Source organism: Hyla sarda, chromosome 7 (genome assembly GCF_029499605.1).
Source record: "Hyla sarda isolate aHylSar1 chromosome 7, aHylSar1.hap1, whole genome shotgun sequence".
In the NCBI taxonomy this organism is placed as follows: Eukaryota; Metazoa; Chordata; class Amphibia; order Anura; family Hylidae; genus Hyla; species Hyla sarda.
This window is the reverse complement of record NC_079195.1, coordinates 29,820,415-29,892,503: the sequence shown is the minus strand read 5'-3', so window position 1 is coordinate 29,892,503 and position 72,089 is coordinate 29,820,415. Positions and strand designations below refer to the sequence as shown.

Genomic DNA, 72,089 nt, shown 5'->3' with positions numbered 1-72,089 from the left:
GTAGGAGGTGTTCAGGGTGGAAAGTGTTACATAGAGGGGGAGGAAATTCATTCAGAAACTGTTGGGTTTTCCTCATGTATTCTCTTTATAAAAGCAATAACAATAACAGCCGATGTCAATATAATATAATATAAATATTGATAGACCAGAACTAATTTATCTGTGTTTAAGGATAGGTGTTATATTGTTGATATTGTTACATTTCATTTCTGGGAAAGATTTTTGCTATGTGTCGGGTTTAAAGGTTTAAGGGGTTTTAGGATTTTAGGGTGACCCTAAGGCAGGCAGTAACCAAGAATCACTGATTGTTTTAGCTTGACCCTAAGGCAGGGAGTTACCAAGAACCGCTTTAATTTTAGGTTGACCCTAAGGTAAGGCAGTTACCAAGGATCACTTGGATTTCAGGTAGACCCTAAGACAGGTAGTTACCAAGGTTCTCTTAGATCTTATGTTGACCCTAAGGCGGGCAGTTATCAAGGATCACTTAGATCTTAGGTTGAACCTAAGGCAGGCAGTTACCAAGGATCACTTAGATCTTAGGTTGACCCTAAGGCCGGCAGTTACCCAGGATTACTTAGATCTTAGGTTGACCCTGGGTCTGGCAGTTACCAAAGTTCCTTGGATTTAAGGTTGACCCTAAGGCAGGCAGATACCAAGGATCACTTAGATCTTAGATTAACCCTAAGGCAGGCATCCTTACCAAAGTTCACTTGGATTTTTTGGGCAATCGTTTGCCTGTTAATGTATCAAAGTATCTTCTAAATCTTGCACATTGAGCTCCTAAGTTTAATTTATTATGGGGTCTTCCAGACTTCTTTCCAGGAAAGGTGCAAACAGTCCTAGGGCCAAAAGAGCTCTCGATGAGAAGGTATACCGTATGTGCTCTTCTAGCATGGCTTGTCACCACTGTCTCAGGAGAGACTGGATCGAGATGTAGTTGTACTCCATGAGGGTCAATGCCCTTCGGGATACTGGTATTGCCTGGACGATGGTTGTCCGTGTCATCTGCCATGATATTGTATGGAACTTAAACTGATGACCTTACAGAACTATCTGAGTAGATCGTAAACTCTGTTTTTCATGTTTTCTTACTGCGATCAACTCTAATGTATGCACTTGTATCTCTACTTATTAAAAGGGAATGACGTTTATTGTAGAAAGTGTAGGATGTGTTAATATTTTGCAATATATTTATTTGTAGTGACCCCCATAAAATGTTTTTCTTGGGTCAAAGTGCTACATAGGTGAACAGATCCTTTTCTTGCCATTTCGACTCAATAAACTTTATATATATTTTTCGGGGCAACCTCTTTATTATTTATTTAATTTATATATATATATATATATATATATATATATAGATAGATAGATAGATAGATATATTTTTTACTGTTGGTTTTCTAGATTTGTTAAATATTGGGGATTGTGATGAAATTTCCTAATACAACATGTTACAAAGAGTGAACAGGTCCTGTGCTCTTTTTAATCCACTTTATTGATAAACTTTATTGATGACCCCTTAAAAAAAACATCCTGTATGTCCTGTATGTATTACGTATTGGAAAGTGTCTCCCACCCCAGTTGCCTCTGGCTGTGGGAAAACTACAACTCCCAGCATACCCGGACAGCCAAAAGCTGTCCGGGCATTCTGGAAGTTGTAGTTTTCCAATAGCTGGAGGTACCCTGGGTGGGAAACACTGAATTATACACTTGCACATAATTCATTCATTTCATCGATTTAATGAGACAAAACAAATCACTTTTATCTTGTAGTCAAAATTTATCCGGTGGTCGATAATTGAAAAAACTATTTACAGTCGTTTCCGATACGGCCAAAAACATTCAGGTCCTAGAGCAAACCTCACTACTGGAATGTAATGTTTTACAATGATGTTCCAATCATAAAAAATGATTGTTATAAAAAAAAAATATGACATAATAATTTATGACCCAACATAAAACATAAAAGCTGTTTTTGTAAAATGTATCAAATTTATCTAAGTAAATAATTTATGTATGTAATGAAGCAGACCGATTTGCCCGATGCTGTGTGTATATATCTCTTGCCTTTTGGAGAAATCTCCTTTCTTTTCTCTGATGGGAACCCTCTTGCCCCAAAAAAATGAAGGGTTCTGATAATGTGGTTGCGTGAGGTCCCCACACACATGGATATGTTACAGTTGTATAGAGCTTTATTGTAGAATCCATTAAAGTTTGTACCACTGCCTAAGTCCAAATAAATAGTGAGGTGTTTTTCTTACAAATTCATATGGGATACAAAAAAAATGCCATGTTACAGAGATATTCTTCTGGAGGAAAGGACAATAATACAGTGCTGTACAGTGGAGGCATTGCGTGATGTTTCTGTAATACAGTGCCGTATGGACGTGTGAAACTGTATATGCTCTGTGCAGAAGGAGAGGAAGGCTGCTGCCAGAAGGAGAGGAGACTGTCCATCCATTATTGTGAATTTGAGTCAGTGGTCCCTTAGAGCACCAAGATATCCTACTGTACTGGTCGCCAATTTTTTTCTCTAGAATGCAGCCATATCTCTTATGCTAGTGTATTCTGAGATTTTGGGTCCCCTGATGAACCCCGATATTCTGAGCAACTGCTGTATGCAAGGGGGAAACACGTTGGGACAGATATTGCTTTGTATTTGTGACTATATCTGGTCATTTGGCCTGCTCTGTGTGGGTCTTACATCCCACTTTTGTTTATATATATTGAGCTGGACTAGGTAAATCATTTTTTTTGTTGATTTTCATGGTTGCACATAGTAATGCGGGAGGACGCTTTATTTTATGCTATACAAGAGCCATTTGATCTACAGTTCTGTGATGTTCTTTTTATGAGCTCTTTGACTTATCACTTGATCTGTACAATCTGTGATAGTATATGCTCTGTGCACCAAACTCTTCTGTGTACATGAGATCATAAGGCCCCAACAGCTGTCCCCTCTCCTGATCCCCCATACACTCCAAATAATCATCAACATCATCTATCTTGGGGTGAGTTGGGAAGCTTGCTGGTCCTGACGAAATTAACAGGTTTGGCTGACTTTTCTCTAATATTTATGGAGGCCTTAAAGGGGTACTCCCGTGGGAAACTTTTTTTTTTAAATCAACTGTTGCCAGAAAGTTTAACAGATTTGTAAATTACTTCTATTAAAAAAATCTTAATTCTTCCAGTACTTTTTAGGGGCTGTATACTATAGAAAAATGCTTTTCTTTTTGGATTTCTCTGCTGACCTCTGCTGTCCACTTTTGGAACTGTCCAGAGCAGGAGAAAATCCCCATAGCAAACATATGCTGCTCTGGACAGTTCCTAAAATGGACAGCAGAGGTCAGCAGAGAGCACTGTGGTCGTGACATCAGAGAAATACAAAAAGAAAAGCATTTCCTCTGTAGTATACAGCCCTTCCAATAAAATGTATTGGAAGGATTAAGATTTTTATTAATAGAAGTAAATTACAAATCTGTTTAACTTTCTGGCACCAGTTGATTTAAAAAAAAAAAAAGTTTTCCACGGGAGTACCCCTTTATAGTGTCATATGAAAAACTTTTGGCACGTCTAGAGACATCAGAAGTTTTTGATTGGCAGGGGTTCAGGGTTTTCAGACCCTGACTGATCATTACTGATCAGTGGGGAGAGGTGCGAAGCTGAGCCCCGTTTCTCCCTGCTCTATGCACAAGACAGAAGATGGGCCAATAGACATTTCAGTCTATTCTATTGGCATCATAGCGGCTCAATGTGCATAGTTTAGAAGAACTTTATGAAACTGTGATATGTTAAGAGGCATACTATTGTCGAAAATTCCTTATGGTTACCCTATAACGTATCCTTGGTAATTGTCTCCTATTGCACTGACAGAGAAGGTTGTGAATGCTTTTAGGGTGCGCTTCTCCCCGCTTGTTCTAGTGATCGGCGGTGGTCTGAACACACACACCCTCACTGATCAAACTTTTTGACAGGTCAGTAGGACATGTAACTCTATGTAACTACTTGAAGATGATCATTCAAAGTCACTTGCTTATTATCAATGGTCGTAAGGAATAACAACATAAATACGGCACTGAGCCCACAGCCAACATAAGAGCATGCGCTATACATTGGTGGCCGTTCATTTGTTGGCTATGAACATTTCACAAAATTAACATTAGACAACATTAATCAGAAGGATCACCACTGATCCTCCTTACAAAATGGACATGGTCATGTTACTGCAGCACTGAACCACAATGGGGTCTTTATAGTGGTGCTTGAGCCATGAGACTTTTTGTCTTTAACCCTTATGGATTTGTCAGAAACAGATATCATGGCACGCTCCATTGGATGCCATTTGTATGGAGATATTCTGAGCATTGCTTCTAGGGAAGAATAATGTCATACATTTGGTCCATGCAGAGGGCTCTACAGTGTGCACATGCACTGAAGTTCACCATATACATTTATAGATGCTTGTTCAGCTGCATATATATACATATATATATATATATATATATATATATATATATATATATGCAAGGATCAGGCATGTTGGATTTCAGCCCATTTCTTCAGGTGGTGAAAAGCCATCACCACAGGAGTCTAGCAGAGGCTTACTCATCCTTTCTCCAGTTACAACATGGTGGAATGGGAGAAGACTATTAAAAGACTACCTTAAAGGGGTACTCCGATTGAAACATCTTATCCCCTATCCTATAAGATGTTAGATCGCGGGGGGCCCGCCACTGGGGACCCCCGCGATCTCCGTGCCAGCAGTAGCAGCATGCGGAACACAGTAGCTTGCAGCTTCCATGTTCATGACATCACGCCACGCCCCCTCCATTCATGTCTGTAGGAGGGGGCGTGACCGTTAGTACATAGCTATCACGCCTCCTCCCATAGACGTGAATGGAGGTGGCGTGGCGGCTGCCATCGCTAGTCATCCGGCACAAAGCAGAGTTTACTGCATGCACTGAATAACAGGTGTGCCGCGCCAGAGATCACGGGGGTCCCCAGTGGCGGGACCCCCATTATCTAACATCTTATCCCCTATCCTTTGGATAGGGGATAAGAAGTTTCCAGCGGAGTACCCCTTTAAGCCGCTACTAGACTTCTCTGGTGACAGCTTATCTCTCATCAGAACAAAAAGATTGGGCAGTCCAACATGTCTGATCCTTCTTTGCGTTGACATCTGCCTCCTGAGTAGAGTCAGAAGCCCCTCATACACTTGAGATGTTTGGCTGGTCCCAGCATAACCCACCTTAAACTTAAATTGCATTGTTAGAATTTTAACCACATAGCATCCATGTTTTTTGCCAAAATTTGGAGTCCTATGAGAAAAAAATATATATATTTTTGGCCCCAAAATATTCTTCAGTTTCCCTTGTTATTAAACCTAATAACTTAAAGGGGTATTCCATGATTTTGTTTTATTTTACTATGCTACAGTTAGTGTAGTTTTGTAATATAGTGTCTGTACCTGTGTTTCATGGTGGTTCCACAATTCGTATGCGATTTTTGCCCCGATGTTTATTTTTAACAGCATACAACATGACTGTTGTCTCAGGTTTTCCAGGTTGCAGTGCGGCCCGAGACATTACATTATTGGTCAGGTGTTCAGAGGAGCCTGTCTGCTTCAATGGGTTGAGCGACCACTGGGTGGGAGGGAGATCATTCTGCAGAGAATTGTAGTTTTGCAACAGCTGGAAGCACCTTGGTTAGAAAACACTGGTCTATTGAATGGAAAGGAGCACAGGTGTGTTTCAATGAGTGGGGCGGCTGATGTGTGGGAGGGAGAAAAGTGACTTTATACTTACAAACAAAGAATCAAGGGAATTGAAGGTGGAGGGAAGAAACTCAAACAGAGGAAATAGCCAGTTCACAAAAAGATAGCAGCAAAGTTATGACTGACTCAGAACACAGCCATTGATCTCAAAGACAAGAATGAATCCATCCTAAGTAATGTATGTCCATTACTGTTTGGCAGATAGGTGCCAAAATCACCTTATTGAGGAGAACCCCTTTAAGATGCAATAGGCAATTTAATGTCTATCTAAGCTTTCAAAGAACACAAACTTACACTACTCAAAAAAATAAAGGGAACACTTAAAGGGGTACTCCGGTTCTTACACATCTCATCCCCTATCCAAAGGATAGGGGATAAGATGCCTGATCGCGGGAGTCCCGCAGCTGGGGACACCCGCGATCATGCACGCAGCACCCCGTTTGTAATCAGTCCCTGGAGCATGTTCGCTCCGGGACTGATTACCGGCGACTGCAGGGCCGGCGGCATGTGACGTCACGCCCCCGCCCCCGTGTGACATCACGCTCCGCCCCTCAATTCAAGTCTACGGGAGGGGGCGTGACAGCTAGCACGCCCCCTCCCGTAGGCTTGCATTGAAGGGCGGAGCATGACATCACACGGGGCGGAGGCGTGACGTCACACGCCAACGACCCTGCGGTCGACCGTAATCAGACCCGGAGCGAACACGCTCTGGGGACTGATTACAATCGGGGTGCTGCGTGCATGATCACGGGCGTCCCCGCAATCAGGCATCTTATCCCCTATCCTTCAGATAAGGGATAAGATGTGTAAGCACCGGAGTACCCCTTTAAACAGCACAATGTAACTCCAAGTCAATTACACTTCTGTGAAATCACACTGTCCACTCAGGAAGCAACACTAATTGACAATCAATTTCACATGCTGTTGTGCAAATGGAACAGACAACAGGTGGAAATTATAGGCAATTAGCAAGACACCCCCAATAAAGGAGTGGTTCTGCAGATGGTGACCACAGACCACTTCTCAGTTCCTATGCTTCCTGGTTGATATTTTGGTCACTTTTGAATGCTGGCGGTGCTTTCACTCTAGTGGTAGCATGAGACGGAGTCTACAACCCACACACGTGGCTCAGGTAGTGCAGCTAATCCAGGATGGCACATCAATGCGAGCTGTGGCAAGAAGGTTTGCTGTGTCTGTCAGCGTAGTGTCCAGAGCATGTAGGCGCTTCCAGGAGACAGGCCAGTACATCAGGAGACGTGGAGGAGGCCGTAGGAGGGCAACAACAGCAGCAGGACCGCTACCTTCGCCTTTGTTCAAGGAGAACTGCCAGAGCCCTGCAAAATGACCTCCAGCAGGCCACAAATGTGCATATGTCCACTCAATCAGTCAGAAACAGACTCCATGAGGGTGGTATGAGGGCCCGACATCCACAGGTGGTTGTTGTTCTTAAAGCTCAACACCATGCAGGACGTTTGGCATTTGTCAGAGAACACCAAGATTGGCAAATTCGCTACTGGCGCCCTGTGCTCTTCACGGATGAAAACAGGTTCAGACTGAGCACACGTGACAGACGTGACAGAGTCTGGAGATGCCATAAAGACAACGTTCTTCTGCCTGTAACATCCTCCAGCATGACCGGTTTGGCGGTGGGTCAGTAATGGTGTGGGGTGGCATTTCTTTGGGGGGCCACACAGCCCTCCATGTGCTTGCCAGAGGTAGCCTAATTGCCATTAGGTACCGAGATGAGATACTCAGATCCCTTGTGAGACCATATGCTGGTGTGGTCCAGGAGTTGGCAGATGCTTTAGTCCAGGTCTGGGAGGACATTAGTGTTGAGCGGCATAGGCCATATTCGAATTTGCAATATTTCGCGAATATATGGATGAACATTCGTCATACATTCGCAAAATTAGCATATTCGAAATATTTACGTTTTATTTTCGCATATGTGAAACTTCGCGTTTGCAAAAATAAGCATATGCGAAAATTAGCATAAGCGAAAATTTGCATATGCAAAATACCTGGGGTCTTGTGCATATTCAAAGAACCAACGCCTCAATCCGTTATAGAGCAGTAAGTCTTAGTAGGATCATTGATAAGTAAATTTTAATATACAAGTATATGAGAGTTGTAGATTGTGCCGTGGATTCCCTACTGGTTTCACCTTCTATACCAGTTTTTCCCAACCAGGCTGCCTCCAGCTGTTGCAAAACTACAACTTCCAACATGCCCGGACAGCCGAAGGCTGTCCGGGCATGCTGGGAGTTGTAGTTTTGCAACAGCTAGAGACACACTGGTTGGGAAACACTGGTCTACAGTAAAACTGATGCATCTGTGTGTCCGTATTACAACTGTAAGTCCTCATTCTAATGAACCTAAGTGATCAGGTTGGGTCCTTGCTCAGGCTGGGACTTGTAGGTGTAGTATGGACTAGTGTTGAGCAGCAAATATATGGACGAATATTCGTCATATATTCGCTAAATTCGCATATTCGTAATATTCGCGCTTTATTTTCGCATATGCAAAAATTTGCATATGCGAAAACTTGCATATGCGAAAATTAGCACAGACTAAAATTTGCATGTGCAAAAATTCACATATGCGAAAATTAGCATATGCAAATTTTCGCATATGCAAAAATTTGCACGCCAGTCTCACACAGTAGTATTACAGCCTTCTTTACACCACAGAAGCTGGAAGTAGAGAGGGATGATCACTGTGATGTGTGCTGTAAAAAAAAAGAAAACCGAATATTCGTAATTGCGTATATATAGTGCTATATTCGCGAATTTTCGATATTCGCGAATAAAATTTGCATTGCGAATAATCGCGAGCAACACTAGTATGGACACCAAAAATGCATTAAACTGTAATTAGGCTCTTTTTCTACCATCTTTATTACTTTTGCAACAGCCGGGCCTACCAGTCCTTTGTTGATCTATGTTTGGTTCAAAAGGGGTCTGAGTTTTGTCCCCATAATATGGACACAACAACGAGACTGCATTACAGTTACGCATATCCTCCGAGTTGCAGGGAGTTACTGTATGACATTCTGTATGACATGTATAGACACTACTGTACCTCTTTATACCTTTAATTTCATATGGAGATATCTGCCTTGCTCCTTTGGATGTGTTTTTTTTTAGCTGGATGCATAGCCTCATGGACCAATATTTTCACAGTGTATGGCTGGCCATATTGCGGCACACTACAGGTACTGGGACTCTATTCATATTTAGGCACTTGGTGCCATGAGGTGGCCAAACATCAGCTGAAACAGGTGGGACCAAATGACCATCTAATGTGTGTAACCCCTTAATGCCGCAGGGCGTACATGTACGGACTGGGTGTATAAAGAGCACTCAGAAGCTGAGTGCATTTCATACCAGGTGAGTACCAAACACCCCGGGTACTCCTGCTTTGGCAGGGTACCTACCGTTATCGGCTCTGCGGGCAGATACCTTGGCTAACGCCAAGGGGGATGCCGGGAGCATTTGTGGTCCCCTAGTAGCTTCGGCGAAAAGGGACATCGAACCTGGAACCTCGCAGGTACCTTTTGGTCCGGAGGCGAAGGGTAAGGTTTGTTGGGGGGCCTCTCTCCTATCGGAGAAGGGCTTGCGATAGACCGCATCCTTTGTGCACGTTTTTTTAGTGTAACACGTTTGCACTTTTTCTTGCACTTTGGGTGAATCGAGAGCACGTTCCTTGGCTTTAGAAAAAAGAAAAAACCAGCGGCTACCAGCAGCTGGGACTCACTGCTATTACCATTCAGGGGCCAAGTTCAAAGTCGATTGCGGCATCAAAAAGTGTTAAAGTTCTAATGCATGTCCTTTAGGGGGGCTGAATGGGATGTCCACAGTGTGATAGTATGGTCCCATTCAGCTAAGATGATGTAGTGAGGTTCCTTACCCAACCTGTAATCACTGGTTCTGTCCGCACCCGTAGGGTAAATTCTGCATAGCTCTGTTGTTTATGTTGGTTACTTTGACCAATGCCCTAAGCTGCTTGGGTGTGGTTTGGGTTTCTTCCCAGCCTATCTGTATTCTGGTTTATTCTAGCAATCAGGATTCTCCTTCCACCTACACTCTCATATATAAGGAAGTCACTTTCTCTTGTGCTTTGCTTGTGACAATTACCAGTTGACTGAAGCTTGCACTACTTATATCTCGATTGTCTATTTTGGTACTCTGATCTTTTGGCTTGGTTCTTGACTTCTCTTCTGGTATTTGCATTGTTATTTCGCTATCTCTTGTTACCGACTTTGGCTAGACTTATTACGATTTGACTTTGTGTTTGTCTTAGTGTATTCCTAGTTAGTTTGTGTGCCTCCAGCTGTTCACAGACTCCTACTGTATTGTAGTTTATTATTTTAACTCTGTTTGTCCCAGCACGTAGTAGGAAGGGACCATTCTCATGGTTGTGGACCCGTCATTTAGGACGGGTACGCAAGTAGGTAGAGACAGAGGGTGTGGGCAATATTAGGGCTTCACTCTATTCCCTGCTCAATGTGACACCTCCTTCGTGCCATCCGATGGCCCTCTGATAATCCAGCCTGCTTCAGCAGGCTAAGGAAGCAGATCACCAATAACACTGATCAATGCTATGCTATGAGATTGCATTGAACAGTGTTTGCAATTGAAAGATTGTATATAATAGATCCCTATGGGGACTAAAAAATAGTGAATAAAATGATTAAAAAAATGTTAATAAATGTGAATTGGCCCCTTCACCAATAAAAATGTGAATCTCCCCCCTTTGCCCATTTTTTCAAATAAAATGATGTAAACAAAAATAAAATAAACATATTTGTCCAAATTATTAATATATAACATTGATGAAGCTGCACGTTCAATGGTGTAAACGCTAAAAACTAAAACTAAAGATTCCAGAATTGTGCATTTGTGGTCACTTTATATACCATAAAAAAAATTATAATAAAAAGTCCTATTTAAACAATAATGGTACCAATAAAATTTACAGATCATAGCACGAAAAAATTAGACCTCATGTAGCCTCTTATACGGAAGTATATAAGTTATAGGGGTCAGAAAAGGACAAGCTTACGCATACTCATTTTCTTACAAAAAAAATTATAATTTTTTTAAAGTATAGTTTTAAAACATAACTACATAAATTGGGTATTGTATACCTACAGAATAAATAGAATGTGCCTTTTTAACTATAAAGTGCACTGCGTAGAACCTAATTGTGGGGGGGGGGGGTGGTTGGGGGGGTTGGGGGGTGGTGGTTGGGGGGGTTTGCCCCACAAATAAAAAATAAATAAAAATTGCTCAAGGGTGTCTGGGCAATCCTACGTAAAACCACTTATAAAATATTGTCATATATCATGGTGAGTTGTTCCAAATGACAGCCCGTGCCTGATGCATTAACTTCTACTGCTTCTGCTACTTGTATACCGGCACGGTCATAAATAACGACAAGTATAGAAATCTAAAGAGAGCAATTTACATTAATAAATGCGTGGAAATAAAAAAAATAATAATTATCTACAATTTGCTCCTCGTACCAAATCCCTTACAGCGTAATTCCTGATAAATATCTGTAATTGCATTATAATTCAGCGGCAAACATTATTTAATACCCCAATGAAAACAGAACATTTGTTTAGTACTCAGAGCACCGCGCGCATAATCATCTCTGCTGCAACAAACAATATTCATGAAGCAATTAGCACGACGGGGGCTCATCAGCGTCCCATAGAGCACGGGCGAGCGAGTCATCATCGCCAAGGTCAATGTCTTACCCGCTACTGATTTACCTACAGCCAAATTAGAAAAATTATTATGACATTTAATTAGATTTAATTTAATTTAACATTTTAATAAAAAGTATGAAAAAAATATGTGAAATATATTTATGAAGTATTAGTAGAAAGAAAAGAATTGCATAAAATATACTTTAAATAATCAAAATTAAAAAAAATTAAAATAAATAAGAAATATTAATAAAAATATTTAAGAAAAATAATAATAAAAATATGCTATATGGTGGTTCTTGGATATATGTACTTGGGTTGGGTGGGGGTGGGCGATGGGTGAATGTAATGTATCATATTTTGTTGGAGAGTGTTGCATTTTTAATTGTTTGTCTAAAAAAAAAATACTAACTAAAAATAAATACTTAAAAATAAATACTTAAAAAAATTATAATAATAACATTAATAAAAATAAAATAAATGTGTCCGTTAAATTGTGGAAACGGTCGTATTGTTATGTCACATCACTTATTTAACACGGATGGAAAAAAAATACATCTATGTTAAAAATATGTTAATGTTAAAAATACGGATTTAAAATTTCTGCGATTTTACAGATGCATTTTTCATGAACTACACATAGAATAAATACTGTGTGACCGTAGTTTTAGACATACAATTACAAATATAAATATAAATAATAATAATAATAAAAAAAAAATATATAGAAATATTTTTTAGAATATTTAATGTATCTTTTTAAATAGTTTTGTTAACATAATAATGCATTAATTATTTATTTTATTTTATTTTTATTATTTTATATTTTTAATTATAATTTGGAACCCTATTTATATATATTTTTCCACAATCATTTTAGGCTATTTTTGTAATTTTTATAATAGTTTGAGAATTATATCTTATCTATCTAGATCAGGGGTCTCAAATTGGTGGCACTCCAGATGTTGCAAAACTTCACCTACCAGCATCCCTGCAGCAAATGGCTGTCTGGGCATGTCCAGACATGCTGGGAATTGAAGTTTTGCAACATCTGGAGGGCCGCCAGTTTGAGACTCCTGATCTAGATAGATAGATAGATATAATTCTCAAATTATTATAAAAATTACAAAAATAGCCTAAAATGATTGTGGAAAAACCTATATATAAATAGGGTTCCAAATGATAATTAAAAATATAAAATTATAAAATATATAATTAATGCATTTTTATGTTAACAAAACTATTTCAAAATATGCATTAAATATTCTAAAAAAGATTATAAAAATTTTACTACCGTATATACAATGTGTTGAATAAAATATATAATAAAAAAAAGTGTGGAAAAATATCTAATACTTTTAGAAATTTAAAATTGAACTAAAAACTCATTATTAAAAACATACACAAATAAAAATGAAAAAAATAATGACAGCTTATAACATTTTACGAAATGAGAGGTAAACATCTGCTACCTGTGAATTTCTGCTCAACCACAAAAAAAGTTTCAGATTTTTTGATGGTTTATAAGATTTAGGGTAGCTCTATGCGCGGTGACATAAAGTTGGTCGCTTTGTTGCCTCAAAATCTATAGAGCTGTGTTTCGCAAACCAGGGTACCTCAAGCTGTTGCAAAACTACAAATCCCAGCATGCCCGGACAGCCAACGGCTGTCCGGGCATGTTGGGAATTGTAGTTTTGCAAAGGGTATTCAGTTGATAGGATGTATTTCTGAGAATACAGTGAGTTGCGGAGGTACCATATGGCGGCATACAAAGTACCTACAGGTAATGGGGTTTCTCCATGTGCATAGACCCAGTGCACACAGATGTATTACACCGCCATATAGCCTCTGGATTATGGTGCCCATACAAGAGTGTGACCTGACTATTCTCCATGTGCCTCTGATTTTGTACTATAGGGCTTCTTGCACAAATATGTAAAAAAAAAAATTTGTAAGAAAAAAGATTGTGGCGCACTCCATTAAACAATGGCGCCGATTAACTAAAAGTTTTGGGTTTTGAATTAGTGTTTTATTTATTTATTTTTTACTTTGTGTTGGGTTTTCTACTCACTTACTATTTTGACACATTGGTAATTTGTGGCGCACAGGCTATTTTTTTTTTTTTGTACAGTGCATGTCGCACTGTACAAAAAAAGAAGATAACCTGTGTGCCACAAATTACCAATGTGTCAAAATAGTAAGTGAGTAGAAAACCCAACACAAAGTAAAAAATTTTCATGAAAATGGCAAAATGTTTAAAATAAAAAAATAAAATATTTTAAACACATTTTTCACCTTTATTTTATTTTATAGTTATGGTTTAATTTAACCCCCCCCCCCCCATTTGAAAATAATAATTATAATAACATAATAATCATAATAATCAAAATAAGTAAAATAAAAATAATCATCATAATAATCATAAGTACAGTATAATAAAAATCATAATCCTAATAAAAATATGAAAAAAATATGAAAAAATATTATTGTTTAAAAACAATATAAACAGTTAATGCTTTAACCTTCACTTTAATCTGAAAACCCTTTATCCCTATAAATCCTACAATATTTCTGTGTAGACCACATCGGCCGTGTAGAAATGGGATTTTGAGACCACCTTTTTCTTGGTCAGATTATTCCTGACTTAAATCAACCATTTAGTAGGTAAAAACTTACAAAATTTGTGGCAAAAGAGAAAAAAATTTGCCTTTTGATGTTTTTTCAGAGTCTGTTTTTCGTTCTTTTTATTTATTTATTTGTATTTTTTTTGGGGGGGGGGGCTTGTCATACATGGCGTGCTCCAAAATTTTGCCACACAACCCTACCAAAGCATTTCGGGAAGCCAATAGTAAATCAGGGCCATTAATGTATTTACAAAGTTGTTCTCAGCATTGCTTCTAGGGGTCATAACTCCCACCAGATATAACACATGGAGAACCTTAATATGTTCTAGATACAATTCCAGACTCTTTATGAACTCTGTATAGAGTACTGACTCTATATAAATTCTGTAAAGAGTATGGACTCTATATGGACTTTGTACTGAATATGGACGCTATATAGATTTTAGAGTATGGACTCTGTAAGGACTCTACACAGTTTGGATTCTATATGGACTTGCGAGTATGAGTATGAACTCTATGCAGATTCTGTACAAAGTATGGACTTTATATGGGCTCTATACAGAGTATGGATAATACGGTATGTAGATTCTGTACAAAGTATGGACTTAATATTGACTCTGTAGAGAGAGTATGTACTCTATAGATCTGTACAGACTATGGACTCTGTATAGATCTGTACAAAGTAGGGACTCTATATAGATATGTATAGACTATGGACTCTATAGATCTGTACAAGCTATGGACTCTATATAGATCTGTACAGACTATGGACTCTATATAGATCTGTATAGACTATGGACTCTGTATAGATCTGTACAAAGTAGGGACTCTATATAGATATGTATAGACTATGGACTCTATATAGATATGTATAGACTATGGACTCTATATAGATCTGTACAGACTATGGACTCTATATAGATCTGTACAGGCTATGGACTTTATATAGATCTGTACAGACTATGGACTCTGTATAGATCTGTACAAAGTAGGGACTCTATATAGATATGTATAGACTATGGACTCTATATAGATATGTATAGACTATGGACTCTATATAGATCTGTACAGACTATGGACTCTATATAGATCTGTACAGACTATGGACTCTATATAGATCTGTACAGACTATGGACTCTATATAGATCTGTACAGACTATGGACTCTATATAGATCTGTACAGACTATGGACTCTATATAGATCTGCACATATTATGGACTCTATATAGATCTGTACAGACTATGGACTCTGTATAAATCTGTACAAAGTAGAGACTCTATATAGATATGTATAGACTATGGACTCTATAGATCTGTACAAGCTATGGACTATAGATCTGTACAGACTACGGACTCTATATAGATCTGTACATATTATGGACTCTATATAGATCTGTATAGACTATGGACTCTATATAGATCTGTACAGACTATGGACTCTATATAGATCTGCACATATTATGGACTCTATATAGATCTGTACAGACTATGGACTCTGTATAAATCTGTACAAAGTAGAGACTCTATATAGATATGTATAGACTATGGACTCTATAGATCTGTACAAGCTATGGACTATAGATCTGTACAGACTACGGACTCTATATAGATCTGTACATATTATGGACTCTATATAGATCTGTACAGACTATGGACTTTATATAGATCTGTACAGACTATGGACTCTGTATAAATCTGTACAAAGTAGGGACTCTATATAGATATGTATAGACTATGGACTTTATATAGATCTGTACAGACTATGGACTCTATAGATCTGTACAGACTATGGACTTTATATAGATCTGTACAGACTATGGACTTTATATAGATCTGTACAGACTATGGACTTTATATAGATCTGTACAGACTATGGACTCTATATAGATCTGCACATATTATGGACTCTATATAGATCTGTACAGACTATGGACTCTATATAGATCTGTACAGACTATGGACTCTATATAGATCTGTACAGACTATGGACTCTATATAGATCTGTACAGGCTATGGACTCTATATAGATCTGTACAGGCTATGGACTCTATATAGATCTGTACAGACTATGGACTCTATATAGATCTGTACAGACTATGGACTCTATATAGATCTGTACAGGCTATGGACTCTATATAGATCTGCACATATTATGGACTCTATATAGATCTGTACAGACTATGGACTCTATATAGATCTGTACAGACTATGGACTCTGTATAAATCTGTACAAAGTAGAGACTCTATATAGATATGTATAGACTATGGACTCTATAGATCTGTACAAGCTATGGACTCTATAGATCTGTACAGACTATGGACTCTATATAGATCTGTACATATTATGGACTCTATATAGATCTGTATAGACTATGGACTTTATATAGATCTGTACAGACTATGGACTCTGTATAAATCTGTACAAAGTAGGGACTCTATATAGATATGTATAGACTATGGACTTTATATAGATCTGTACAGACTATGGACTCTATACAGATCTGTACAGGCTATGGACTCCATTCACCTATGCACCTGTGATATTAGGAACACAAAGCGTCACTGCTGCCACACTACAATACTGATCACTTATAGATCTTACATAATGGCGCTAAGCTTTGCACTGCCAATGGTTTTGATGTGACCAGTGTGTGATGTTATGATTAGTGTTGAGCGGCATAGGCCATATTCGAATATTCGTCATATATTCGCTAAATTCGCATATTCGTAATATTCACGTTTTATTTTCACATATGCGAAAATTCGCGTATGCGAAAATTTGCATATGCGAAAATTCGCACGCCAGTCTCACACGGTAGTATTAGAGCCTTCTTTACACCACACAAGCTGGAAGCAGAGAGGGGTGATCACTGTGATGTGTACTGTGAAAAAAATAAAATAAAAAATGAGTATTCGTAATTACGAATATATAGTGCTTTATTCGCGAATATTCGCGAATTCGCGAATATACGATATTCGCTAATAAAATTCGCATTGCGAATATACGCGAGCAACACTAGTTATGATTGTGTTCACACTGGACTGTATGCACTTTTATGCTTTGTACCCACAGAATCCTGACAGCCCCTATGGCACAGAGAGGAGCAGGTGAACCACTGGTGTCTCCATCCTTGTGTTAGTTGTTGACACGAGGAATGGTGTTCCTGGTTGAGGAGGAGGAAGTGTTAGTCAGAGGTGGCCATGTATGGTATCCTGTATCTGGGTGGATGTTGAGTGCTGTGGCTCGGGGAGCATTATACTGAAGCATCTGTAGGTGGAGTTTTGGGGGAGAGTCCATATAAACCCTGTGCTTTGGTGTCTTGGCAAATGTGTACATGAGAGAAACTGATAAAGAAATGTGTTGGAGCTTAATAGATCTACAATAGGGAACTGTACAGGGACCATCGAGCCATCCTTCAAGAAGGGCCAAACTAGTTGGCATATTAGGAAAAGTTATCCCTCCAATCTAGTGATATCCCCCTTGGAAACAAATACGTCTGCATCAGAATTTAGAATACGTCAGAACCACGGTAAGAGGTTTATTTTTTGGGTTTTGTATGTCTCTACGATTTTTGGGCTTCCTATGTTTTCATTATTTGTTGGTGATTTTAGATGTAAGTTTTGATACAAGCTACATTTTAGCGCTCTGCATTTCCAACAACCATGTGGTGCGAAGGAATAAAGGGCCATAACCCCTGAATCATGGGCGCAATAAAGGGACATACTCCCCTGAATAAAAGGAAGAATAAAGGGAGGAAATAGGGTCATACTCCCCTGAATAAAAGGAAGAATAAAGGGAGGAAATAGGGTCATACTCCCCTGAATAAAAGGAGAAATAAAGGTCATACACCCCTGAATAAAAGGACGAATAAAGGGTCATACTCCCCTGAATAAAAGGAGAAATAAAGGGTCATACACCCCTGAATAAAAGGAAGAATAAAGGGTCATACTCCCCTGAATAAAAGGAGAAATAAAGGGTCATACACCCCTGAATAAAAGGAGAAATAAAGGGTCATACTCCCCTGAATAAAAGGAAGAATAAAGGGTCATACTCCCCTGAATAAAAGGAGAAATAAAGGGTCATACACCCCTGAATAAAAGGAGAAATAAAGGGTCATACTCCCCTGAATAAAAGGAAGAATAAAGGGTCATACTCCCCTGAATAAAAGGAGAAATAAAGGGTCATACACCCCTGAATAAAAGGAGAAATAAAGGGTCATACACCCCTGAATAAAAGGAAGAATAAAGGGTCATACTCCCCTGAATAAAAGGAGAAATAAAGGGTCATACTCCCCTGAATAAAAGGAGAAATAAAGGGTCATACACCCCTGAATAAAAGGAAGAATAAAGGGTCATACACCCCTGAATAAAAGGAGAAATAAAGGGTCATACTCCCCTGAATAAAAGGACGAATAAAGGGTCATACTCCCCTGAATAAAAGGAGAAATAAAGGGTCATACTCCCCTGAATAAAAGGAGAAATAAAGGGTCATACACCCCTGAATAAAGGGAAGAATAAAGGGTCATACACCCCTGAATAAAAGGAAGAATAAAGGGTCATACACCCCTGAATAAAGGGAAGAATAAAGGGTCATACACCCCTGAATAAAAGGAGAAATAAAGGGCCATACTCCCCTGAATAAAAGGAAGAATAAAGGGTCATACTCCCCTGAATAAAAGGAAGAATAAAGGGTCATACACCCCTGAATAAAGGGAAGAATAAAGGGTCATACACCCCTGAATAAAAGGAGAAATAAAGGGTCATACTCCCCTGAATAAAGGGAAGAATAAAGGGTCATACACCCCTGAATAAAGGGAAGAATAAAGGGTCATACACCCCTGAATAAAAGGAGAAATAAAGGGTCATACACCCCTGAATAAAGGGAAGAATAAAGGGTCATACACCCCTGAATAAAAGGAGAAATAAAGGGTCATACACCCCTGAATAAAGGGAAGAATAAAGGGTCATACACCCCTGAATAAAGGGAAGAATAAAGGGTCATACACCCCTGAATAAAAGGAGAAATAAAGGGTCATACACCCCTGAATAAAGGGAAGAATAAAGGGTCAAACACCCCTGAATAAAAGGAGAAATAAAGGGTCATACACCCCTGAATAAAAGGAGAAATAAAGGGTCATACTCCCCTGAATAAAAGGAGAAATAAAGGGTCATACTCCCCTGAATAAAAGGAAGAATAAAGGGTCATACACCCCTGAATAAAAGGAGAAATAAAGGGTCATACACCCCTGAATAAAAGGAGAAATAAAGGGTCATACTCCCCTGAATAAAAGGAAGAATAAAGGTCATACACCCCTGAATAAAAGGAAGAATAAAGGGTCATACACCCCTGAATAAAAGGAGAAATAAAGGGCCATACACCCCTGAATAAAAGGAGAAATAAAGGGTCATACTCCCCTGAATAAAAGGAACAATAAAGGGTCATACACCCCTGAATAAAGGGAACAATAAAGGGTCATACACTCTCAAATAAAGGGAAGAATATTTTGCCATAAACCCCCGAATAAAGGGCCATACAGCCCCAAATATCTAAATATCTGCAGCTATTCCCCATGCAGCACATTACCACAGTCAGAAATTATTCATCTTTAGCAACAGGCAGTGAAAAGGTGGGAAAACTTTTGCAACCAACTGTTCATTTTGTATTGCTCCAATGTATATAAACATAATCATAAACATATTAAAATGAAGTGAAGACTGATGGAAGATTTTTAAAGCAAGAATTTGGAAAGATAGATGTATTATAGAATAATTATAGTAGAAAGAAAAAAAAAAATATATATATATGTGTGCGTGAATGGTAAGACCGCACCGAGGACCACCCTACATACTTGTGGTTGCCCAGGATGAATGAACAGCAATTCCAACAAATCACCGCACGTTTCGGCAATATGTTTGATAAAGGCTATTGCCGAAACGTTGCATTTTACTTGGGAATAAAACCGCCAGCTTTTTTTGATCCAAGACCTACTTGTGCAGTGATTTGTTGGCATTGAGATATATATATATATATATATATATATATATATACACATATATATATAAATTTTCATTCATTCAGTTATTTATTATTATTTTTATGTTTTTTTCAAGAGTTTGCATACCCCTATATTCATTTCGGTCTGTATTTTCCCAACCAGGGCATGCGGCAAAGTTTTTCTAGTTACAGAAATTTACCCATAAAATGTGCTATGGGCCCACACTGTTATAGCAGTGTTTCACAACCAAGGGGCCTCCAGCTGTTGCAAAACAACTCCCGTCATGTAGTTTTGCAACAGCTGGAGGCATTCTGATTGGGATACAGTGATTTAGGTGGTGTGCACATTCCGTGTCCAGCAGGTGCCGTTAATATTAATCGGCACTAGGACCGTCCGCACTTGCACCGTCCCCATTGACGGCAATGCAGTCTGGCAGTTCCTATTCAATACACTTAATAAATATAGGGGTATGCACGCAAAAAAAATTAATTGACATGTTCTCTCTTTTGGCGCGTCCAGAATCCTGTGCATGGTGCAGCAGAATCCCATTGAAAACAACTGGAGTCTGCTGCAAGGGAAATTATTAAATAAATAAAAATAATAAATAATAAATAAAATAAATAATTTATTAATTGATTATTCCAGATATTCCTCAGTGTGCACATACCATAATTTGGTTCGGTAACGAAGGCCACATGGCGATTTAGGCTTTGACATGGGTTGCTCAGCCAAGGATCGCTGTTTTTTGCTCCCTGAATTGTGCCATGTTTGCAGGTTATGGAAGTCAATGGGGCGGTAACGTCGTATCCCACAAGTGATTGTTGGGTCAAGGGGTACTTGCAGGTTGCGACATGACCCCCATTCCCTTAGATTACCTTGGATGTAGCATGACGTGAGCGCTAAGGTCACTTAACAAATCAGTAAATGGGCGAATTGTTTAATCCCCAATGTTGTACTATGCGAAGATCTCAGATCTGTATAGCACTTAGTGAATTCGTTACAATGTGTCGGTTTCTTTGTGACGTCATCGCGAGATTCCCCTCTGCTTTCCTTTTTCGGGACGATGAGTGATTTGTTAACTGTGAACCCGAAGGAGATCCCTGCTGAGCAGAAGTGACACCGGTTCATACACGAGGACCTTCAATGACTCATAGTCATAGTCTGATCACCGGCGCTGAAGGGGTTATCCAGGATTACAAAGAACATAAAAAACATAGCTACTTTCTCCCAATAAAACAGCGCCACAACTGTCCTCAGGCTGTATTTGGTATAACAGCTGGGCGCTATTCACATCATTGAAACTGAGCTGTAATACCATGGTCAGCCTGAGGACTAGAGTGGCGCTCTATCTGGAAGTATGCCATGTTTTTTTAATCCTGGATAACTCTATTAAAAACATCTCCCCTATCCACAAGACAGGGCCTGACTCTCCCCACTGAACACTTGTATTTCCAATGTAAATCTATATATATAAAACTAAATGTGTGTGTGTATGTATGTCTGTGTATATGTGTGTGTGTATGTGTACGTGTGTATATGTGTGTGTGTATGTGTGTATGTGTATATGTACATGTACGTGTGTGTATATGTGTGTGTATGTATATGTGTGTGTGTGTGTATGTATGTCTGTGTATATGTGTGTGTATGTGTACGTGTGTATATGTGTGTGTGTATGTGTGTATGTGTATATGTACGTGTGTGTATATGTGTGTGTATGTATATGTGTGTGTGTGTGTATGTGTGTGTGTATGTGTACGTGTGTATATGTGTGTGTGTATGTGTGTATGTGTATATGTACGTGTGTGTATATGTGTGTGTATGTATATGTGTGTATGTATGTCTGTGTATATGTGTGTGTGTATATGTGTGTGTGTATGTGTGTATATGTGTGTGTATGTCTGTGTATATGTGTGTGTGTATATGTGTGTATGTATGTCTGTGTATATGTGTGTGTGTATATGTGTGTGTGTATGTCTGTGTATATGTGTGTGTGTATATGTGTGTGTTTATGTATGTGTGTATGTGTGTGCATGTGTGTGTGTATGTATGTTTCGGCATCACGTCCAAATGGCTAAAGATATTAACATGAAACTTGACCACATGTTACTTTTATGTCAACAACAAACATAGGATAGGTGATTTAACCCTTACTCACCCCCATTTTCCAGGGGTGGGGTTTTTGTTTAAAGTCCCATACAAGTCTATGGGAAATATATGTTACTGCATAACTTCCAAACGGCTGGAGATATTTCGATAATACTTGGTCACATGTTACTTATATGTCCACTCACAATATAATATAGTTAATTTAACCCTTAACTACCTCCTTTTGTGAGGGTCGGGGTTTTTGTTTAAAGTACCATGCAAATCAATGGGAAATGTATTTTCCCAAATAACTTCCGTACGGCTGGAGATATTTCAATAATACCTGGTTCACATATTACTTATATGTCAATTAAAAAGATATGATAGTTATATTAACCCTTACCTACAATCTTATATAAAAGATGGATTTTTTTTTCAAGTCCCATGCGAGTATATGGGACTTCCAGTACCTTACTCCACAAGCTCCGCTCTGCATCTCCTGGTGAATGTGGCAATCCGGCTTGCAAGCTACACCCCATCTCACAAAGACACAACCACATTTTAAGCCCCACCCTTTTTATTATCTACCCTTTTTGTGCATAGGTCTGGCTTGCAAATCACACCCAATCCCACAAAACCACGTCCCGTTCTATTTTCAGCTTACAATGGCCCTCATTTACTAAGAGTGTTGTGTAGGTTTCTTTGTGGGTTTTAATTCCCTACAATTTATTTTCCACGGTATTTACTAAGGTTTCCCTACATTTTCCACTTTCCATACACTTTCCTTTTTTTACACATGCTCTGATCTGTCGGGTTTTCCTCAGCTCAAATCCACCACATTTTATGTGGAAACCTTAGTAAATATGTTGGGTTTTTTGTGAAAATGTCGGGAACACGCCCCTTTTCGGAGAACACGCCCCCTTTTCATGGCGGCCACGCCCCTTTTTCATGTTTTCTTAGCAAAAGGGAGAGTTAGTCGGGAGTTTTTCAATTCTGGCGCACATTCTGGCGCACATTCTGGCACGGACAGAATTTGTGGCGCAGATTCTGGCGCAGACAGAATTTCTAACGCAATGCGACAGAATCTGGCGCACAACGCGACAAAACATGTCGGGTTTGCAATAGTAAATGAGGGCCAATATCTTCATCACAAATCAGTCCCACCTGAGGACAGGATATAAGGATGGGACATAAGGACGGGATATCAGGTCGGGATTTGAGGACAGGATATGAGGACGGGATATGAGGTCGGGATAAGAGGACGGGATATGAGGTCAAGAAAGGAGGATGGGAAATTAAATCGAGATAGGAGGTTGGGATATGAGGATGGGATATGAGGACAGGATATGAGGATGGGATATGATGAAGGCATATGAGGTCGAGATAGGAGGACGGGATGAGGTCAGGATAGGAAGTCGGGATAGGAGGTCAAGATATGAGGTCAGTATATGAGGACGGGATGAGGTCAGGATATGAGGACGGGATGAGGTCGGGATATGAGTACTGGATAGGAGGACGGGATAGGAGGTCGAGATATGAGGATGGGATATGAGGTCAGGATATGAGGTTGAGATATGAGGACGGGATATGAGGACGGGATATGAGGTTGAGATATGAGGTCAGGATAGGTGGTCGGGATATGACAACAATATATGAGGATAGGATTTGAAGTCAAAAGCTTCCTCCTTTGTTGATTTTCCTCCCCAACAAGTATTAGGAAGGAAAAACCGGGCAACGCCGGGTACTCAGCTAGTGTATATATATATATATATATATATATATATATATATATATATATATATTACCGTATATACTCGAGTATAAGCCGAGTTTTTCAGCACGATTTTTCGTGCTGAAAACACCCCCCTCGGCTTATACTCGAGTGAACTCCCCCACCCGCAGTGGTCTTCAACCTGCGGACTTCCAGAGGTTTCAAAACTACAACTCCCAGCAAGCCAGGGCAGCCATCGGCTGTCCGGGCTTACTGGGAGTTGTAGTTTTGAAACCTCCGGAGGTCCGCAGGTTGAAGACCACTGCGGCCTTCAACATCATCCAGCCCCCTCTCACCCCTTTTAGTTCTGAGTACTCACCTCCGCTCGGCGCTGGTCCGGTCCTGCAGGGCTGTCCGGTAAGGAGGTGGTCCGGTGAGGAGGTGGTCCGGGCTGCTATCTTCACCGGGGAGGCCTCTTCTAAGCGCTTCGGGCCCGGCCTCAGAATAGTCACGTTGCCTTGACAACGACGCAGATGCGTCGTTGTCTAGGCAACGGCTCTATTCCGGGCCGGAAGCGCGGAGAAGAGGCGCCCCCGGTGAAGATAGCAGCCCGGACCACCTCCTCACCGGACCACCTCCTTACCGGACAGCCCTGCAGGACCGGACCAGCGCCGAGCGGAGGTGAGTACTCAGAACTAAAGGGGGTGAGAGGGGGCTGGATGATGTTGAAGGCCGCAGTGGTCTTCAACCTGCGGACCTCCGGAGGTTTCAAAACTACAACTCCCAGCAAGCCCGGACAGCCGATGGCTGCCCGGGCTTGCTGGGAGTTGTAGTTTTGAAACTTCTGGAGGTCCGCATGTTGAAGGCCGCAGTGGTCTTCAACCTGCGGACCTCCGGAGGTTTCAAAACTACAACTCCCAGCAAGCCCGGACAGCCGATGGCTGCCCGGGCTTGCTGGGAGTTGTAGTTTTGAAACCTCTGGAGGTCCGCATGTTGAAGGCCGCAGCGGTCTTCAACCTGCGGACCTCCGGAGGTTTCAAAACTACAACTCCCAGCAAGCCCGGACAGCCGATGGCTGCCCGGGCTTGCTGGGAGTTGTAGTTTTGAAACCTCTGGAGGTCCGCAGGTTGAAGACCACTGAGGGCGAATGATGAGAAGAGGATGATGAAGGGGGGGGGGTGTGGGGATGATGAAGGGGGGTGGGGATGATGAAGGGGGGGGTGTGGGATGATTACAAGGGGATGATGAAGGGGGGATGTGTGGGATGATAAGGGGATGTGTGGGATGATGACAAGGGGATGATGAAGGGGGGATGTGTGGGATGATAAGGGGATGTGTGGGATGATGACAAGGGGATGATGAAGGGGGGATGTGTGGGATGATGACAAGGGGATGATGAAGAGGGGATGTGTGGGATAAGGGGATGTGTGGGATGATGACAAGGGGATGATGAAGGGGGGATGTGTGGGATAAGGGGATGTGTGGGATGATGACAAGGGGATGATGAAGGGGGGATGTGTGGGATAAGGGGATGTGTGGGATGATGACAAGGGGATGATGAAGGGGGGATGTGTGGGATGATGACAAGGGGATGATGAAGGGGGGATGTGTGGGATGATGACAAGGGGATGATGAAGGGGGGATGTGTGGGATGATAAGGGGATGTGTGGGATGATGACAAGGGGATGATGAAGGGGGGATGTGTGGGATGATAAGGGGATGTGTGGGATGATGACAAGGGGATGATGAAGGGGGGATGTGTGGGATGATAAGGGGATGTGTGGGATGATGACGGGGGGATGTGTGGGATGATGACAAGGGGATGATGAGGATGTTAATGACGGGTCTGGATGATGACAGGGGGGGATGAGGTATTTCCCACCCTAGGCTTATACTCGAGTCAATAACTTTTCCTGGGATTTTGGGTTGAAATTAGGGGTCTCGGCTTATACTCGGGTCGGCTTATACTCGAGTATATACGGTATATATTAATAAGCAACTGCGGTGAATTGAGATTCCTGGCAGCTGCTGTATGCATGGTGCCAGCAGATAATGCAGTATTTCCGCACCAGGGTGCCTCCAGCAGTTGCAAAACTACAACTCCCATCATGCCCGGACAGCCTTTGGCTGTCCGGGCATGCTGGGAATTGTAGTTTTGAAACAGCTGGAGGCCCCCTGGTTGGGAAACACTGAATATTGCTGTATTATTCAAAGAACTGCTGTTTGTGTGGGTGAGCAACTTTCAGTCGTGCACAAATCTTCCTAACATTAGTCAAATTGTGACCTAATTGTAATTGTTTCCTATGGAAAATTTTTTTTTTCTTTAATTTTTTTTCTTCATGCGTAAAAATCGCTATTCCAGTTTTATCATAAAAAAAAATGTTGCACAACTACAACTCCAAGCATGCCTGTCAGGGCATGCTGGGAGTTGTGGTTTTTGCAACAGTAGGAAGACCACTGATATAGACAATAGGTATCTCGGAGGATAATAGGCAGACTGGTTATTCAGTGATCCCCTCTTTATAGAGTTATGAATGGCAGATACTGGATTCATTGCAAGAACTTGACAGGTTGTATTAATCCGTAATAATCTTTGTGATTTGTCTCCTTTGTATCTGCCACCCTCACTTGTCGTAAGTAAGTGAACCCCCCCCCCCCCCTCTTAAATCTCTCTAACAAGCCGCCATGGCAGCGCTGAATGTACGGTAAATCACATATTTCTCTGTTATTTGCTGCCCTGGAAAGTGCTGATCTGTTATTCTGGGGAAGCGAGAAACATAAAGTAACACGGTGCGCAGTGAGGCGAGTCTGTCCCTGTATAGGAAATAATGAGCGAACAAGGGATGACACTCGTCTAGATTCACAGAAAAGGGACAAAAACATCCCGCAGAACAGTTAAAGGGGTACTCCGGAGGAAACAAAAAATGTTTTCAAATCAGCCGGTGCAAGAAAGTTATATAGATTTGTACATTACTTCCATTTAATAATCTTAATCCTTCATGTACTTATCAGCTGCTGTATGCTCCAGAGAAAGTTGTGTAGACCTTTCCAGTTTGACCACAATGCTCTCTGCTGACACCTCTGTCCATGTCAGGAACTGTCCAGAGCAGGAGCAAATCCCCATACCAAATCTTTCCTGACACGGACAGAGGTGGCAGCAGAGAGCACTGTGGTCAGACTGGAAAGAACCACACAACTTCCTCTGGAGCATAAAGCAGCTGATATGTACTGAAAGGATTAACAATATATTAACCCCTTTACGCATATGGACATTTATGAACGTCCGTAAGCGTCTCCTGAGGTATGATACGCGCTCAACAGGTGAGCGCGCATAATACCCGTGGGTTCCGGTTGCTATAAGCTACCAGGACCTGTGGCTAATGCCGGATATCGCCGATCGGGCTGATGTCCGGCATTAACTCTTTAGACGCGGCGATCAAAGTTGATTTCCGTGTCTGAAGTGAAAGTAAAAGCTTCCCGGCAGCTCAGTTAGGCTGATCGGGACCATCGCGGTAAAATTGCTATGTCCCGATCAGCTAGGACGCAGCAGGAGGTCCCCTCACCTGTCTCCTGAAATCTAGGCTTGAGCAATCAACCACCGATAACACTGATCCCTGCCATTGAATGCAATGGTAGTGATCAATGTATTGAATCAATGTACTGCATGTTATAGTCCCCTATGGGAGCTATAACATTGCGAAAAAAAAGTGGAAAAAAATAAGTTAATAAAAGTTATAGGAAATGTCCAGCGCAGACTTTTTCTATTCCGTCCTGTCCGGGCTGCAAAAAAAGACAAAACAAACTGTCACTTACCGGTACGTCACATGGCACTTCAGCCTATCACAGGCCGAGGCGGGATATCGCTGCGGCCGGTGATAGGCTGAAGCGCCGTGTGACGTCCCGGGCTAAAGGTAGTGGAAAGTTGACAGCCCGGCTGACCGATCAGCTGATGCGGAGCTCCGAGAGAACATATGGAGGTAAGTGAAAGTTTGTTTTGTCTTTTTTTGCAGCCCGGGCAGGATGGAATAGAAAAAGTCTGCACCGGACATCTTTAATAAAAGTTTGAATCCCCCCCCCCCCCCTTTTCCCCATAAAAAATAAATAAATGTGTGAATAAAAATAAACATATGTGGTATCGCCGCGTGCGTAAATGTCTGAACTATAAAAATAAATTGTTAATTAAACCACACGGTCAATGGCGTACGCGCAAACAAATTCCAAAGTCCAAAATAGCGTATTTTTGGTCACTTTTTATATCATGAAAAAATGAATAAAACGCGATCAAAAAGTCCGATCAATACAAAAATGGTACCGATAAAAACTTCAGATCACGGCGCAAAAAAATGAGCCCTCATACCGCCCCATACATGGAGAAATAAAAAAGTTATAGGGGTCAGAAGATGACAATTTTAAACGTATAAATTTTCCTGCATGTAGTTATGATTTTTTCCAGAAGTCCGACAAAATCAAACCTATATAAGTAGGGGATCATTTTAACCGTATGGACCTACAGAATAAAGATAAGGCGTCATTTTTACCGAGAAATGTACCGCGTAGAAATGAAAGTCCCCAAAATTTACAAAATGGCGTTTTTTCTTCCATTTTGTCACACAATTATTTTTTTTTCCATTTCGCCGTAGATTTTGGGGTAAAATGACTGATGTCACTGCAAAGTAGAATTGGTGGGTAAAAAAAAAAAGCCATCATATGGCTTTTTAGATGCAAAATTGAAAGTGTTATTATTTTTAGAAGGTGATGAGGAAAAAAACGAAAATGCAAAAACTGAAAAACCCTCCGTCCTTAATGGGTTAAAATAAAAATATATGTATATATATATATATATATATATATATATATATATATATATATTAAATAAATGATTATAATATATATTGTATAAATTATTAAATAGAAGTAATTTATAAATCTGTATAACTGTATAATCTGTATTCAGAATTAGAAAAACACATCTAATTTCTTCAGAAAAACAGTGCCACACCTGTCCTCAGGTTGAGGGTGGTGTTGCAGCTCAGTGAATGGAGCCGAGTTACAATACCCCACACAACCTGAGGGCAGGGGTGGTGCTGTTTTTGGAAGACATTATGAATAGTTTTTCTTTTTCCTTGATAACCTCTTTAAAGGGCCCCACATGTGTTCTCATTGCCTATATTTATATGTATTAGGCTATGTTCACACAGCAGAATATTTGCAGAATGTACAAGCACAGAGAACACGGGGCGACAATCCACAGAACATGCCAGCACTAGGGCCACTCGAAAATTCACTCCATGGACGATAATGCATTTCCGAGCAGATTCCGTGAATTGGAATATCCGCAGCAAATGTTTCCGCCTTGGAAATTTAGCTGTGTGTTTGGTGCAGCAGAATCCCATTGAAAACAATGGGACTCTGCTGCAACGGAATTTAAGAGCGGAAATTCCGTCATGTGATCATGGCCATAGAGTTATTTTCTATCTTCTAAAACAGTGTCCCAACCAGAGTGCCTCCAGCTGTTGCAAAACTACAACTCCCAGCATGCCCGGACAGCCAAAGGCCAACAGCCGGAGAACACTGGGCTCTAGAAATATGGCTTTATATTCCTTTAAGTTTTTATTTTGAAAGAGGTAATAATAATAGAAATGAAATATCTAACATAATAATTTTTATGATTTCAATAAATAAATGAATAAATAAATACATAAATACATACATGCATAAATAAATGAATAAATAAAAAAAATACATAAATAAATACATACATAAATAAATAAATAAATAAAATAAATTAATAAATTAATACATAATGAAAGAAAGAAAAAGAAAAATGTATAAATCTGCAATGATTTCTCGTGTTCTATAGTAGGTTCCCGGCTGTATCAGACGTTGCGCTGTTGCTGACTGACTTGTATTTGGCGCACTCTGCTGGTAAGTCATGATATGACAGCTCAATGGGGAAAGCTATCAGTCTGTAGAGGGGAGCTCTAAAATGCTAACATTTTCCAAGTGACCAATTTGATATTGGCTGAATGAATTTCCATTGTGACAAGTTATTTTAATGTGCTGTATATGAATACTATAATGTGTATAAATATTCCCCTCCCCCTCGTGGGACTCTTCTACATTTTGTCATTATATAACCATATTTTGCACTATCCAAGTACTGTGCATATACTGTAGTAAAAGTCTTATTTACGTCTATGTGAATTCCAGTTGGTAACAGTAGTAAAATGAGCATGAAATCCAAGGGGGGGGGGGGGGGGATGAATACTTATGCAAGGTACTGTATACGAACACATCCGATATGTTATATATATCCTTAATACAGTATGTGACATTGATAGGCTATCCACTTTTTTTTTATTAGCAGGGACGATTCTAAATTCTTGAAGCCCTGCAGCATTCATTTTTGCAAGAAACAGCGCCACTCTTGTCCATAGGCTGTATTTGGTATTGCAGCATAGCCTTATTCTGGGTTCACTGGATACAGTATGAGATACATTTGTCTGCGTAGGTGGATGTACACATCACAATGCGCTTCTCTTGGGGGGGATGTGGTGGGCTCCTGGCATATTTGATGTTCACCATAGATGTGCTCTGATTTACCATTTGTTTCCGAATGACAAGTTTCACCTAAAACCCCTTCCTTTTCCTTCCCGGGACCCTTAGCCGCAAAGCTGTATATATATATATATATATATATATATATATATATGTATATACTGTATATATATATGTATATATATATATATATATACAGTATATGTGTGTGTATATATATATATATATATATATATATATATACATACAGGATATATACACATATACATATATACTTTTATATATATATATATACTGTATATACATATATATATATAGATATATATATATAAATATCCAATAAGAACAGCACCTCCAGAAATAAATAGAAAAAAGAAATTCGGGGTGCCCGCATCATCTGAACCCCGGTCCACTGGTTCGGTGTGCTGCCTATATATTCTTTATATATATATATATATATATATATATATATACACACACTAGCTGTGTACCCGGTGTCACTCGATCTTCCTATCTAAACCTTGTAGGAGAGGAGAAGCAGCAATGAGACGCTTCCCCAGTCTCTTAAAGAGAATATCTGTCTGGTGAAGCAGCTCTTTGGGAAAGCTGTGTGGCAGGCATCCGGGCATGCTGGGAGTTATAGTTTTGCAACAGCTGGGGGGTCTTTTGGGGGAAAGGGTGAGAAATCAGTCTCGTACACTTGTCTCCCACTCCTTCCTGTTGACAATGCGTCTTTCATGTAAGATCTGAGAAGTCTTCTACGTATCCAGGAATGAGAGAAGGATCCACATACCAACGTCTTATCTCAGGAGGATCTCGCCCACAGAAGCCGCTCGTCTCTGGGCCCGACCTCAATAACACTCAGCTCAGGACGACATCTCGATGTTCTCCCAGGTGTGCGAACCACAAGGGGAAGGTTCTGCGCCGCTCGTTCTCTACGCGACCAGAGACGTCCTAAAATAATCTGCCGTCCGGTATCACGAAATGTTATTAGGCCAAGTTGGATTCTAACTAAAGCCGCACAACATTAGGGAGAAGCGATACGGCGATTATTGGGGTTCATTTTGTGTTAGTGATGTAATAAACAAATGGTGTCATGAGTCGTCTTCATGTGGTCACGACCATTAGGGTTACCACATTTCCAGACTGCCCTTAGGGGGCATTTACTTTCACTCACGCACATGATACAAGAACACACACACACACACATACACACACACTGATAACATATACACACACATACATACACACACATACACACACACACACACACACACACACACACACTGATAACATATACACACACACACACACATACACACACACACAGATAACACACATATATACACTAGCTAAGTACCCGGCGTTGCCCGGTTTTTCTTTCCTAATCCTTGTTGGGGAGGAAAATAAACAAAGGAGGAAGCTTTTGACTATATATCCTGTCCTCATATATTGTTGTCCCAACCCCATATCCCGTCCTCATATCCCGACCTCCTATCCCAACCTCCTATCCCGTCATCATATCTCGACCTCATATCCCGTCCTCATATCCCGACCTCCTATCCCGACCTCCTATCCCGTCCTCCTATCCCGACCTCCTATCCCGACCTCCTATCCCGTCCTCCTATCTCGACCTCCTATCCCGACCTCCTATCCTGACCTCCTATCTCGTCCTCCTATCTCGACCTCCTATCCCGACCTCCTATCTCGACCTCCTATCTCGACCTCCTATCCTATTGTACGAGACAATAAAAAGAACCACAGTTACTCAATCGGAGACAGACAACTCATAGTCTGAGTGTGACGAATCCGAGACGGATAGAGCCACGACTAGTGTAGGCACAGGGAACTATAGAAGTAGAGGACGTGGACGAGCAAGAGGGGGGCGACCTTATAACAGGAGATATCAGGAAGGTTTTTTAGGAACCACACAAACCAACAACCAATATCCACTCAGGAATCGCAAGTACAAGTAGAAACAGAAATGGAGCTTCAGATAATTAATCTCACCAATCGGCAGTTAACGCATGCAGAAATGAATCTGTTGAGAAAGGGGTTGTCCTTCGTCCCCACAGTAAAGTTTAATTCATATGTGTGGGCGAAGGACATCAACTTGTATGTACGTAAATGGAGAAAATATTTAATGATTCTAGAGTAGCGGAGGCTCAGAATTTGGAGCCGAGTGATGTTTCGCTATTTCAGGACATGATGGCTTTCTCTAGTGAATCAAATCAGATGGAGAGTCGTGGTCCATTTACAAAACTAAAAAACAGAAGTATTAGGCCACCACCATTGGGTGATTATACATGTATTGATACTTTCGTTGAGGTAGTCACGCGTGCCCTGAGAAATCTTGAAACATCAACAGTGGAAAATCCAAACCTTACATATAGTGAAAGGCAAGCCTTGTACTCTCTGGAGCAGGACTCCTCCCTCATAAAGCCATCCGATAAAGGAGGTAATATTGTGGTTATGACCGGGGAGGAGTACAAAATTATGTGTTTTGATATACTTAAAAATCATGAATGCTATGAAAAACTTCAAAGGGACCCCACTAGAACGTTCAGTGATGAACTAAATGAAATCCGACCACAGGGATGGAGTATTGTGACGTCACAACTCCGCCCCCGTGTGACATCACGCCACGCCCCTCAATGCAAGTCTATGGGTGCGGGCGTGACAGCCGGAACGCCCCCTCCCATAGACTTGCATTGAGGGGATTGAGTCGTGACGTCACGATACTCCATCCCTGTGGTCGGGAGGCATAAGACTGAGAGCCTCCAGCGCTTACAGCAGTACTTACAGGTGGGTGCTCCATGCTAGATATCCCCTATCCTCTGGATAGGGGATAAGATGTCTTGGGGCCGGAGTACCCTTTAAATCATTTGGATGGCCTCCATGTCGATGAGGGGGTATTTTTGGCATCTCTCGACGTGGAGGCCCTCTACTCGTCCATTCCTCACATGGCGTTGTGGAGCAACTGAATTTTTTCTTTAAACAAGGGGTGTCCAATATGAGGGCCATAATGAATTCGTACTGGATTTGCTTAGGTTCATGCTGACACAGAATTATTTCAGCCATTATCCCAAGGAGGTGACCAGTGACACAGGGGAACCTCGCTGGCTTGCTGGGACTTGCAGTATGTAGAGACACTTTAGTGCAGGCCACGGTGACTATATAGAAGACTTGACTGACTTGACAATTGACATGAAGATGACTTTGAGCTGACTTGTAGCTGCAGACTTGAGGCCTCCAATGCTCTGGACACTGACACTGAGACGACTGCACTGGACCTCAGCAGGAATAGCAAAGAGCTAAGAGAGAGATTGCAGCCCCTCCCCTGGTCTTATAGGGGGGCTGTGCAAGGAGCCTATAGGTCACTTGGGGGGTCACCTGGTCACTGGTGCCTCTTGGGTAACAATCACATGGTAACAGCTATTAAAGAAACAGTACATTTTATTATACAACTTATGTACATAGGGAATAAAACATAAAGGGGGCCCTGGGGGGCCAACATACGACTTTGTTCCCAAGCTCCACAAACATCCAACAAGCCCGTATGTCGCCATGCACCACCTGCTTTACTGGAATTTATGCAATAGTGCTGCTCCTTCTGGACTTTTACATTTTATAGCCATAGATGTGTTGCCGACTTTTCTTCGTTGGCTATGAAATGTAGATAGATATCGAGATCTACTGTTTGTCCAGGAGAAGTTGTACTGTGCAGTTATCTACTTGCCTCTTTTCTTAGAATCCGTGTACCTGCAGCCCCTTCCCCCATTTTCCTGTGGTCTCCCCACAGCAGCAGGAAATACACAATGGTTTTCAGGTAGACATCCTGGGAAATAGGATTAAACTAGGTACGGGTAGGGGCGTGTGGTGCCCACAAAACCACTTCAGACCCCTCTTCTCCAGCTCCGTCTGTTCACATCACATCTTCTGTGTACGTAAGAAAATAAATCATAGCGCCTGTACCTTGCCACAGACGGCTGCGGGCAGTGTGTGGGATATGTGCTCTGATTTCAGCGTGGCAATGTAACTCTCTATGTGATCTGCAAATACTAAACATCCCCTTAGAGCAGTGTTTTTTTGTTTGTTTTTTAACCAGGGTGCCTCCAGCTGTTGCAAAACCATAACCTCTGGCAGTCCAGGCATGCTGAAAGTTGTAGTTTTGCAATAGCTGAGGGCACACTGGTTAAAGGAGTAGTCTCCTGGATAAAAAAAAAAAACGTATAAGTTTTAGATTGTGGGGGATGGGAGCACTGGGGACCCCAGCAATCTACTGTATGGAGCCCTGGCTCTCCCCTGGTGTGGCGCGTCACGACCCCCGTCCGAAGCAGGGGCCGCCATGCCCGTCCATATATCTCTATGCAGGGGCATTGCTGGGAGGGGGCTAACAGGGCGGTAACCCCGGGTCTTAGGCACATAGCCCTGGGTCTCTCACTACTGCTGTTTTTTTTTTTAATTGCCCAATTGCCACCGCTGCTTTAAGACAGCAGTGGCTTCTGGGAAGTGACATGATGCTCCTGGCACCTGTCATCCCCGCTGTTCTCCCGCCCTCCACACATAGCCACAGTCTCAGAAGATTTCAGCCTTTCAGGTTCAGCTAGGCACAGAGGGCGGGAGAACAGTATCTCCTCGCAGCAGACAGACTTTACTCGATGCAGCGTACATTTACGGCACTTGTCCCTAAGAAAAAAGATGTTCCCCCATTATTTGCTAACCAGCCAGGTAGTTATTAAAAATATTTTTAAAAATATATACCCTCCCCCCAAATAAAAATAAAAATCTTCACCTTTTCCCATAAAAAAAATGAAAAAAATATAATAAAAATAAAAGAAACCATTATATACATGGTATTGCTACTTAAAAAACTTCCAAATGCCAAAATTGATGATTTATGATCATATCACATCAACCATTGCTCTTAGAAGTATTCCCAATATTTAAAATGATCCCCTATCCACATGATAGGGGATAGCTAGGTAATCGTCGAGATAGCCCTGGGTCTTATTGAGACCTAGCAACGCGCCTGTCTCTATGGGGAGCCGAAGATAGCCGAACGGCTCTCCCATAGAGATATATGGAGAGGACGTGGCAGCCCCTCGGCCCCCCCACACTTGGGCCGCCCGCGAGCTAAAACTTATCCCCTATTCTGCAGATAGGGGATAGGTTTATATCTATTAGACTACTCCTTTAAGTAACACTGACTTATGGTGATAGGGTTTGTCACCCAGCTTTACATAGACTCTGAATGACAGGATTTACAGCCCCTGCTTTGTACCATATCTTCCCATGTAGTCATTTTAAGTTTAGACTGATCAGATTTGTACTATTTGTTTTACTTGCAGCATTGAACGGATCCGAGTTGTGAACTATGAGGAACCTCTCAAAAACAAGACAACGTCTCGAAATGAAGGAGAAACTGCAAAGGTTCGGCCTTTACTTCCTGTGTTTCCAGACAAGTAAGTCATTCAGACACTAGAGATAATGGGGGAGAATTATCAAAACCTGTCCAGAGGAAAAGTTGCCCAGTTGCCCATAGCAACCAATCAGATCGCTTCTTTCATTTTTAAAAAGGCCTCTGCAAAATGAGTGAAGCGATCTGATTGGTTGCTATGGGCAACTGGGGAACTTTTTCTCTACACAGGTTTTGATAGATCTCCCCTAATATACGTATGCCGGCTATATACATTGAATAGTTTTTGGCCTACAGCTGTCTCACCCAATGGCTCCACGTAAGCTGACAGCAGGGGGCGTATTTCATCTTCTATTGTCTACAATTACATCATGCTTCGGGGCATATGTTAAGCTATATATTAGAAGCCTGTCAAAAATGGATGCAAACATATAGACATGTTCCCAGCAGGCCCGTTGACATTAATCTTATTCTGATTGGCTGCTATGGGCAACTGGTCCCATTTTCCTCTGCACAAGTTTTCATAAATCTCCCCCATAAATCTCCCCCATAAATCTCCCCCATCGCTTCTTTCATTTTTTATAGGGCCTCTGAAAAATGAAAGAAGCAATCTGATTAGTTGATATGGGCAACTGGTCAACACAAGTTTTGATCTATTTCCCCCATTTTTGTGTGGTACTCAAAAACATGGAGGGAGATTTATCAAAACCTGTCCAGAGGAAAATTTGCTGAGTTGCCCATAGCAACCAATCAGATCGCTTCTTTCATTTTTCAGAGGCCCTATCAAAAATGAAAGAAGCGATCTGATTGGTTGCTATGAGCAACTCAGCAACTTTTCCTCTGGACAGGTTTTGATAAATCTCCCCCCCATAGTTTACCTCAAAACGGGATACTTTTAGGAACGTCACACGTTGATAAATTCGTGACCGCTGCAAGTTCAAAATGGAAAAAGCCCTATGTATAAGTGTTTGGAAAATCTCTGATGACACCTGTCTCGGGAACTGTCCAGAGTAGAAGCAAATCCCCATAGCAAACCTCTTCTACTCTGGGCAGTTCCCGAGACAAGCAGAGATGTCAGCAGAGAGCACTGTTGCCAGACAGAAAAGAACAACTCAACTTCAGCAGCTGATGATTATTGGAAGGAGTAAGATTTTTTAATAGAAGTAATTTACACATCTGTTTAACTTTCTGAAGCCAGTTGATATATATAAAAGTAGAAGAAGCTAAACTACACCATCCAGCTGTATCTTTTAACATGTCCTTATGAAATATCAGAAGATTGTTTTAGATCAGTGGTCCCAAACTGTGGCCCTCCAGATGTTGCAAAACTTCAACTCCCAGCATGTCCGGACAGCCGTTGGCTGTCCGGGAATGCTGGAAGTTGGAGTTTTGCAACATCTGGAGGTCCACAGTTTGAGATCGCTGTTTTAGATGGAATCCCCCTTTAAGGCACATAGTGAACAAATAGAGACAAAGCTCTACTGTCTATCGAGGTGTCCATTATAAGAATACAGCTACAAAAAATTGACCAGCCTATTCTTATTTAAAGGTCTCAGCCTGGCATCCAATGACAAGATTATAAGTGAGGTTGGGAAGAAGGTCTCTCTGCCTTGTGGAGCTCCATCGAACGGAGAAATTCAAGACATTCTCTGGAACAAAGATGGAAAGTCGTTTGTGAAATATGGCAAATTTGGAAGAACAGCCTCCAAAGCTCCAGGTAAGATGTTGTATAAAGACGTCTTTTTGGATGGCTCCAGGGCCCATACATAATATTATAGGGATTAGCAGATCGGCAGTACCCCATGTTTGTTTGCTGTTCCACCTATGGTAATTTGGTCATTATTTAAAATGTTAAAATTATTCTATTTCTTACTATATTTAAATTATTTTCTTACTATTAATTCTAGCAGCATTATAATTCTAATATTATCATTGTCATTATTTATTTATTTGTTGTTAATTCATTCCTTCATATTATTTTATTATAACCTAATTAATATTAGTTAATAGGATTATTACCATTCTTCCTAGTAGGATTTTATTATTATTGTTACACAATTTTTTCTTATTAACATTATTTTAGAATTACGGTACATTTTATAATATGTCATATTATTTTATTTCTTACTATTTTTAAAATATTATATTACTATTAATCCTAGCAGTATTATAATTCCAATATTATTACTGTCATTATTTATTAATTTGTTTATTTATCTGTTAATTTGTTTATTCATTTATTCATATTATTTTTATTATAACTTTAGTAATATTAGTTAATAGGATTATTACCATTCGTCGTAGTAGGATTTTATTATTATTATTTATTATTATTGTTGTTGTTATCCAAATCTTTTATTATTAACATTATTTTAGAATTATATTTTATAAAATTTTAAGTTATTTTATTTCTTACTATATTTCAAATATTTTATTACTATTAATCCTAGCAGTATTATAATTCTAATATTATTACTGTCATTATTTATTTGTTTATTTATCTGTTAATTTGTTTATTTATTTATTCATTCATTTTATTTTTATTATAACTTTAGCAATATTAGTTAATAAGATTATTACCATTCGTCATAGTAGGATTTTATTATTGTTTTTATTATTATTATTATTATTGTTATCCAAATCTTTTATTATTAACATTATTTTAGAATTATATTTTACAAAAATGTCATGTTATTTTATTCCTTACTATATTTCAAATATTTTATTACTATTAATCCTAGCAGTATTATAATTCTAATATTATTACTGTCATTATTTATTTGTTTATTTATCTGTTAATTTTTTAATATTTTTATTTATTCATTCATATTATTTTTATTATAACTTTAGTAATATTAGTTAATAGGATTATTACCATTCGTCATAGTAGGATTTTATTATTATTATTATTATTATTATTATTGTTATTCAAATCTTTTATTATTAACATTATTTAAGAATTATATTTTATAAAATGTCATGTTATTTTATTTCCTACGATATTTAAAATATTTAATTACTATTAATCCTAGCAGTATTATAATTCTAATATTATTACTGTCATTATTTCATTATTTATTTATTTATCAGTGAATTTATTTATTTGTTTATTTATTCATTTACTTATTAATTCATATTATTTTTATTATAACTTTATTAATATTAGTTAATAGGATTATTACCATTTGTTGTAGTAGGATATTATTATTATTTTTAATTATTATTATTACCTAAATTTTTATTATTAACATTAGGTTAGAATTATATTTTATATTATATTTTATCAAATTTCATATTACTGTATTTTATTTCTTGCTATATTTCTAATATTTTTTGACTATTAATCCTAGCAGTATTATAATTCTAATATTGTTATTGTCATTATTTATTAATGTATTTATTCATTTATTTATTTATCAATTCATACTATTTTTATTATAACTTGATTAATATTGGTTTATAGTATTATTACCATTAGTTGTAGTAGGATGCTTATTATTGTTATTATTATTATTATTATTATTATTTGTATTATTATTACATTACTTCTCCATTTTTTTATTATTAGCATTATTTTATAATGATATTTTATTAAATTTCATATATTTTTTTTATTACTATCATAGTAGTAGTACTATTAGTGACATTTATACATATTTTTAATTATTTTTATTATCATTTTGTAATATATGACATAATATATCATTTTAATTATGTAAATTCTTATATAACTTCAACAGGCAGTGAACGGTTCCAATTTCTATCCGGCACATATAACCTGGAAACAACAAGTGTACAGCTCACGGATGCAGGCACTTTCTCATGTATTAAACCAGATAAAACGGTGACGACTGTGGAACTGATTGTCTTCGAAAGTGAGTAGTAACATATTTTTTGTACCATTTTCAGGACCCCTTCTGGTGGGACCCCAGTGATTAGCTGTCATATGTAGGTGAAGCCTGGCAGCGAGTGGCCAATTTGCCTGCAGTGCTCCCACAGGCAATATAATGCATTGCAGGGATGTGCTGGGCCCTCCAGAGATAGATACCATTGGTGGTCTCTCACTGCTGTGTCTTATTGATGGAGGTCCTGAAGTACCTTAGATGCCCCAAAAATAGCATTTTACATGAGGGTAAATCGCCAAAGAAAAAAAGGGTGGGTGCAGCTCAACAACTAAATCTTTGGGGTGAAACGGACCGAGGTTAACTGCCGGGCACTTATAACCTAAGTACTAGTTAAATTAACTGTGTGTGATGAGGGTGAGGAGTGAGGAGTGGGCATAAAAAGGAGGTGTGAGGGGGGGATGGATAGGAACAGAGTGGGGAGGGGGAGGAAAATTAGAAGAAAAAAAGAAGGGGGATAGAAAAAGGACAGAGGAGAAGGGGATAGTGTATGGGGAATGAGAACATGGATCAGACACAAGTAAAGTGAAAACTAAATAATTTATTTATTTATTTACATGAATGTTTGTGGTGAAAAAATGTGGGGAGGCTCGCTGGGCCCTAGCTGATGGGTGGTCGCTAGGGCCCAGCGAACCTTCCCACATTTTTTCACCACAAACATTCACTTAAATAAATTATTTAGTTTTTACTTTACTGAAGTCTGATCAATTTTCTCATTCCCCATACACTATCCCCTTCTCCTCTGTCCTTTTTCTATCCCCCTTCTTTTTTTTCTTCTTCTGATTTTCCTCCCCCTCCCCACTCTGTTCCTATCCATCCCCCCCCCTTCCCCCTCCTTTTTTATGCCCACACCCTCATCACACACAGATATCCACAGGTGAACACCTGAGAACTGCATTTTTTTTCCAGCATTTTACATGAGTTTTTGTAGAAAACAACTATTTCAAGCACAATTCTATGAACAAACACAAAGGAGTTGGGATGATAATCGGAAGAGACTTCCTGACCTACTAACCGCCTTGGGTCCAAGATTGGTTGCTATAGCCCTCTTAAAGGGGTACTGTGGAGAAAATATGTGGCATTAGAGAGAACTGGAGTCAGACTGGAAAGAACTACCCAACTTCCTCTGGAACATACAGCAGCTGATAAGCACTGGAAGGATTAAAGGAGTAGTCCGGCATTCACTTTTCTCAATTTATCCCGTCCGGGCTGCAAAATAAAAGAAAAAAAACTTTCTCTTACCTGCCAATGAGCCCCCGGAACTCCGGTACACTCCGGTACAGGTGTTCGGTCCCCGGGCTGTATTCTTCTTACTTCCTGTTAGCCCGGCATGTCACACGGAGCTTCAGCCTATCACCGGCCACAGCGATGTACCGCCTCGGCCAGTGATAGGCTGAAGCTCCGTGTGACATGCCGGGCTAACAGGAAGTAAGAAGAATACAGCCCAGGGACCAAACACCTGTACCGGAGTGTACCTGAGCTCCGGGGGCTCGTTGACAGGTAAGAGAAAGTTTGTTTTCTTTTATTTTGCAGCCCGTACGGAATAAAATGAGAAAAGTGCGCGCCGGACTACTCCTTTAAGATTTTTATATAGAAGTAATTTAGCAATCTGTATAACTTTCTGGCATCAGTTAATAAAAAAAAAAAGTACCCCTGAGTACCCTTTAAAGGAATTTTAACCATCTTAATTCACAATACTTTTGTTTTAGTCTCAGCAGAACCCTCCGATATCCTCATCATGTCTGAAAACCTGAAACTGAGCATTAAGTCCTCTCCAGTAATGGATTTTAGTGCATCTTGGTTGAAGGATGACAAAAAGATTGGAGATGGACCGAACCTGGAGGTGAAGAACATAACAGTAGAAAAAAGCGGAGATTACATTTGCCTTATAAGGATGAAAGATGGAAATGAAATTCGTTTTTCAAAAACTATCAGTGTGAAAGGTACTACTATAGTTTTACAGTCTATAAAACAATCAAAAATATAAGATATTATTGAGCAGAACCATCTGACTGAAAGCCTAACCCCTTAAGGACCAGGCCATTTTACACCTCAGGACCAGAGCGTTTTTTTGCACATCTGACCACTGTCACTTTAAACATTAATAACACCGGAATGCTTTTAGTTATCATTCTGATTCCGAGATTGTTTTTTCGTGACATATTCTACTTTAACATAGTGGTAAAATTTTATGGTAACTTGCATCCTTTCTTGGTGAAAAATCCCAAAATTTGATGAAAAATTTGAAAAATTTGCATTTTTCTAACTTTGAAGCTCTCTGCTTGTAAGGAAAATGGATATTCCAAATAAAAAAAATTTGATTCACATATACAATATGTCCACTTTATGTTTGCATCATAAAATTGACTTGTTTTTACTTTTGGAAGACACCAGAGGGCTTCAAAGTTCAGCAGCAATTTTCCAATTTTTCACAAAATTTTCAAACTCACTATTTTTCAGGGACCAGTTCAGGTTTGAAGTGGATTTGAAGGGTCTTCATATTAGAAATACCCCACAAATGACCCCATTATAAAAACTGCACCCCCCAAAGTATTCAAAATGACATTCAGTCAGCGTTTTAACCCTTTAGGTGTTTCACAGGAATAGCAACAAAGTGAAGGAGAAAATTCACAATCTTCATTTTTTACACTCGCATGTTCTTGTAGACCCAATTTTTTTATTTTTACAAGGGGTAAAAGAAGAAAATGTATACTTGGATTTGTAGCCCAATTTCTCTCGAGTAAGCACATACCTCATATGTCTATGTAAATTGTTCGGTGGGCGCAGTAGAGGGCTCAGAACCGAAGGAGCGACAAGGGGATTTTGGAGAGTACGTTATTCTGAAATGGTTTTTGGGGGGCATGTTGCATTTAGGAAGCCCCTATGGTGCCAGAACAGCAAAAAAAAAACACATGCCATACCATTTTGGAAACTAGACCCCTTGAGGAACGTAACAAGGAATTAAGTGAGCCTTAATACCCCAAAGGTGTTTCACGACTTTTGCATATGTAAAAAAAAAATTATTTTTTTTCACTAAAATGTGTGTTTCCCCCCAAATTTCAAATTTTTGCAATGGTTAATAGCAGAAAAGACCCCCCCCCCCAAATTTGTAACCCCATCTCTTCTGAGTATGGAGGTACCCCATAAGTTGACCTGAAGTGCACTACGGGTGAACTACAATGCTCAGAAGAGAAGGAGTCATATTTGGCTTTTTGAGAGCAAATTTTGCTCGGGGGGCATGTCGCATTTAGGAAGCCCCTATGGTGCCAGAACAGCAAAAAAAAAAACACATGGCATGCCATTTTGGAAACTAGACCCCTTGAGGAACGTAACAAGGAATAAAGCGAGCCTTAATACCCCACAGGGGTTTCACGACTTTTGCATATGTAAAAAAAAAAATTCACTAAAATGTGTGTTTCCCCCCAAATTTCACATTTTTGCAAGGGTTAATAGCAGAAAAGACCCCCCAAAATTTGTAACCCCATCTCTTCTGAGTATGGAAATACCCCATGTGTGGACGTCAAGTGCTCTGCTGGCGCACTACAATGCTCAGAAGAGAAGGAGCGCCATTGAGCTTTTGGGAAAAAAATTGTTTGGAATGGAAGTCAGGGGCCATGTGCGTTTACAAAGCCCCCCGTGGTGCCAGAACAGTGGAACCCCCCACATGTGACGCTATTTTGGAAACTACACCCCTCACACAATTTAATAAGGGGTGCAGTGAGTATTTACACCCCACTGGCGTTTGACAGATCTTTGGAACAGTGGGCTGTGCAAATGAAAAATAACATTTTTCATTTTCACGGACCACTGTTCCAAAAAATCTGTCAGACACCTGTGGGGCATAAATGCTCACTGTACCCCTTATTACATTCTGTGAGGGGTGTAGTTTCCAAAATGGGGTCACATGTGGGTATTTTTTTGGGGGGTTTATGTCAGAACCGCTGTAAAATCAGCCACCCCTGTGCAAATCACCAATTTAGACCTCAAATGTACATGGTGCGCTCTCACTCCTGAGCCTTGTTGTGCGCCCACAGAGCATTTTACGCCCACATATGGGGTATTTCTATACTCAGGAGAAATTGCGTTACAAATTTTGGGGGTCTTTTTTTCCTTTTAACGCTTGTGAAAATAAAAAGTAAAGGGCAACACCGGCATGTTAGTGTAATTTTTTTTTTTTTTTTACACTAACAAGCTGGTGTAGCCCCAACTTTTCCTTTTCCTAAGGGATAAAAGGAGAAAAAGCCCCCCAAAATTAGTAGTGCAATTTCTCCCAAACAGGGTGCCTCCAGCTGTTGCTAAATTCCCAACATGCCTGGACAGTCAGTGGCTGTCCGGAAATGCTGGGAGTTGTTGTTTTGCAACAGCTGGAGGCTCCGTTTTGGAAACACTGCCATACAATACGTTTTTCATTTTTATTGGGGGGACAGTGTAAGGGGGTGTATATGTAGTGTTTTACTCTTTATTATGTGTTAGTGTAGTGTAGTGTTTTTAGGGTACATTCGCACTGGCGGGTTACGGTGAGTTTCTCGCTAGAAGTTTGAGCTACGGCGAAAAATTTGCCGCAGCCCAAACTTGAAGCAGGAAACTTACTGTAGGCCTGCCCGTGTGAATGTACCCTGTACGTTCACATGGGGGGGCAAACCTCCAGCTGTTTCAAAACTACAACTCCCAGCATGTACTGACAGACCGTGCATGCTGGGAGTTGTACTTTTGCAACAGCTGGAGGCACACTGGTTGGAAAACCTTCAGTTAGGTTCTGTTACCTAACTCAGTATTTTCTAACCAGTGTGCCTCCAGCTGTTGCAAAACTACAACTCCCAGCATGTACTGATCGCCGAAGGGCATGCTGGGAGATGTAGTTATGCAATAGCTGGAGGTACGAAACTACAACTCCCAGCATGTCGAGACAGCTGATTGCTGTTTGGACATGCTGGAATTTGCAGTTTTGCATCTGGAGGGCTACAGTTTTAGAGACCACTGCAAAGTGATCTCCAAACTGTGATCCTCCAGCTGTTGCAAAACTACAATTCCCAGCATGCCCTGACAGCAAACAGTTGTTTGAGCATGCTAGGAGTTGTAGTTTTGCAAGATCTGGAGGGCTACAGTTTAGGGACCACTATATAGTGGTCTCAAACTGTAGCCCTCCAGCTGTTGCAAAACTACATATTCCAGCATGCCCAAACAGCTGTCTGGGCATGCTGGGAGTTGTAGTTTTGCAACATCTGGAGGGCTACAGTTAGAGACCACTGTATAATGGTCTCAAACTGTACCCTCCAGATGTTGCTAGGCAACTCACCGGCTTCCGTCGGATCCAGCCGCACGTCATCGCCGCCCGCCGATCTCCGTCGCCTGCAGCCTCCGACGCCCGCCCGGATTGGTAAGTGGATCTTCGGCGCCGGTCCCTGTCGTTTCCCCGTCCTGCCCCGCCTATTGTGGGAGGGCAGGACGGGGAAAACGAAAGTAAACCCCCCGCCCCCGATCTGCTATTGGTGGTCGCGTCTAGACCACCAATAGCAGGGATAGGAGGGGTGGCACCCGTGCCACCTCACTCCTATCGCTTCAGGGGGTTCGTGGGTGTCTTAGACACCCGCGATCCCCCTTACATTCCGGGTCACCGGGTCACTATAGAACCGTAATGACCCGGAATCGCGCAAATCGCAAGTGTGAATTCACTTGCGATTTGCCGCGATCGCCGACATGGGGGGGGTCTGATGACCCCCCTGGACATTTGCACGGGATGCCTGCTGAATGATTTCAGCAGGCATCCCGCTCCGATCCCCGCCCGGCACACGGCGGGGACTAAAACTGCCCATGACGTAAATGTACGTCCCTGGTCCTTAAGACCCAGGGTGTCGGGACGTACCGTTACGTCATGGGTCCTGTAGGAGCTAAACTTGGACCAACAATTTAATGTCTATGGCTATAAGGGGGGGGGGGTTAATTGAGGTAGAACTTTCTATTGAACAAATATAACTTTATTTTCTCTTCAACAACAGTGGTATGATACATTTAATGTTCTAGGAGACACTTGGTGGCATGGTACGCTCAATGGTTGCATAATACAGCATACACCCAACGTGAGGTTACTCTTAGCCATGGTGTTACTTGCACCTAGGCCAAGAAAAGAACTTATGTGGGTCCTTGTGACCACTAGGCCACTACTTCTTACCCGTTTCAGTCTACACTTACAGTACATACAATAACCTCTAAAGTAAACAAGCCATGGCAAACGTTTTGTCCTAACTGTGGGAACCATGTTATAAAGCAGGAAGAGTCAAGCAGATTTATATGTAGCTTTGTGTGTAAAGATTCAGGATAACTTGAAAATTATTAATTCAGATCGCTTCAGAGTCCAGTGGGCGGGTCTACCCAGTGACTGGAAACCTTCCCAATTGAGACATGGCTGTCAATCATTAAGCAGGACTGCCTCCTTGACTCCTAAGCCCAAAAGGACCAGAGTTTTATTAAATAATATACAAGTTATACTGAATAATTTCCTACAAATATATGTAGGGAAATCCGGTGGAAACAAGTGGAAAACAAAGGTTTTCAAATCAACTGGTGCCAGAAAGTTAAACAGATTTGTAAATTACTTCTATTAAAAATCTTATTCCTTCCAGTACGTATCAGCTGCTGAATACTACAGAGAAAATTGTGTAGTTCTTTTCTGTCTGACCACAGTGCTCTCTGCTGACACCTCTGTCCATGTCAGGAACTGTCCAGATTAGAAGCAAATCCCCATAGCAAACCTCTCCTGCTCCGGACAGTTCCTTACAAGGACAGAGGTGGCAGCAGAGAACACTGTGGTCAGACAGAAAAGAACTTCACAAATTTCTCTGCAGTATATCTGTAGTATACAGAAGATGATAAGTACAGGAAGGATTAGGATTTTTAAATGGAAGTCATTTACAAATTGGTTTAACTTTCTGGCACCAGTTGATTTGAAATTTTACAAAAATTTCATCGAAGGACCCCTTTAAGCCACTTAGCTCCTCCTGCTCTACAGCTTGTTGTCTTCCAATTGGTCACTCTTACTGGAAAATACTTACCTGTGACAAAACTGTTCATCTGCTTGGATGGATGTAGCAGCTCAACTCTAACTTGGTCAGTTGACTACAATTTTGAACTACACCTCCTCTGTTATCAGATACCCAAATTGCTGTTGAGTCCTTTCCCCCCCCCCCCCCCCCCCATGCTTAACACTGCAATTTTACTTGTTCTATCAGAATTAGATCTGTGATTTTCTCACTTCTTTCATTTGTAGGTTTTACATCATCTCCCTCCATTGTCTACATGTCCGGCGAGCGTTCCATAACCCTCCCTTTTTTCTTCAACTTCAAAGTCCGGGATTCTCCTCTTCTGGATGAGATCAGGGCTATAGAAGGAAACATCAAACATGTTTCAAGTACTGAAAAACCTTTTGAGACACTCACACTCACTTCAGGGGCAGCTTCTTGGCCTCCGAAATCCGAACCAAAGTCTGACTCCAAGCCTAAACCTGAGGACTTGAGCTTTTATATCAGGAGTCCTAAATTAAGTGGCCTATATCAGATGGAAATTGTCTTACAGATCGGCAGTCGACAGAAGAAGATACAAAGGGATGTGTGTGTGGCCAATCTCACAAGTAAGTGAATCAGGATCATTTCAGCTGGGAATTGTAGTTCTGCAACAGCTTCAGGGCATTAGGAAGGAGACCCTTGTTCCAGAGGCATTGATTTAGGATTTCACATCATGCTTTATTTTCATTTCCCAGTGTCCAAATCCCACAATAGCATCTCTAGAGGCTCCAACATGACTCTCCTGTGTAGCGTCGACTGCATTGATAAGGATGTGAGGCTTTGCTGGCGTCATGTGAACAAGAGCTATGACATCTGCGGACCACCGGGTAAAGATAAACTGGCTAAAGAAATCACTATTCAACCTGAGACGAGTGGAAACTGGACCTGTGGTGTGTTTACTGGGGAAAGATGGCTCGCTAGCGCCAACCTGACACTGGGTATGTGATTTTCTATAAACTTCAGCCAGAGGTTTCTAAAAGAGCATTGTACTGGGAAGAGGCCTATCTGGGATCCCAACTACCATGTGCCATTTATAATGTTGCTTTCTGCTTACATGGCGGAGGGGCCTTAGGGCCTCCACAGGCACCAGGGCCAGGATACAACTACTACCTATGCAGTCCCTATTTGCAGCTCACACATCTGTATCTGAGTCAAATTGTCAAATACAAGACCTTTTAGCTTCCTGTTCCCTGCCTGCAGGTTCTCATCCTCCACCAGAATCTCTACAGAGAGAACAGAAGGGGAGATGCAGCTTCAGTTTTTCTCGCTGTCTCTGAGACTGCAAGCTGTGAGAGGGGAGAGGGAGCTGAAGTGGAGAGACATCAGATTGCCTTAGATCCCATCACGTCCACCCATTCAGCAGACATAAAAATTTTCAAAACACAGACTGAGATATATCATATGTCATTTTTTCAACAATAGGAATGCTTCAAAAATGTATTTGTCAACTCTCCCGGAGAAAGGGGAGAACTACCAGTCTTCTACAGGAGCAGGCACAACTCTCAGGGCTACATCTAAATCCTCAATATTCCTAGTTCCTGCAGCCATCTTCACTCCTTAGCATAGGACCCAGGACCAGGACACCAGGACCAGCCCTGGGATGTTGGCTGAGAGGGGCCCAGTAGTGAAGAGGGTTGCAAGCTGCTGCAGGGATGAGGAAGGGTTAATGTCTGCAGAATTTGAGGTCTGCATAAATGTAGGGGATATAGTCTAGAGTTTGTATTGTTTTAGTCTTTCTGTGGTCCATATATGGGGTCTGGACTTGGGTCTGTATTTAAGGGCTCTGATCTTTGGCCTGCATATAGAAACTCTGGTTTTGAGTCTGTATTTAGAGGAGATATGAGATTTAGAGGCTCTACATATAGAGGATATGGTCTTGGGTCTGTATATAGGATATATGGTCTTGGGTCTGTATATACGGTATATGATCATGCATCTGTTTATAAAGGCTCTGGTCTTGGGTCTGAATTTAGGGGCTCTGGTCTGTGGTCTGTATTTAGGGGCTCTGGTCTTGGGTCTGAATTTAGGGGCTCTGGTCTTGGGTCTGTATTTAGGGGCTCTGGTCTTGGGTCTGTATTTAGGGGCTCTGGTTTTGGGTCTGTATTAAGAGGCTCTGGTCTTGGGTCTGTGTTTAGTGGCTCTGGTCTTGGGTCTGTGTTTAGGAGCTCTGGTCTTTGGTCTGTGTTTAGGGGCTCTGGTTTTGGGTCTGTGTTTAGGAGCTCTGGTCTTTGGTCTGTGTTTAGGGGCTCTGGTATTGGGTCTGTATTTAGGGGCTCTGGTCTTGGGTCTGTATTTAGGGGCTCTGGTCTTGGGTCTGTATTTAGGGGCTCTGGTCTTGGGTCTGTATTTAGGGGCTCTGGTCTTGGGTCTGTATTTAGGGGCTCTGGTCTTGGGTCTGTATTTAGGGGCTCTGGTCTTGGGCCTGTATTTAGGGGCTCTGGTCTTGGGTCTGTATTTAGGGGCTCTGGTCTTGGGCCTGTATTTAGGGGCTCTGGTCTTGGGTCTGTATTTAGGGGCTCTGGTCTTGGGTCTGTATTTAGGGGCTCTGGTCTTGGGTTTGTATTTAGGGGATCTGGTCATGAGTCTGTATAAAGTGGCTCTGGTCTTTATTTAGGGGCTCTGGACTTAGGTCTGTATAAAGAGGGTCTGGTCTTGGGTCTGTATATATGGGGTCTGGTCATGGGTCTGTATATATGGGCTTTGGTCTTAGGTCTGTATATGAGCTCTGGTCTTGGGTCTGTATTTAGGTGGTCTGGTCTTGGGTGTGTATATATGGGATCTGATCTCGGATCTGTATATATGGGGTCTAATCTTAGGACTGTATTTAGGGACTATGGTCTTGGGTCTTTATCTAATAGGTCTGGTCTAGGGTCTGTATTTAGAGGTCTGGTCTTGGGTCTTTATATAATAGGTCTGATCTAGGGTCTGTATTTAGGGGTCTGGTCTTGGGTCTGTACATAAAGGGTCTGATCTTGACTTTGTATTTAGGGGTCTAATCTTGGGACTGTATTTAGGGGCTGTGGTCTTGGGTCTTTATCTAATAGGTCTGGTCTTGGGTCTGTATTTAGAGAGTCTGGGGTGTGTAATCATATTTGGGTGTGATGACTATTAATCTTCCTGGTGTCTCTTTTCAAAATTTGGCAGGTATCTTAAAACAACTTTGTTTTATACTTTCTTGAAATATTTTATTTCTAGACAGACACAGTGGGCAAACAAGTGTACAAAATACGTCCTTTAAGAGACCATATAAAATAAATATCTAATATCGTCTAATATTATCTACTATTCTCTTTCCTCAGAGATCCGAGACCTGACAATTACCCTCTTCTGGGTCACCGTAGCAGCTGGGGTGATTGTATTTCTCCTAATTGTAACCATCCTGACTATTATGATTGCCCGGCACCGTAGAGCGGTAAGTGCTGAATTATCCTGGTACAGTATAACATTCTTTACAATACCAAAAAACATTACTCATTGAATATTCTTCATTCTCTTTAAGAGGCGAGCACAATACAGGGCATGGTTACTTGAAAACTTGCACCAGCACAGAAGGTGTGAATGTGAATATACTGGGTAAATGTCTAAGCGTCATTTGTAACCAAATAAATGTGGTCACAGTCAAAAAAGGAGATGAGTGTAAATATGTCTACTAGATACTACTATAATACTGTCCCCTATGTACTGTATAACTACTATAATACTGCCCCCTACATGCAAGAATGTAACTACTATTATACTGCCTCCTATGTACAAGAATATAACTACTATAATACTGCTCCTATATACAAGAATATAACTACTATAATACTGCTCCTATGTACAAGAATATAACTACTATAATACTGCTCCTATATACAAGAATATAACTACTATAATACTGCTCCTATGTACAAGAATATAACTACTATAATACTGCTCCTATATACAAGAATATAACTACTATAATACTGCTCCTATGTACAAGAATATAACTACTATAATACTGCTCCTATATACAAGAATATAACTACTATAATACTGCTCCTATGTACAAGAATATAACTACTATAATACTGCTCCTATGTGCAAGAATATAACTACTATAATACTGCTCCTATATACAAGAATATAACTACTATAATGCTGCCCCCTATATACAAGAATATAACTACTATTATACTGTCTCCTATGTGCAAGAATATAACTACCATAATACGGCTCCTATATACAAGAATATAACTACTATAATGCTGCCCCCTATGTACAAGAATATAACTACTATAATACTGCCCCCTATATACAAGAATATAACTACTATAATACTGCTCCTATGTACAAGAATATAACTACTATAATACTGCCCCCTATGTACAAAAATATAACTACTGTGATACTGCCTTCCATATACAAGAATATTACTATTATAATACTGCCCCTATATACAAGAATATAACTACTATAATACTGCTCCTATGTACAAGAATATAACTACTATAATACTGCCCCCTATATAAAAGAATATAACTACCATAATACTGCTCCTATATACAAGAATATAACTACTTTAATACTGCTCCTATATACAAGAATATATCTACTATAATACTGCTCCTATATACAAGAATATATCTAATATAATACTGCCTCCTATATACAAGAATATAACTACTATAATACTGCTCCAATATACAAGAATATATCTACTATAATACTGCTCCTATATACAAGAATATAACTACTATAATACCGCACCTATATACAAGAATATAACTACTATAATACTGCTCCTATATACAAGAATATAACTACCATAATACTGCTCCTATATACAAGAATATAACTACTTTAATACTGCTCCTATATACAAGAATATATCTACTATAATACTGTCTCATATATACAAGAATATAACTACTATAATACTGCTCCTTTATACAAGAATATAACTACTATAATACTGCTCCTATATACAAGAATATAACTACTATAATACTGCCTCCTATATACAAGAATATAACTACTATAATACTGCCTCCTATATACAAGAATATAACTACTATAATACTGCTCCTATATACAAGAATATAACTACTATAATACTGCTCCTATATACAAGAATATAACTACTATAATACTGCTCCTACATACAGGAATATAACTACTATAATGCTGCTCCTATGTATAAGAATATAACTATATATAATACTGCCTTCAGTGTACAAAAAAAGTAACTACTATAATACTGACCCTACTCCACACAAGGATATAACTATTATTATATTGCCCCCTATGTGCTAGTTTCCTTTGTTCTTCTAAGTTGTGTTATGTGTGATGGTCATAAAGAATTTTTTAGTAAAATCTATTGTTTTGCAGGTTTGCACCTCAGCGGCTCAAACAGAACGTATGATCAGCCCTACAGAATATTACACTATAATGGACACTTCTGCTGTACATTGCTAAACTTTCTATTCACCCGCTCACCTATTGACTGGATACCAGCAGCAAAGTAGCACATTTGTGGCTAAAAAAAAATCATCTCCCACCGTTCTGTGTATTACGGGCCTCCTCCTCACACCACAGGCCCTTATGTTCCTCATTCTTTTGTGTATAGCGCTGTTTTTTACTGTTTTATATTTAAATACAGAAATCTTATTTCATGACAACTCTGTCTCCACTTTCTTGGCCTTCTGTATAGGAAATGATGTATAATATGTGTTATATATTAAAGTAGGTTTTAAGTCTTTTTGGCCCACCAGGGGAAATGACTCCAATGTTCACCATTTATGTATATAGGATATGATCACACTAAGCATTAATACATTGTCACCTTTGGTTCCATCATTATACCCACGGGGCACATCAGTTACATCCAATATTTGGGACTTGTCCCATATGAAATTGACCATAGTGATTGGCTCCGAAGTCACCTCCATATGGAAATCCCATACCAGGGTACCAGAAGATACTATGGTAAAGTCCAGGCTCTGACACAATATTGGGCCCCATAGCTTCAGTAGAAGACATTCCATAATGGAATGTCTTCTACTGAAGCTATGGGGCCCAATATTGTGTCAGAGCCTGGACTTTACCATAGATAGTATCTTCTGGTACCCTGGTGGGTCACTCTGATCCTAACATTGTGCCATCCATCAGACCCTTCATACAAAGGCTTCCAATTTATAATAAAAAAATTAAGAAAAGAAAATATATATTTAACATATAATTATTTTTTTTGTACCAGATGGCTATGACAGTGTTAAAAAAACAAAACAAAAAAAAACAACATAAACATTTATCCGGTATTTTTCATTACGAAGTATACATTTTAAACTTTATTGAATAATTGAATATAAAGGCAAGATAGATAAAGCTCTTAAAGGGGTACTCCGCCCCTAGACATCTTATCCCCTATCTAAAGGTTAGGGGATAAGATGTCAGATCGCAGGGTCTCGCCGCTGGGGACCTCCGGGATCTCGGCTGCAGCACCGCACTATCATTACTGCACAGAGCAAACTCACTCTGTGCATAATGGCCGGCGATACAGGGGACGGAGCATTGTGACATCACAGCCCCGCCCCTCGTGATGTCACAGCCCGCCCCTTAGTGCAAGTCTATGGGAGGGGGCGTGGCAGCCACCATGCCCCCTCCCATAGATTTGTATTGAGGGGGTGGCGTCACTAAGGGACGGAGCCGTGACGTCACGATGCTCCGGGCCCCTGTGTTGTCGGTCATTACGCACAGAGGGAGTTTGCTCTGTGCAGTAATGACAGCGGGGTGCTGCAGCCGAGATCCCGGAGGTCCCCAGCGGTGGGACCCCCGCGATCTGACATCTTATCCCCTAACCTTTGGATTGGGGATAAGATGTCATGGGGCGTAGTACCCCTTTAAACTACTTAAAATGGTACTCTGATGGAAAACAATTTTTTTCACATCAGCTGGCTCCAGAAAGTTAAACAGATTTGTGAATTACTTCTATTAAAAAATCTTAATCCTTCCAGTACTTATCAGCTGCTGTATGCTCCAGAGGAAGTTGAGTTGTTTTTTTCTGTCTGACCACTGTGCTCTCTTCTGACACCTCTGTCCATGTCAGGAACTGTCCAGAGCAGGAGCAGAACCCCATAGCAATCCTCTCCTGCTGGGGACAGTTCCTGACATGGACAGAGGTGGCAGCAGAGAGCACTGTGGTCAGACTGGGAGAAACTTCACAAACTTGTATTTGTATTATACAGCAGCTGATCAGTACTGGAAGGATTAATTTTTAAATAAATGTAATTTACAAATCTGTATAACTTCTGGAGCCAGTGGATATAAAAAAAAATGGGTTTACACCGGAGTACCCCTTTAAAAACATGATAACTACAGGGTGGAGGCAGAGAATAGTAATACAACACCTCAATGGACCTCAGTAAAGGGGAACAATACCTAGGGCCCCAAAATACAAAAATAAAAAACAGGTGTGCAAACATAATACATAAACATGAACAATAACTATACTACTACATACTGAGTGTCATAAATACTTCCATGTAAGGTACTAATAATACAAGCCTGCATTCAATGGTAAAGATTGAATGCCAAACTTATAATAAATGTTTTTGAAGGAAACCCATCACGATATTTTTTACAGTGTAGAATTTTTTTATTGGTACAAAACAAAACAGATAAATATAAACAGAATTATATATCTAGTGGTAACGTAAAGGCTCTACATTGCTAACAGTACCCCTTCCCTCCTGCTCTGAACATGTCACCTCCTCACCTGGTTCCCATGGCCTGTCCAATAATACATTGCTATTATTAAACTCCTCATCATCATCCCCATGACTACTCTGTAAAGCTGGGTTCACATATGTCCGCCATCCGGCATAGGTAAACTCAGCCTAGATCTCTAAACTGATGCCACAACTGATGACAAGTTGTCCTCAGTTGTATGGCATCTGGCGTCCATTGTTTCTGCAAGCTGCGTTCCCCTGTCCGGTGCCCTTCGGTGTGTCCAACCATCTGGTGTCAAAATTGAGACGCTGGATGATTGTGAACTGTCTCATTCAAATGAGCGGGATCAGTTCAAGAATCAGTTTCCCTCCGGTGCACGCTAAAGGGAAATGATGCCGGAGGCCGCACATATGTAAACCCAGCCTAAGAACTTCTGATGTATGATCATGGCCTCCTTGCTCCCCATCAGCACATCCACTATGAAGCCTTACATTATCCCCACCACTCCTACCACCACCAGTCCCACTAGTGCTTTGCTTGGCCGCTTCATCCGCCACACAACTCCTCTCATGGCTAATGCTATCCTTCTGCGTAGCAGTAGGGGGGGGGGAGCAAAGATCAAGATGAGGAAACAGAATGTCTAGGATAGACATTTCCATTGCCCAATGAAACTATAGATACTTGGAAACCCACTGACACCTGGCTCACCTTCATACAGTCAGACTTTTCTTCCTCCTCCAGAAAAGACCTCCAAGCAGTCAACCAGTCCACAAGGACTTTATTATCCACTAAAACCACACACACCCTGAAAGACAGTGAGAACTTTTTCTTGCTGACACGGCTGCTACTACTACCACCAGGCACCTGGCTGCTGCTGCTATCTGTACCGGTGCAAGTACTGCCACTAACATATTTACTAGCAGAGGACATGGCAGGGGTGCTTTGTCCTCTATCTCGTTCAACAATTTTTTTTATGTTTTGAGGTTATTTTTTCTTTTTTTGATGATTTATAACTTAAAATATTAGTTATGTTAAAACCAGCTTCAGATGCTGCTTTTTTTTTTTTTCATTAAACCCAGAAAATACATGTAACTTGTCCATAGATGGCTTTTCAAAATTCACTCTCAACACTTAAAATGCGTATTTATGTTAAGGGAAACCTGGCATCAGATTTTACCATATATAATGCATGGCGGGAGAAACATCTCCCCATAAAGTTTAAAAGTGTCCCCTGCCAGCCCCATAAGTAGTCCCCTGGGTGGGGAGCTGTACTCTCCCAGTCCCATTTTTTGCAGCTATAATCAGGCTTGATTGACAGCCCTCGTCACCGCTCTGCTCCCTAGCAATGGGGACTAAATACAGGGCTGGCGGGGGACACTCTAAAACTATATATATAGTGACGAACCGTCTCAGGGATTAGCTCTGGGATCGTCCTGGTCACTTGCCACGGGACAATCTATCCTTCTGCGTAGCAGTAGGGGGGGGGAGCAAAGATCAAGATGAGGAAACAGAATGTCTAGGATAGACATTTCCATTGCTCAATGAAACTATAGATACTTGGAAACCCACTGACACCTGGCTCACCTTCATACAGTCAGACTTTTCTTCCTCCTCCAGAAAAGACCTCCAAGCAGTCAACCAGTCCACAAGGACTTTATTATCCACTAAAACCACACACACCCTGAAAGACAGTGAGAACTTTTTCTTGCTGACACGGCTGCTACTACTACCACCAGGCACCTGGCTGCTGCTGCTATCTGTACCGGTGCAAGTACTGCCACTAACATATTTACTAGCAGAGGACATGGCAGGGGTGCTTTGTCCTCTATCTCGTTCAACAATTTTTTTTATGTTTTGAGGTTATTTTTTCTTTTTTTGATGATTTATAACTTAAAATATTAGTTATGTTAAAACCAGCTTCAGATGCTGCTTTTTTTTTTTTTTCATTAAACCCAGAAAATACATGTAACTTGTCCATAGATGGCTTTTCAAAATTCACTCTCAACACTTAAAATGCGTATTTATGTTAAGGGAAACCTGGCATCAGATTTTACCATATATAATGCATGGCGGGAAAAACATCTCCCCATAAAGTTTAAAAGTGTCCCCTGCCAGCCCCATAAGTAGTCCCCTGGGTGGGGAGCTGTACTCTCCCAGTCCCATTTTTTGCAGCTATAATCAGGCTTGATTGACAGCCCTCGTCACCGCTCTGCTCCCTAGCAATGGGGACTAAATACAGGGCTGGCGGGGGACACTCTAAAACTATATATATAGTGACGAACCGTCTCAGGGATTAGCTCTGGGATCGTCCTGGTCACTTGCCACGGGACACATTCCTCACAATAGCACCACAGACCACAGTTCCTCATACAAGTCTGGCTCCTTGCCAGCTTTATTTCCACAGGTAGCAGGTAAAACAAAACATAAACAGGAACAAAAATAAATCCCTAGACCGTCTGGTCACTGACTATAACTCTCAGCATGCCCTGTCTATCAACTGGTGAGCTTCCCTCATCCAGTTAAAAACCTGTGCCACCTGCAACCTGTTTTACTACCAGTTCACACCCAAACTTGGACCACTCGCAGCGCCTTCTGCGTGTTACCTAAACAAGGCCCGTGTGTCTCCCCCTCTAACAGCCTGCATACTGTTTCCAAGGGAGAGCACAGATTAGACTGAGTTTCCATCTCATATACACCTCCCTTCCCTGCTGCCTCATTACTTAAGAAGCACGTGAGAGATTGTCCAGGGTGAGCCAAGGAAATACACCCTTTCCTTGCCACCTTGTCACAATATGCTTACCATTCCTGCAGACAGGAACCTCTCAAGGGGATGGTAAGGAAGATGGTTTTATAATATATATTTCAGGTTGTGAGAATACGCCCCTTTTATGGCCAGCCACACCTCTTTTTAGGGTTTGCAAATTTATTTTGGTGCACAACCCGAAAAAAGAAGTTGTGGTAGTGGGGTGTTTGGTGCAGGGCAGATGTTGTTACCCTAGGGGTAGATGGCATTAACCCCTTGTATTCGTGATGCCAGGGCATGGTTTAGCCTATAACCACCCGACAGTATACCGCTGGATCCTGGGCTAGGCACGGGGGCAATAAAGACTCCGATGCCAAGTTATGGACAACGGTAGCTTTACTGAGGGTAGACAGATGGTAAAGTCTATACAGCACAGCCAAGGCCCAAGGAGGTGACCAGTGATGCAGAGACCTTAAGGGCTTGCTGAGACTTATAGTAGGACTGGACAATTGAATGCAGACCACGCTGACTTGACAGATGACAGCGACTGACTTGACTTGACTCATAAAGCTGTGACTTCAGCTTACTTGAATTGATGGTGGCCGCAGGACTGGACTTTGAGGCCTCCAACACTATATAGGGCAGTGTTTTCCCAAACAGCATACCTCCAGCTGTTGCAAAACAACATCTCTCAGCATGCCCGGACAGCCAAAGGCTGTCCGGGCATGCTTGGAGTTGTAGTTTTGCAACAGCTGAAGACACGCTGTTTGGAAAATGCTGCCCTACATAGTACAGTTTTGAAGAAATATGTCAAAATTATAGTTTAGTAAGGCTTACTCCCCCTTATGGACAATGGCTGTACTTGGTATTGCATTGTAACCAGTACTGTATGTATGACGCTGTGCACAGATAAGCACGTAGAGACCCCTGATGCCCCTTGTCCCCCCCCCCCCCGTTAGTTCTATAGATTAGTGCTCTGCCTTATCCAGAGAGTTCACATTCACATATAACCTTTTTGTCAGTGTTTCACTGTAATATTGCTTTGTAATGAATATATCAGTGTCTAGTGCCCTCCTGTGGCTGCACTTGCACATTGCGCCATATTTCTATTCGCTCAGCGATCTCTCATAACCCATCTGCCAGACATGTCCATATGACACTAAACTGAAGTAACAGGGTAACGTCTGGTCAGCTCCCCCCGGCTCCTTAAATCCCCCCTTTCCTACCGGCGTCTCATGCGTAGTCAGCTCAGAAGAGCGTGCACTCATCGCACAGATTGCCTCCCAGCCGCCCTGTCCATAGTGCTAACCCTCAGTGGAGGTAGTGTTGAGCTTTACAGTTTTATAACAAAGTGTTGGGGGGGGGGGGGGTTATTATTAGTACAAATTATTATCTGTGTGAATTCACTGAAGCCAAGGCTGCAGCTACACCACAATGTGGGATGCAGGGGGCACCCGCGAGTATGATTTAAAAGGGTTAAATGATTTTGCATCCCTTTTCCTACATTGCGGGTGCACAGACAAGGAAGTCCTATATACAAATCAGTTACCACTGTGCTTTCCTATGATAGTCCTAGACCAGTGTTCTCCACACTGTGACTCTTCAGCTATTGTACAACTACAACTCCCAGCATGCCCTGACAGCCAAAGTGCCCTATAACACAACCACATTGTTCTCATAATCCAACCACAGTGTCCCCATAACACAGCCACAGTGTCCCCATAATCCAACCACAGTGTCCCCATAACACAGCCACAGTGTCCCCATAATACAACCACAGTGTCCCCATAATACAACCACAGTGTCCCCATAATACAACCACAGTGTCCCCATAACACAACCACAGTCCCCCATAACACAACCACAGTCCCCCATAACACAACTAAAGTGCTCCCATAAGACAACCCCAGTGCCCCATAACACAATCACAGTGCCCTCCATAACACAACAAAAGTGCCCCTATAACACAACAAAAATGCCCCCCATAAGACAACCACAGTGCTCCATAAGACAACCACAGTGCACCCATAACACAACTACAGTGTTTGCATAACACAACCACAGTGCCCCCTAACACAACCAGAGCACCCTCATAACACAACTACAGTTTTTGCATAACACAACTACAGTGCCCCATAACACAACCAAAGGGCCCCCATATCACAACCAAAGTGACCCCCATAACACAATTACAGTTTTTGCATAACACAACCACAGTGCCCTCATAATACAACCACAGCGCACTTTGCCCCTATAACACAACCAAAGTGCCCCCATAAAAGAACCACAGTGCTCCCATAACACAGTCAGTGCCCCCATAAGACAACCACAGTGCCCCAATAACACAACCACAGTGCCCCCCCCCCAACACAACCACAGTGCCCCCTAACAAAATGAAAGTGCCCCTATAACACAACAAAAGTGCCCCCCCATAAGACAACCACAGTGCTCCATAAGACAACCACAGTGCGCCCATAACACAACTACAGTGTTTGCATAACACAACCACAATGCCCCCTAACACAACCACAGCACCCTCATAACACAACTACAGTTTTTGCATAACAAAACTACAGTGCCCCCATAACACAACCATAGGGCCCCCATAACACAACCAAAGTGACCGCAAGAACACAACTAGAGTTTTTGCATAACACAACCACAGTGCCCTCATAATACAACCACAGCGCCCCCTAACACAACCAAAGTGCCCCTATAACACAACCAAAGTGCCCCTATAAAAGAACCACAGTGCTCCCATAACACAACGTCAGTGCCCCCATAAGACAACCACAGTGCCCCCATAAGACAACCACAGTGTCCCAATAACACAACCACAGTGCCCCCCCCAACACAACCACAGTGCCCCATAACAAAACCACAGTGCCCCCTAACACAATGAAAGTGCCCCTATAACACAACAAAAGTGCCCCCCATAAGACAACCACAGTGCTCCATAAGACAACCACAGTGCCCCCATAACACAACTACAGTGTTTGCATAACACAACCACAGTGCCGCCATAACACAACCACAGCACGCTCATAACACAACTACAGTGCTCCCATAACACAACCAAAGGGCCCCCATAACACAACCAAAGTGACCCCCAGAACACAACTACAGTTTTTGCATAACACAACCACAGTGCCCTCATAATACAACCACAGCGCCCCCTAACACAACCAAAGTGCCCCTATAACACAACCCAAGTGCCCCATAAGAGAACCACAGTGCTCCCATAACACAACGTCAGTGTTTGCATAACACAACCACAGTGCCCCCTTAAGACAACCACAGTGCCCCATAACACAACCACAGTGCCCCCCCCAACACAACCACAGTGCCCCCATAACACAACCACAGTTCCCCTATAACACAACCGCAGTGCTCCCTAACACAACCAAAGTGTCCCCATAACACAACCACAGTGCCCCCCAACACAACCAAGGTGCTTCTATAACAAAACAACCATAAAAAACAGGGACCACAGTGGGCAGGCGACTTTTTACTAATCTGAATAAGTAACTGGTGGTTTTTAAGGGTTAAAGGACTTTGATTCTCATATATCACCCGGCCTGTATACATAGAGGCACCATGTCTCACACATCAGATTCACATGAGGTCAGACTCCGCCATAGTGGTCCTGGGTGTAAAACACCTCATGGAGGGCAAAGGTCATATATTACTGATCTGAATAAGTAAAGGTTTTCAAAGAGTTAAAAGGGTTAAATAACTTGGGGTCACTCACTATGGTGAGTACACAATTGCACATAGTCCCTTGTATTGCACTATTGTTTGCTGTGTTCACGTATTGCACAGTGTTCATATGTATATTGCACTTTGTATATTTTCTTTGTCTTCAGATACTTGTGTGCGGCTCTGATGGCGGCCGGCGGCCGCCATCAGAGCCGCACACAAGTATCTGAAGAGAAAGAAAATATGCTAAACAAAGTCCCTGACGAAACATAGTGGATGAAACGCATAGGATGCATACAAGTCCCGGGCATCTCCCCACCTCTCCTGATCCCTGACCTTCCTCCCTCTGTGCTTCACAGGTGCGAATCCCCCTTCCTTGGGGAGCGCGCGCCCCGGCATTACTACATTTAAAAGGCCAGTATGCCCATAATTGGTTGCCTGCAGGGAGGACTCTATATTAGTCCGGCACCGCCCTATCATGGTGCTGGATCTTTGTGCTTAGTGCCTTAGGGAAGGCGTTTCATTGAGTGGGCCCTATTAGTATTCCTGACCTCCAGCCTGTGACCTGACCTTGCTCCTTTGCCGCCTGCCTCCTGACCTTGTGCCTGTAACCTGACTATGCTTCTTTGCTGTCTGCCTTCTGACCTGTGCTCCATCCTGACTACGCTATATCATCTGTGCCAAGTTACATTAGGGCAACCTGTGTGGATGGATCGTGCCAGGGGTAGCGACCTGGGTGCCACCCGCCGCAGCAAGTCCATCCCGCTTTGCAGCGGGCTCTGGTGAAAACCAGCGGCACCTTAGACTCCGCTCCCTGGTATGGTTCAATCATTGCTCACACAGGATAGCGGATCCACTACTCAGCCTGTGACCTGACCTTGCTCCTTTGCCGCCTGCCTCCTGACCTTGTGCCTGTGACCCGACTACGCTTCTTTGCTGTCTGCCTTCTGACCTGTGCTCCATCCTGACTACGCTATATCATCTGTGCCAAGTTACATTAGGGCAACCTGTGTGGATGGATCGTGGCAGGGGTAGCGACCTGGGTGCCGCCTGCCGCAGCAAGTCCATCCCGCTTTGCGGCGGGCTCTGGTGAAAACCAGCGGCACCTTAGACTCAGCTCCCTGGTACGGTTCAGTCATTGCTCACACAGGACAGCGGATCCACTTCTCAGCCGTTACGGTAAGGCCATTACAATAAGGGTGCACACAAATACAAGGACAAGGTGCAATATACATATGAGCACTGTGCAATATGTGAACGCAGCAAAAAATAGTGCAATACAAGGGACTATGTGCAATTGTGTACTCACCATAGTAAGATTGTGTACTATTTAGGTACATTCAACAAAGTGTGGATGAGAGGACATTGTGCAATATACAGACTGATCGGAAGTTTGTGACACATGGACATATAATACATGCGTATACAACTGGGAACCAATGCATATGGTGGCATATACAGCCAAGAAACGCTAAAGAATAGCTGTATTAAAGGGGTACTCCACTGGAAAAAAAAAATTTTAAATCAACTGGTACCAAAAAGTTAAACAGATTTGTAAATTACTTCTATTAAAAAATCTTAATCCTTTCAGTACTTATCAGCTGCTGTTATGATCCACAGGAAGTTCTGTACTTTTTGAATTTTCTTTCTGTCTGACCACAGTGCTCTCTGCTAACACCTCTGTCCATGTCAGGAACTGTCCAGAGCAGGAGAGGTTTTCTATTGGGATTTGCTCCTGCTCTGGACAGTTCCTAAAATGGACAGAGATGTCAGCAGAAAGCACTGTGGTCAGGCAGAAAGGAAATTCAAAAAGAAAAGAACTTCCTGTGGATCATAACAGCAGCTGATAAGTACTGGAAGGATTAAGATTTTTTTAATAGAAGTAATTTCCAAACCTGTTTAACTTTCTGGCACCGGTTGATTAAAAAAAAAAATGTTTTCCAGGGGAGTACCCCTTTAAGTGTAGAACCGTACAAACCAGCACAAGTACACTGACTAGACTGAGAGCACTGTCACTGGTGGCAGTCGTCGCAACTTCACGTTATTTATAATTTTTGCAATATTTTAAGTGCAATATTTTATGTAAATAATAAATAAAAGCAAAATTTTAAGGTCCCCATAAACTTCTCTTCATACTTCCTACACAGGGAGACCTACACAGTGGTGGTGCTTACACCAAGAGTTAACAGTCACTTATTTCTCACTGACATCCAGGCAGTGGGGCTCCGCATGAAATTCAGTGGAGTTTAGCCTTACACAGCGTCATTCTGGGCATAAATACTAGCATCAAATAGGGCAGATGGGCTTGGAAATTGTGTTTTTAATGTTACCTTTAACCCCTAGAGGATGCAGGGCGTAGATGTACGCTCTGCGCACACTTTCGGTCTATGAAGTACACTCATACTTAGCGATGTCTGGCCTTAGTCATGGGTCCCGGCTGCTGATAGCAGCCGGGGCCCATGGCTATGGCCAGACATCGCTGTTCAGGCTGATGTCTGGCATTAACCCTTTAGACACTGCTATCAAAGTTGGTTCCGGTGCCTAAAAGTGGCGAAAATAATTGCCGGTAGCTTAGCTCAAATTTGCTGATCGGAACCACAGCAGTAAAAATTGGGGGGTCCCGATCATCTGAGAGGATAAGCAGAGGGTCCCTATCTGCCTCCTTCCTGTGTGATCGGCACTCCAACAGTGCAGGCAGCCTCAGCAGCCTGTACTAATGGAGAACCGGTAACACTGATCAATGCTGTGCTATAGAACAGCATTGTTTAGTGTTTCACAATACCATCAAATAGAACCAGACTGTGTAAAAATAGATTAATTTTATTGACATATATGCAAAAACATAAACATACATTTAAAATGGAGAAAGAATAATAGGCACTAAAGTCTCAATCGCAGAAGATGGGGAGCTAACAGTATGGATACTAGTACATGGAATACAGGATTCAGAGTAGTGTTGCTCACGAATATTCGCAATGCGAATTTTATTCGCGAATATCGCATATTCGCGAATTTGCGAATATTTGCGAATATAGCACTATATATTCGTAATTACGAATATTCGCTGTTTTTTTTCTTCACAGTAAACATCACAGTGATCATCCCTCTCTGCTTCCAGCTTGTGTGGTGTAAAGAAGGCTGTAATACTACTGTGTGAGACTGGCGTGCAAATTTTCGCATATGCGAAAATTTGCGTATGCTAATTTTCGCATATGCAAATTTTTGGCATGTGCAAATTTTTTTATATGCTAATTCCCGAATATGCAAATTTTCGCACACGTGATTTTTTTTCGCATATGCGAAAATAAAACGTGAATATTACGAATATGCGAATTTAGCGAATATATGACGAATATTCGTCCATATATTCGCCAAATATTGCGAATTCGAATATGGCCTATGCCGCTCAAGACTAATTCAGAGCTACAGGTAAGTCATAACAGAGATATGGTACTGGATATGAACAGCAATAAGGCATTTAAAGATTTTAGTCCATAATTGGAATACACCCAGAGAACCAATGTCAGGATAATAAGTAGAAAAACAAACAACGTAGTGGAAAAGGGAAAGGAAAAGCCACTAGATTAAACCTGCCATGCATGCATCCTACCGCCAGCTCCTACCCCAACGTACGTTTCGCCTGTGCTTCATCAGGGCGAAATGTACGTTGGGGTAGGAGCTGGCGGTAGGATGCATGCATGGCAGGTTTAATCTAGTGGCTTTTCCTTTCCCTTTTCCACTATGTTGTTTGTTTTGCTACTTATTATCCTGATATTGGTTCTCTGGGTGTATTCCAATTATGGACTAAAATCTTTGAATGCCTTATTGCTGTTCATATCCAGTACCATATCTCTGTTATGACTTACCTGTAGCTCTGAATCCTGTATTCCATGTACTAGTATCCATACTGTTAGCTCCCCATCTTCTGTGATTGAGACTTTAGTGCCTATTATTCTTTCTCCCTTTTAAATGTATGTTTATGTTTTTGCATATATGTCAATAAAATTTATTTATTTTTACACAGTCTGGTTCTATTTGATGGTATTGAGTTTTTGGGTGTACCAGCTGTGGCTCTGAACCATATATTGCTGGCTTTTTTTTTTTTTGTTTGAATATCATTGTTTAGTGTTTGCAATCTAAAGACTTCATGTAATAAAATATATATATATATATATATATATATATATATATATATATATATATATATATGTGTAATAAAATGAAAGAAAAAAAAATATATACATATATTTGTAAATGTGAATGAACCCCTTCCCTAAAAAAAAAAGTATTAATCAACCCCCCACCCCCACCCCCTTTCCCATTTAAAAAAATATATATATATTATGCAAACAAAAAGAAACATCTGTGATATAACCGCGTGTGCATAAATGTCGGAACTATCAAAATATAATGTTAATTAAACTGCACGGCTAATGGTGTAAATCTAAAAAGATAAATAAATAAATAATTTCCAGAATTGCTGATTTCTGTTCACTTTGTGTACCTAAAAATAAATAAATTAATAAATAAAAAGCGATCAAAAAGTCCCATCAAAACAAAAATGGTAAAATCTACAGATAAATAAGCCTCATATAGCCCTGTATACAGAAAAATGTATGATTAACGTTGTAATCTACAGACCTACAGAATAAAGATAATGGCCCTGATTTACTATTGAAAACTCAACATGGTTGGTCGGGCTGTGATCAAGATTACGTCAGAAATTCTGTCTGTGCCAGAATTTGCACCAGAATTGAAAAAAAAAACAACTAATACTCCATTTTCCTGGGAAAATCCAAAAAATGATCGTGACCGACGGGAAAGTGGACGTGGTCACCAAAAAGTGGCGTGACCACGACATTTTCTCAAAAACCCAAAATATTTACTAAGGTTTCCACAGAAAATGTGGTGGATTTGAGCTGAGGAAAACCCGACAGATCAGAGCAGGTGTAAAAAAAAGGAAAATGTAGGGAAACTTTAGGAAATACAGAGGAAAAAAATTGTAAGGAATTAAAACCCACAAAGAAACCTACGCTCTTCGTAAATCAGGGCCAATGTGTCAATGCATAGAAAGGGTCCCCAAAATTTGCTAAATTGCTTTTTTTTTATTTCAATAATATTTCTTTGCCTCTGATTTAGATTCTGAGGTGAAATGAGTGATCACATCACAAAGTACAATTGCTCCTGCATGAAAACGAACCCTCGTAGGGGTCTTCAGCTGAAAAACGGATATAGTTATGGATTTTAAAAGGCAAGGACAAAACTCGCAGCGTCCTTAACGCCAAAACAACCCCGCATCATTAAAGGGTTAAAAACATAAGTTATTTATTCGGAACAGTAAGAAGTGGCCATCTGAACAATTTGATGCCATTTTTTATGCCTAAAGCCACTGCTGGCCAGGATAGCGCTAACCGTGACAGTCATTTGTGCCGCCGTTAACTCCATCACGTCAGAACGTCTCATTCCAATGGATTTATTACTGAGATAAGTTCTCCGCGTCTCCTGTGAATTAGAAAACTGCTGAATAAGATACAAGCTCCAGCTCTGAAGAAGAAACTGAATGAATAAGAAACCAACTTAAAGGGGTACTCCAGCCCTAAGACATATTATCTCCTATCCAAAGGATAGGGGATAAGAAGTCTGACCGCGGGGGTCCCTCACAATCTCTCATTCAGCACCCACCTCTTTGGGGACCCCCGCAATCTCTCATTCAGCACCCACCCCACCAAAGGGGAGGAGTCGTGACATCACAATACTCCGACCCCGCGAAGCCTCCAACGCTGCGTGCAGCTGAGACAGGTGGGTGCTGCATGAGAGATTGCGGGGTCCCCAGCAGCGGGACCCCCCACAATCAGACATTTTATCCCCTATCCTTTGAATAGGGGATAAGATTTCTTAGGGCCGGAGTACCCCTTTAAGCGCTATGCCTGCTTACGGGGTCAGTATGGGAAGCCATATAATGTAGATATTCCTATTGGGGGGAGGGGTGTAGTCTATTACTTGCATTATTATGGGGGATCTGGAGCATGCAAAATGTAAAATGTTTCTGCTGACATGCGCCGTCATCATTCCTTCTTGTCAAAATTGCGACCTATGTCTAAATATTGGGGCATGTGACCATCATAAGGGCCACCAAGGTTTCTGCCAAGATTCTGTCTCCTGTAGTTCCTAAGATCAGTTTATCACCGGGAAGCGATATCAGTAGGGGGGCTAGTTCTGACCTTCTGATCCGGTGTCTTTATATAACAGTGTTTCCCAACCAGAGTACCTCCAGCTGTTGCAAAACTACAACCTTAGGCTGTCTGGGCATGCTGGGAGTTGTAGTTTTTAAACAGCTGGAGGCACCCTGGTTGAGAAACACTGCTCTATCAGGTATCATTTTACCTGTCTGTGTGTGTCAGTCAAGGTTGTGAAAGCTCTTGATGGGTTTCCCTATTTGAAGCATCTTTTCTTTATGAATGAGATTGAGATGTGATCGGATGTAGATCAGATTCTGTAAAGGGTACAGTAGCGAAGTTCTGTCTGTGACATCACTGGTACTTGATGAGATACACATAAGGGCCACCAAGGTTTCTGTCAAGATTCTGTCTCCTGTAGTTCCTAAGATCAGTTTATCACCGGGAAGCGATATCAGGAGGGGGGGCTAGTTCTGACCTTCTGATCCGATGTCTTTATATAACAGAGTTTCCCAACCAGGGTGCCTTCAGATGTTAAACTACAACCTTAGGCTTTCTGGGCATGCTGAGAGTTGTAGTTTTGAAACAGCTGGAGGCAACCTGGTTGAGAAACACTGCTCTATCAGGTACCATTTTACCTGTCTGTGTGTGTCAGTCAAGGGTGTGAAAGCTCTTGATGGGTTTCCCTATTTGAAGCATATTTTCTTTATGAATGAGATCGAGATGTGATCAGATGTAGATCGGATTCTGTAAAGGGTACAGGAGTGAAGTTCTATCTGTGACATCATTGGTACTTGATGAGATACACATTAGGGCCACCAAGGTTTCTGCCAAAATTCTGGCTCCTGTAGTTCCTAAGATCAGTTTATTACCAGGAAGCAATATCACAACTAGTTCTGACCTTCTGATCTGGTGTCTCTATATAACAGTGTTTCCCAACCAGGGTGCCCCCAGCTGTTGCAAAACCATAACCACCCTGGTTGAGAAACACTGCTCTATAAGGTTCCATTTCATCTGTCAATGTGTGTCAGTCAAGGGTGTAAAAGCTCTTGGTGGGTTTCCCCATTTGAAGCATCTTTTCTAGTTCTGACCTTCTGATTCAGTGTCTCTATATAACAGTGTTTCCCAACCAGAGGACCTCCAGCTGTTGCCAAACTACAACTCCAAGCATGCCCAGACAGCCTTCGGCTGTCTGGGCATGCTAGGAGTTGTAGTTTGGCAACAGCTGGAGGCACCCTGATTGAGAAACACTGCTCTATATGGTACCATTTCATCTGTCAATGTGTGTCAGTCAAGGGTGTAAAAGCTCTTGGTGGGTTTCCCCATTTGAAGCATCTTTTCTTTATGAATCTCCATATCTTCTCTGTGGCCTGAGTGATGTAGATCAGATTCTGTAAAGGGTACAGGAGTGAAGTTCTGCTGTGACATCATTGGTACTTGATGAGATACACATAAGGGCCACCAAGGTTTCTGCGAAGATTCTGGCTTCTGTAGCTCCTAAGATCAGTTTATCCCCAGAAAGCAATATCAGAACTAGTTCTGACCTTCTGATTCAGTGTCTCTATATAACAGTGTTTCCCAACCAGAGGGCCTCCAGCTGTTGCCAAACTACAACTCCAAGCATGCCCAGACAGCCTTCGGCTGTCTGGGCATGCTAGGAGTTGTAGTTTGGCAACAGCTGGAGGCACCCTGATTGAGAAACACTGCTCTATATGGTACCATTTCATCTGTCTATGTGTGTCAGTCAAGGGTGTGAAAGCTCTTGGTGGGTTTCCCAATTTGAAGCATCTTTTTTTTATGAATGTCCATATCGTCTCTGTGGCCGGAGAGATTCTGTAAAGGGTGCAGGAGTGAAGTTCTGCCTGTGACATCCTTGGTACTTGATGAGATACATATACTGTACATATATAATACGCAAAGTATGGCATTAACATCACATACTGCCATAAAATGACAAATAATACTTGGCCACACTATAAATACAGTAGTTTGGTGCCAAAATTATACCACCAAATCATGCCTAAATAATACAGCCATTCAATACCATGTCCAAATCACATAAGGGGAGATCTATCATAACATGTGCAGAGTAGTGTTCGGCGCAAATATTCGCATTTCGAATTTTTATCAGGAATATCGCAAATTCGCGAATATTGTGAATATATTCGCTATATATTTGAAATTACGAATATTCACTTTTTTTTCCCCATTTGCACATATTCCTTCTTTTAACTTGTGGGCCAATTAGAATGATGCAAAAACACTTGTCAGAGGTTATCAACAACATCCCTAGCAACCAATAGTAAAGTTGCCCGCCCCCTCACTGTTTTCTTCCATGAACATGGGAATATGCGAATATAACGAATCTGCGAAATTCGCGAATATAGGACGAATATTCGTCTATATATTCGCGAAATGTCATGATTTCGAATATGGCCAATGCCGCTCATCACTAGTGCAGAGGAAAAGTTGACCAGTTGCCCATAGCAACCAATCAAATCCCTTCTTTCATTTTTTAGAGGCCTTTTCAAAAATGAAAGAAGCGATCTGATTGGTTGCTATGGGCAACTGGTCAACTTTTCCTCTGCACAAGTTTTGATAAATCTCCATACCGTCATTCAATGCCATAGGTTGTTAGTCAGTTTGCAAATAATCTACTACTGCCAGAAAACTAGCGCCCCATACAGGAAAGGCTAAACTTTTTCTTTATTGAAATTACATTTTAGCGTTATGTTTAAATGGGCACTGTCAGAATTGAAAACTGTTGTATGTATGTTGTACATTTTGGTAAAACATTCACCTTTTTAATATACACTAATATACTAGCACTCCTCTGTGCTCACTCCTGTCCTATCAGACTGCAGCATGAAAACAGAGAAAAGAGGGTTGCAGAGCAGTCTGCAGTGATTGGATGATGAAACCCAGCACAGCACAGCAGATTTAGGCAGGACGTAAATGCATGGTGAGTGAGGGCGGGATCACTGCTTGCCTCAGACATGCCCCTTTCTGAGCAGTGGATGTCAGAATCAGCGAGCGGCGGAACAGAGGGATTTGTGAGCCAAATACAGAAGCTAGTCACATAAATAAGACATGTAAAGCATCTGCATGACCTAGTGAGCCCTGACACATTGAACCAGTCCAGTGGGCCCTTAGATGGTTTATGGACCCATTTGGCATATACAGAATTCAGTGGCTCAACAACACACAATAAGCCTAGAAGAACTGGCCCTGAAGCACAGGGTCAGAAATAAAAAGGCTAAGGCCATGTTCACACACTGTATAAAAAACGGCTATATTTTATTTACATCTGTTTTCTCAGCCATTGTCATCTACGTTATTGTGTATAGAAAAAATGTATATGTTGCAATTCTTTTTCTTCTTCTTCATAATAAAAGTCGGTGGGAAATGGAATCTGCTGGATTCAGCAGCGGCCATTTTTAGCATCCGTTAACAATTGTGGGTTTTTTTCCTTTTCAAGTGAATAAAATTAATATGTTAAACTGAAACAAAAATGCAGTTTGAACTTACCCTTAGACACACAAGTAATGTGTAAGAAAAATCTCTTTTTCAAAGTTAAAGGCTTATTCCAGTGAAAAACTATTTTTTGTTTTACATCAACTGGCTCCAGAAAGTTAACCACATTTGTAAATGACTTCTATTAAAAAATCTTAATACTACCAGTACTTATCAGCTGCTGAAGTTGAGTTGTTCTTTTCTGTCTGACCACAGTGCTCTCTGCTGACACCTCTGTCCATATCAGGAACTGTCCAGAGCAGCATAGGTTTGCTATGGGGATTTGCTCCTGCTCTGGACAGTTCCTGATACAGAGATGTCAGCAGAAAGCACTGTGGTCAGACAGAAAAGACCAACTCAACTTCAACAGCTGATAAGCACTGGTAGGATAAAGATTTTTTAATAGAAGTAATTTACCAATCTGTTTAACTTTCTGGAGCCAGTTGATATAAAAAAAATTGGGAATACCCCTTTTGGGCACATTCCTACTTGGCGTATACACAGCATATTTCACGCTGCATAAAATCTGCAGCAGCAGCGGGAAATACGTTGTATATCCCTCGCTCAACACACATATAAGGCTTTCCGGCAGAAGCCCTATGTGTGCATTGAGCTTTGGAGGCGGAGCCAAGTGTCACAGTCACGCCGGCACACAGTCCCACCTCCAAAACTTCCTACACATATAGGGCTGCCGCCGGAAAGCCTTGTGTGTATGGTGAGCGAGGGCTACACAGCGTATTTCCCGCTGCTGCTGCAGATTTTGCGCAGCATGAAATACGCTGCATATACGCCAAGTGGGAACGTGCCCTTAAATTCCAACCACAACATTGGTGCGGCTGCTAAAGTGTCCGCTCTTCAGAATCGTCCGATGTCTTATGCAAGTCTATGGGACTATCAGCAATTCTGTAGACCACTCGTTTTAGCAGTGGGTACAAAGTTATTAGTAGTTTTTAAAGCCTTTGGCTGTCGGGGGCATGCTGGGAGTTGTAGTTTTGTAACAGCTGGAGTCCCACAGGTTGGGAATCAATGCTCTAATATAGCATGTATACAGATGAAATCACTCCAGGGTTCTCACCGATCCCGTGTGTACACCATCCATCCGCGGCTGACAGATGCAATCATTAGAGTTTACACCGTGCGGTCAGTAAATCTCAATATGTCTCATGTCATAAGATCACTGAACAGACAATCCCTTCTGATTACACTCAGGGCCGACTCATTCAATACTCTTAAATGGATCCATCTCGGAGGAGCTGGAGAAAGAAGGAACAAAGAAGGTCTATCTCTAAACAGTAGAGCACTTAGTAGTGCACCTGCACAGAAAAGAGTGACCCCACAAAGCTATCCACTGCTGAACCCTAAGTTTACATCATTGTATCACCTCAGACGCATTTCCACTATTTATTTGCCAATAATCAGGGGCA

The 72,089-nt window shown here is 41.2% G+C and overlaps 1 protein-coding gene across 3 annotated transcripts; it reads left to right on the top strand.

Annotated features, from left to right (window-relative positions):
- The first annotated feature begins 17,511 nt into the window (after window positions 1-17,511).
- On the top strand, window positions 17,512-52,474 carry LOC130281698 (uncharacterized). 3 transcript variants are annotated; one of them, XM_056529201.1, is made up of 10 exons: window positions 17,512-17,643; window positions 35,815-35,928; window positions 37,432-37,599; window positions 39,623-39,757; window positions 41,494-41,727; window positions 47,049-47,408; window positions 47,538-47,780; window positions 50,142-50,254; window positions 50,342-50,415; window positions 52,195-52,474. In XM_056529201.1, exons 2-10 carry the CDS (start codon window positions 35,841-35,843, stop codon window positions 52,226-52,228), a joined length of 1,449 nt encoding a protein of 482 aa, XP_056385176.1. In that variant the 5' UTR covers window positions 17,512-17,643; window positions 35,815-35,840; the 3' UTR covers window positions 52,229-52,474. The 3 variants fall into 3 exon arrangements, with proteins under 3 accessions (XP_056385176.1, XP_056385178.1, XP_056385177.1); XM_056529203.1 differs by lacking the exons at window positions 17,512-17,643; window positions 35,815-35,928 and adding an exon at window positions 36,065-36,201; XM_056529202.1 differs by lacking the exons at window positions 17,512-17,643; window positions 35,815-35,928 and adding an exon at window positions 36,729-37,026.
- The last annotated feature ends 19,615 nt before the right edge of the window (window positions 52,475-72,089 follow it).

Bases quoted from the DNA above. Each gene is read 5' to 3' on its own strand.
- LOC130281698 (XM_056529201.1), top strand. From the start codon at position 35,841: ATGAGGAACCTCTCAAAAACAAGACAACGTCTCGAAATGAAGGAGAAA. The intron at 37,600-39,622 runs GTAAGATGTTGT...TAACTTCAACAG, and splicing joins AACAGCCTCCAAAGCTCCAG to GCAGTGAACGGTTCCAATTT. The intron at 41,728-47,048 runs GTACTACTATAG...TTTCATTTGTAG, and splicing joins AAAAACTATCAGTGTGAAAG to GTTTTACATCATCTCCCTCC.